Genomic DNA, 72089 nt, shown 5'->3' with positions numbered 1-72089 from the left:
AAGACTTCATTATAGGTCCTGAGAAATCTAAAGGATAAGACTTCTTTGTCACACACTAACATACGAGTATCTTTCTCCTGATACAAGGCATATTTCAGGGGCTTTGGGCGAAAGAGAAGCTTTCATCCTGAGGTTCATTTGCACGAGGCCTGCCTAGGTCTGAACCTGGACACCCTACCTTCCTTCACCAAGAGTCTGCACCAAGAGCACAGTGGTCATGTCCTTCCCTTCTCATCTGTTCTCATTCCTTCTCTTTGCTTCTTGTTTCTTGGTAAATTGCACAGTTATCTTCTTGGTCATGTTGTGTTGAAACGTCAGACATTTTGCTGGTTGATTGTGAAATCCACAGATGACTTCTTCCTGGCCAGTGGAGGCCTGGGAACCAGACTTATGACTACAAGGCTTGCATGTGATTTTTACTCACAGGATATACTGAGTCCTCTTGATGGCATTTTCAGCCTGACTGCAACTTGAAACCAGACAGGTGGTCTCTTGGAAAGAGAATTCCTTTGCCTTTGTTAAAGCAGAATGGAAGAATAGGGAAAGGCCTAAGTTTTTTATTGTCCTCCCTTATCTTCATATGACTTAACTGTATCCATTGTTCCAAAGGAAAGATATCACTGCTGGTTTGGGTTCTAGACCCCACACTTGAGACTTTGGGAGGAAAGTAGATTGAGTAGATGGGACCTGGAGACCAAGGAACTTGTGAGAAGCCAGAGTAGATACAGGGCTAGGGTGCAGGAGTGTATGGTTTTCTAACACTCATCCTACAGCAGTATGGTATCTAGTTGGGAATCCCATGGGTTCTGTCTCTGTACAGTGGTATCTGTATTGCTTCCTATTCTTCTGCCACAGGGTTTCAATTTATACATTTTTCTCTCATCACCTGCACAATGCGCTTCTCTTGCTGTACCTTTTCCACCAGCTCAGCCATACCAGATCATTTACTAACACTGATGCTGCTTGGCCATCTTTTTCTGCTACTTTTTCACCTCAGAACGCTCTGCCCTTCCATCTCCACCTTGACAGCAAGGAAGGTCTGATCATGCGTCCTCTCAAATGCACTGTTGACAGCAGTCATTTTTGATCCTAGCACTCAGCAGAATTGGAAGCTGTCCTCTCTGCTGCCCCACTACGTTTCCTGGCGCTCAGTTCTCCTGAGAAGCCACTCTCCGCCTCCCAGAGCTCATTCTTCCTGAGAGGAAATTACTCTTTTCTTTCAGTTTTCTTTTCTCTAAGGCCTCGCATTGTGGATTTCATAAAATATTAGCTCAATATTTTCTTGATACCAGTTCATCAGCAAAACTTCAAGTACAAATCTATCCCCCAACCCCCCAAAAAAGAAGGGATAATTTACTTCAAAGTGGAAAATAAACATGTGGCTTTGTGAAGTCGGTACAAAAATCAATATTAATAAATCAAATATACCAATTGAAGTTGTGTTCCCCAAGCAATTGAACGATAATTCTCCAACTCTATTTTTCCAAGCCAATCTCTACTACACAGAATTGGAGAGTCTATAAAATTTAGGTCAATTTACCTTCTGCTCAGCAGGAATACAATTGCAAAGTTCAGTAACTTGCAGAACAAAAACACTTTCACATTTTCTTTATGAGTCCTTAGATTATAAACTTTTATACTTTCCAATTTATGGTTGGAATCTCATTTTCTTTTGGTATGGTTTAAATATATCTTCTGCTTTACCATCTCTTTTCTAAAATGCTTTTTTTGGGCTAAGCGGAAGTTATATAGATTTTTATAAATAACATTGCTGGTTTAAAGGATGTTTAATCAAGTAGCAGCTACTTATAAAGGAATAAGAGAACACAGAGGTAAACTTGGAATACTAATATTTACAATTTCAATATTATTAAATCACTGTTAACCATTTAGATGTCTCCTTTTCACTCAGCTCCTTCCGCAAATGTCCTTTGTCATTCAAACCATAGAAAACCGAATCATTCCAGTTTATCACATTTTCACAAAAAAGGAACTATATTTCAAGATGTTCAAAGAAGTTATTTTTGTGTGTCCATTTATAAAATTAAAATGTTCTAAAAGTTAAAACTTTTATATGCTAAAATAGAACTTGCTTTATTTTTCCTGGTAATGGAATACAGATAGTAATTTTTAAAAAATCAACAATGTTATCTATTTTATGCTAACCAGATTTCCTTCTCTGAAAAATAAAAACTCAGATTAAAAAAATAACAAAACATTTAGGGATATACAGTGATTTCCTGGGCATTTTAACTGCATGGCTTGTTTTGAAAATGTCAATGGGGAAAAGGTACAACGTGTCAAAGATGTGGCTTTTAATTTTGAGCAAGGATGTGACAAATTACATGACCAGCTGTGCTTTAGGCTCTGAGAAGATCATCTGTTATATAACATCAATAATTTTGACACCATTGAGCATTTAGCTTTTCTCTTGAAACTGGAAGTATATTTAAAGCTTTCTAACCTATTAGTTAGTATTTGGCTAATTCATAAAGAAAAACTGATTAAAAGAATAATATATGGAATAAAGCCACCATTTCCTTTAAATTTTTTATAATTGTGCAAGTATGCATGTGCTCTAATTAGGATATTCTGTAAATCCTCATTTACTTAGAGGACATACAATCATAAAACTCAGAGATTAGTGAATTTCATCAAATAATAGTAATTTTGTTTTTGAACGGACACCCCTTTCTACCTAATGTATTATTTCATAAGTTGAACATCTCTGAGGTAAGTACTTAATTCAGTTTTAAGGAAGAATTTATACAATAACATGGGCTATTGAGTTCTACAAAGAATTTGGAAATTTATTACACATCTTACTATACAATTTTCTAGCCTGAACTGAGAGTCACAAACATACTTAATAAGTTCAGCTTCAAAAGAATTACTTGCTATAGAAGTCCATAACTTAGAAAAATTAATTTTTTAAAAGATTTTTATTTATTCATGGACAGAGAGAGATCACAAGTAGGCAGAGAAGCAGGGGTGGGGGTGAGGAGCAGGCTCCCTGCTGAGCAGAGAGCCCGATGTGGGGCCTGATCCCAGGACCCTGAGATCATGACCTGAGCCGAAGGCAGAGGCTTAACCCACTGAGCCACCCAGGTGTTCTTAGAAAAATTAATTTTTAACATTTAGTTATGTAAGAGATGTAATTCCCTATGTATAACTATTTGCCAGCAAACACACGAAGTTTAGTAATCTGTCCACAAACATTCATGGAGACCTTAGGTATAGTATTAAAATGGTTTCCAGTTCCAACAAAACTTTACCACAGCATATCTACACTCCTAAACATGTTAGTTTTCATATTGCTTCAAGCCACGCAAGATCTCTCTGTCTACATAATGGGTTACACCCAAAACACATCTCCCAAGTGTGCCTGAAGCCCTGCTGATCTGTGTCAAATGCTACGTGGACGTCCCCTAACCTGGAAATCTGAACCGCTGGTGGTAATGGCAGGGGGGAAGTCAGAAGAAGAGGGTGAGTAAATGCCATGTCACCGTGGATAAAAGACGGTTAGTGAACATGAGACACCTTTTCAAGAGTGTCAGTGGTGGCGGAGAAAGAGGGTAGTTTAAAGGTCAAGGACATTTTCTTTCCTTTTTTCTTCTTCTTCCTTCTTTCTTCCTTCCTTTCTTTTTTTTTTTTAAATTTATTTGACAGACAGAGATCACAAGTAGGCAGAGAGGGAGGCAGAGAGAAAGGAAGGAAAGCAGGCTCCCTGCCGAGCTGAGAGCCCAATGCGGGGCTCGATCCCAGAACCCTGGGATCATGACCTGAGCCAAAAGCCACTGAGCCACCCAGGCACCCCTCTTCTTCCTTCTTTCTATTCCTTCTTTCCTTCCTTCCTTCCTTCCTTCCTTCCTTCCTTCTTCTCCTTCTTTCCTTATTTTTTTTTAATGGTATATTTTCAAGTCTAGAATATGAGAATAAAGAATCTTTGAAATGATAAACACTATAGGACACAGAAGATATAATAAACTTTATTCATCCACTGTTGAAAAAAAATTTTTGTGATGAAGTATTGGATATTTTGGAGATGGCTACTTAGACTTCCCCTTCATGTCAAGGCTTTAGAAGCCAATGGCACTGATACTACTTGTTTAAAGGCCCTCACTGTATTTTACATGGTGAATGAGATTATTTTCTATCATTTAAAAGTACATATTTATTCTAAAGTCACTCTAAAGGCGTGATGCCAGATCTACAAAATGACACAAGAATTATAGAAAAAAATAACAGAAAATATATTTTCATTATTTGCAACAAACCAAGGTTTGTGCCATGTACCTTTTAATATTTAATCATGATTTTTCTCTCTGTATAATTTGTGAACAGTTTACACACCTGCAGCACTATCTCGTAAAGTGACCTTTCTGTATTTCAGAAAATCGAGTTTAATTTAGATGTTATAATAGTAACATTTATATTTGTAAAATAAAATGTACATTTAACAAGAAATCAAGAAATGTTAGCAGGTATTTAAGGTTCTTCCTCCAACACATTTGATGAACAGGACATTGAATTCAACAAGAGTTAACTAGCTTATTTGCTGCATATATCAGTTTTATGTTGCTGCTATAACAAATCACTGCAGAAGTGGTTTAAAACAATGCAAATTTGTTATCTCACTTTTCCGGAGGCTACAAGTCCAGAGTGGGTCTCACTGGCTAAAAATCAAGGCGTCAGCTGGGCTGTGTTCTTCCTGGAGGCCCCAGAGAGAATCCACTCTCTGCAATTTCAAGCCTTCAGAGGCCACCCACATGGCTCTTGGCAACTCCCTCCATCTTTGAAGACAGCAGAAGAGCAGACAATCTTGACTGACCTTGAGCTATTCTTCTGCCTTCCTCTTTGACTCTGAAGAACTCTGGTGATTACCTTGGATCCACCTGGATATTCCCTTTATGTGATGATCCGCTGATTAGCAACCTTAATCCCATCTGCAACTCCAATCCCCCTCCTGTCTAATAATAGCATATTCACAGAGTTCCAGGAATTAGTGTATGAAATTTTTTAAGGTGCTTTAGTGATGTTAATATCAATCCCTAGGTATTTAGTGGGAGCATGATAGAACATGTGAATAGGAAAGTTGTTTCTTTTTATCTTTTGTTCTTTTCTTCTTTTTAAAAAAATAGATGTTGCTTTTTGAGGCTTTTAGATAAGTTGAGTCAAACCAATATAAAAATATTTCATGTTCAAGACTTTATTTGGGTCCACAGGAGCCTCCAAATCTACTGCCTTCAGTAAGATTGACAGGTGGTCTCAACTGGGGACTGGCTCAATGCCTTGAACAATGCTTGGATTCTCCAAGGGGCTTCCCGTAGATGCCAATAGTGACCAGCCCATCCTTTCCTCTGGCAAGTGCTTCCACCCCCAGCTGAAGTGAGTGTTGGCTTCGAGCTGCTGTTTTCTGTGAGGCGTTCCCTCACTGTCACCTGAGGGGCTGCACACGTCCTGCCACATGTAGATCTTGGCCAGTGATCACCGACAGAGAGTATGAAAGTCTGTCCACCTTGCACCAACCAAAGTAGGATGATGAATACTTCAGTCAATTTTGCTTCAGAGATTCTCCTTGGGATTAAAGCCAGTCACCAGCTGAGACCACCTTTTTCCCTAGCTCTCCTGCTGAGGGGACTCCCTCAATAAACCACTCAAAGCAGAATTAGGATTTCAAACCCTGCTTCTAAGACTGCTGAACTAAAACAGTGTTCAGCGAATATCTTGTGAGTGAATGACTATGGACATATTGCCAAGCGAGTCATCTTAATGTGTCATTGCCCTCTTTTCTCCTATCTAGTGGAAAGACAATAAATAAATGTGAAAATAAATAATGTAATTTCAGGCAGTAATAATTGCCATAAGGAAAATGAAGAAGGGTAACAACACAAAAGTTGGAAGAGTATGTTTTTTCATAAGTTGGTTATGGACAACCTATCTGTATAGGGAACTTTTGAAAGCACTTGAAGGGTGAGAAAGATTCCACCTCTGGGAAGATGTGGGGTAAAGTGTATGTTACAGAATTTGCAGCAACTGTAAAGGCCTTCAAGTGGGGATGGGGAGGCCATGTTGATTTATCTTGAGGAAGGCCAAGGGGCATAGAAGATAGAGTTGAAGTAAGCAGGGAGAGATGTGGGACTTTGTTGGCCATGGGTATGTAGTTGGATATTATTTCCTAATGTTGCATGTAATGGAAAGCCTTTCAAGGGGAGTTAACAAACCAAGCTATTGAAAAAATTCTAACTAGTTCCATTTCACAAAATACTGAAGGCTGGGTGGAGCAGATTTGGTGAGCAGAGGTGGGAACATAGTATGTATCAAGGTATATATAAACTCACATATAAAATCTACATGTTTCATTGAATACCTTAGATTAACTATAAATATGTATGTATGTGTAATTGGGAATAAGCCACTGATAGCCTATTAAATTTCCTGGGAAATGAAAAATAAAAGCAGGTATCTTAAGAAAATAATTTATAATTTAGCCTTTGGGTTATTTAAGCCACTTTGGTATCATCACAATCTCAGTGTTAGCCCTTGACTCCAGGATACCGACTGCACCTGCGGGCCGTCAACCTAAGCCTCTAAAAAGCATCAGCTAAGTTAAAAAGTACAAGTACCAGCACTCCAAGATTTTACCCCTCCTTCATTCTCATACATGAAGTTAATTAAATGTGGCAGCACAGACACCTCAACAATGAATTAATTCCACATTAAGGATTAGCTGTCTGTGTTTCTAGAATTTATCAAACAAGAAGCAATCTGGTAAAGGAGAAAGAACACTTCAAGGGAAATTCAGATATTGAACTGCTTCTGGAATTTATAATCTTGGCAAGCAAGTGAGTCTCCATTTCTTCATCATTACATAAAGGGAAGAAGATCTGCGTTATTCTGCTCAATATAAAATATTTTACATTAGGAGATATGATAAAAATGATTCTTTTAGTATATATAAGTGTATGTAAGATATCTTACAACACATCCCCTTACTAATTAAACATAGGGGAGCCCAAGGGGACCTGGCCTAGTTGGACTTCTTGCTTTGCATGAGTTTTGCTTGACTTTCAAGGTTTCTCCGTGTTTCCAGTCAGACTCCAAGACTGATGGCTTCCTCACATGCAAGGTTCTTGGAGATGCATGTTCTTCCTTGAATTGTCTCTTTCACCTTCTTGACCACTTGGTAAAATAACGCTTTAAGATGTTTTCTCATTAACTATCCCCAATGTATCCTTAATGGGTGTGATCTGATATATATTTGCCTTGATCTCTAGCCCCAGAGGGTCAAATATCAAACAGCACTTCACAGACGGTTAAGTGAGTATATCTACCACAAAATTTACAGTGAGTTTTCCTTCATGGCATTGCATGGTATTTAAGAGGGGGGACTGTAGATTCAGACTGCCTGTTCCCAATCCTTGCCCCATTACTAATTGTCAATCTTGCTAGAACTTTCTGTAATTCATTGTGCTCCTCTGTAAAATGTAAAGATCAAACTTTAAGCAAAAAATAAGCTTGTTCTTAAAATAGGTAGCAGGAAAAAAAAACATACATTACCTGAAACATATATAAAAATTTTGCAAGGGATATAAATAGAGGTCAGATCATGGATAACCTATAGGAAATGTGTTTTAACACAAGTACTTTTCATGATGTGCCAAAGCATTTTATTTAAATCCAATACTCTTTAAGTTACTAAAAGATTGAGGAGTCATTCACTTCCTTAAATGGATCAGGGTAATAGCATTAGATTATGTTCATTTTGTTTTATTTTAAATTAGAGTCATGTCTTTTATTAGAGTTTCTATTACTTAGCCTAGTTCAGATGACTATAACTTGTTAGTGATTACTTTGGCTTAACCATCACTATTTTAAAAAGTTTATAAGAAAAAACATGTTGAAGATGAATATGTATCTCCATAGCCCTGTCTTATCTATCAGTAATCATCTACCCATCCATAGGCTTACATAAGATAATTCGTTCTTTCCACAGTTTGGCGACTGTGGCCATTGCTGCTATAAACATTGGGGTACAGATGCCCTTCAACGGATGAATGGATAAGGAAGATGTGGTCCATATACACTATGGAGTATTATGCCTCCATCAGAAAGGATGAATACCCAACTTTTGTAGCAACATGGACGGGACTGGAAGAGATTATGCTGAGTGAAATAAGTCAAGCAGAGAGAGTCAATTATCATATGGTTTCACTTATTGGTGGAGCATAACAAATAGCATGGAGGACAAGGGGTATTAGAGAGGAGCAGGGAATTTGGGTAAATTGGAAGGGGAGGTGAACCATGAGAGACTATGGACTCTGAAAAACAGTCTGAGGGGTTTGAAGTGGCGGGGGGGTGGGAGGTTGGGGTACCAGGTGGTGGGTATTATAGAGGGCACGGCTTGCATGGAGCACTGGGTATGGTGAAAAAATAATGAATACTGTTTTTCTGAAAATAAATAAATTGGAAAAAAAAAGATAATTCGTACTCACACATGATAATTTCGCTATATTTATTCAATTTTCTTAACATTTAAAATTTTGGGCATCTATTTGGAGAACACCCTTCAAAAAGACAAATAAAGTGTTCAGTTTTCAGTTTTATCTATGAATGACTATTGTTTGTCAGTCCTACCTTTTTTTAAATGAAGGTATTATACAACTGTATTACGCAATTTAGTAGAAGGTAGCCTTTTTGGTTTAATTTGTTTTTTTGTTTTGACAGAATTTTAACAGTCATGGAGCCACACCATAATCAGGATACAGAATATTCCCATTACATCAAATTTTTTTTTTTTAATATTCTTTTAAGACATTCTATTGATGTATTTTGGAATTGGATTTTCTTTTCTTTGTGGTTTTGCTTTGCATTTCCCTAGTAACTTTGAATATATTTTCATGTGCCTTCACCCATTTCTTATTGGATAGCTTATTTTTGATTATTAAATTTTGAGGATTCTCTATCTATTCTTAGTGCAAGTTCTTTTTGGTTTGCAAAATTTTCCTCCTGTTCCTTTTTATAGTGTCCCAGGTCCCTAGTAGAGTGATAACATTGTTGAGTAAATTAAAGTATTTTTGTTTTGAATTGAAAATTTATAGCCATCCAAAAAAACTAAACATAGTACTACATTGGAGCCATATTACCACCAAATTACCATGTTGTCTATCTCAGTGTCATCCTTCTCCCAAGAGCTGGATCCTGCTTTTCCTGAAAGCCACTCTTCCTTGATAACCTCTACTATAATTCTGAATATAAGCCAAACCAGCCTTCTTTGGTCCAGGTCTTGGTCAGAAGTGAGCCAGCACTCAGTGTAAGCCAGACAAATTCTTCATTGATGCTGTGATATAGATGTTTGTGTCCCTCCCAAATTCATATGTTAAAATTCGTATCCCCTAGGATGATGTTATTAGGAGGTGGGGCCTTTGGGACATGATTAGGTCATGAGGGTGGAGCTGCCTGTCATGAATGGGATTAACTGTCTCTACAGAAGAGACACCGGAGAGTCTCCAGCCACTTGCATCATGTGAGTATATAACGAGAGGTCTACAGTTTGCAGTCCGCAACCTAAAAGAGGGTCCTTCACCAGAATGTAACCATCTTCATCTTAGACTTCTATCCTCCAAACTCTAATAAATTTCTGTTGTTTATCAGCCACACAGCCTGCGATATTTTGTTATAGCAGCTCAAATGGACTAAGAGGCTCAAGGCTTTCAAATGGACACCTGACTGGAGACTTTCCTTTCTGGAGGCCACGCTGTGTGCAGGTGAGCCTGGAGCTGCTGATGGCCGTGGTTCCTGAGATAGAAAATGTTACCCACAAAACAAAACAAAACAAAACAAAACAAAACAAAACACCACAGATGAAATCAAACCCCAAGACTTTTAGAAGTATGAATTATATATGAAAATTAAATTTTAAATGACATTTTGTTATTCTATGTACTCTCATTTATATGAATTTCTAGAAAGACAGAACTAATTTATTTTGGTGGAAAGTGGATCTGTGGTTTCTTAAAGGACCAACTAGTAATGGACACACATAGCAGGCCTGAAACTCTGATCTTTTGCAAGGCCTGCCTGCAAGGTTAACCCTTGACCAGCATCTTGGAGTTTGCATTTTGGGATGATTCCCATCATTCTCTGTTAAGAATGGTTCACTAGCCTAAGCTATTTATGCAAACTATAATTGGTTTATGCTGAACACCTGCTTTCTTAGAGGCTAAAATTTTCATACATGCTAGGCAGATTGTGTCTACATGATCAACCCCAGGAAAAATTATGGGCCCTGAATCTCCACTAGGGTTCCTTGGGAGACAATATTCCACATACGTTGTCATAGCTCTCTGCTTGGGCAATGAAAGTTGTCCTGTGTAACTCCTCTGGTTGAGGATTCTTGAAAGTTTGTGCCTGGTTTCCCCTAGTCATCCCTGTTTGAGCCTTTTCTCTTTGCTGATTTTTGCTTTGTATCTTTTTGCTGTAACAAATTACTGCTATGAGTATGACATGCTGAGTCTTGGGATTCTTCTAGCAAAAATCTAAACCTGGGGGGTGGTCTTGTTGACAGCATAAAAGAATTCTTTATCTTAACAGGAGTATGATTTTTACAAGTTTATTAAGATGTCAAAATGGATTGAATGGTATACTGGACGTATTATACCCAGTACAACTATCATGTAGAGGAAGTGATCATTTAAAACTTTTTTAAAAAAATAAAATTATGTTAGTTGTTAATCTTTGGTTGCATGCTTCATCAAAGGGAGTGCTGCCATGGCATGGCACAAAGGATGGTGCAACTTTTAAGAGTAATAAAGACAGATTATTCTGTTATCTGTAGAATAAATTGCATAGTTCTGGAAGGACACCTCTTCAGTTTTACAACCCACCAAAACCAGGGAAATGATAACATTCTAGTAGTCCTGATAACTTTGTTCTCCTACCTGACTGTGTGGTTATGCATATTAAGGAAGGCACTTGTTGCGATGAGCAGTGGGTGTTGTACATAAGTGAGGAATCATTCAACTGTACACATGAAACTAATATTACACTGTATGTTAATTAACTGGAATTTAAATAAAAACTTGGAAGAAAAGGAAGGACGACATTTAGAATTACATTTGAAAAAAGGGCATTTACTTTTTTTTTTTTAAAGAAGGGTTAGGGGTTGAAAGGCATGGCTTGATTGGATTCATACGTGTCATACCAGTTGTCCAGTTGCCAGATGGTGTGCATTTCAGGAGTTCTCAGCATTTTGTGCTAAGCATGCCAATCCTTCAAATAGACAGGACCTTGGAATCATGAGGGGCTATTTATCGTTACTATCTGAGATTCTTCTTCTTCTCATCCTTCTTTTTTTCCCCTCCTTCTCCACCTCCTCCTTCTTCTCCTCTTCTTCTCCTTTTAAGACTTATTCATTTGATAGAGAGAATGCACATGAGTTGGGGGAGGGGTAGGAGAGGGGGAGAAAGAATCTCAAGTGGACTCCCCCCAAGCATGGAGCCTGATCCCATGCTAGATCTCAGGACCATGGGATCACAACCCAAGCAAACACCAAAACTTGGACACTTAATCTGCTGTGCCACCTAGTTGCCCCACCTGCTAATACAAAATGAAATTGAGACCAGTGAATATTCTAGGATATGTTGCACAAGAGTTTATTCTTCTCACAGGTATTTCAGTAGGAGAAAAGGGTCATCATCAAAGAAGACAAGAGTCTTTACTGCAGCAATTCTCAGGGAAACTAATGTGTTACTACATAACCATTCAAGTTAGATAAACCATTCAAGTTAGATAAAAGAATTAAATGTTTACTAAGTTTTATTTGTTGCTAAAACACCTTTTTTTCCACCAAGAAATATGTCTCAAGAATAAGAAATATGTGAGTCCCTTTTTGGGCTATTTTTCTTGGGAAATAAGAAACACAATGCTAAAGAGAAAAATAATTGACCTTATTTCTGACTTAATTAAAAATCAAAGTGAGTTGGGGGAAATTTGAGGGGGAGATGAACCATGAGAGACTGTGAACTCTGAGAAACAAACTGAGGGTTTTGGAGAGGAGGGTGGTGGGGGGTTGGGTGAGCCTGGTGGTGGGTATTAAGGAAGGCAGGTAAGGCATGGAGCACTGGGTTTGGTGCATAAACAATGAATGCTGGAACACTGAAAAGAAATAAAATAAAATAATTTGGAAAAAAATCAAAGCCTAAAATAGTGTACATTTGAATAAAAAGTTACATACAAAATTTAACAGTTACACCACAAAAGTAGTATGAAAACTCTGTGTGTGTGTGTGTGTTTGTACATTAAAATTTTAGAAAATAAAATTAGCACTAAGTTTCAAAAGTAGAACAAGTCAATCAAGAGTGTAGGTTTAAATACATATTAGATTTCTCATTTCACTGACTTTTGTTACTTTTAGCCACGAAGGGTAGAGGTAGACTTTGCTAATTCTAAAGACTTCTTCTCATTGGTATGTCTGGTTTAATGAGGAATTTGCAGGTGTCAGATGGATTAGCAGTAAGGAGATCTTTTCCTGCTGTGTTTGCTTAATTAGGGTTGGTACATCCAGATGTTATCGACTGCTATGTAAGAAGTTTCACACAACACGGAGGAAGAACATGAATTTTATGGCTTTCCTTAGCTGATGTATTTAATTTAAGCCACTTCCCATTACATTTCCCCTCCAATTGTCATACAGAACATTGTGTTTCAGTATTTTATGAAATGGAAATCTCTGGAACCCAATAATTTTGTATAAACTCACAGGAAAAATTTATTAGTCCAAAAATGAACTCACTGTACCAATGGATGTTTGGAAAAAGCCTCATAAAAATTCAGAGTTAGGGTTGTATATTCGACAGGCAGAATAAATCAAGGGGAAAAATAATTTTTTCTTCCTTTCAAGGCATCAAAAGTCAGTGAGAAATGACAGTCTTGATTAGAAATGTAAGAACCTAGAGGTGTCCTGCAAAGTAATGGCTATCAACTGTCATGTCTTAACATCGTATTTTTAAAGCCTTAGGAACTTCTGTGATCCCATGATAAAAGGAAATGGACCACATTACTTTTAAGTATGTCGCTTATTTTATGATGCAGTATTTATTTTGAGCTTAGCAATGTCACAAATCCCATTTTAATAATTATATTCATATATTTCCTAAAATTTCAAAGATGTGTTGGTTTCTTATTTTATTATTACCTTTTAACTTCTGAAAGAAAGTTTACATACATTTTCGTCCAGGCAAGAGCTGTGGATTCCCAGGGTTTTGCAGAATGATAAGTTCAGTGGGTTTTAACAGTCATGAAAGGAGGAAGTTTTGTGTAAAATAACTAAAATGTACCAATTTGGAGCTTACAGAAGACCATGCAACCTATGAAACATAGATATCATTCTTGCCATTCAATTTACTAGTTCTTTCTAGAAACATGCAGCTGCCTGTGTGACACAGCCATTGACTTCATCTTTTTAGACTTTGCAGTGCCTGGAACTGATGATCCAGACACTTTGCCTACACAATGCTTAACTCTATTTAATAATTATGCATTGAGAAGTGGTTATGCAATTTAGCGATTATGGAAATTAAGCTATCTTAATGATGTGACAGGTGATGGATGATTTTAGGTGACAGACTCATTATATTACTGCCTCATTTATAACTGCCTGTAGACAGGCACAAATTCTCAACATGATAATCATCAGCTTCTTTTTCCAGCAATGAAACTTTACTTTTGTAGTCGGTTAGACATAAATTTAAACCCACATGAAAAGGTAGATACCATCTCTCTTGGGTTCCTGATATGGAAATCAAGTTTATATTGTCTTTTATTGATGATGGGGGAAACTCTTTCATTTAATATTTCATTTACTTGATAAGTTACAGCGGTATCTATGAGCCCAGGGTAGATTTTCTGCTACTTGGTGAAAACATCTGTACCACCTTTGCAAGTGTGAGTCCTACAGGGGGCGCTGCGTTGGCAAACACGAATTACAACCTTACAACAACTCAATCAGAATTCTGTTCTGCAAGAGGAGTATCTAGGGTGGGTATCAATTTAGTTAGAAGGTCCTAATATAAAGGAGGGAAACTACATTTGCAATTACTTCATCTCTATTAATTAGTTACACTATGGTGGTTATAGGTGGATAAATTTTTTTTTTAAGAATGGTATAATCAGATAAATGTGTTTGTGTCCAAGATAAGAATTTAAGGCAATACATCAATCTTATTAATGTCAGCAAATTGGATTATCCTAGTAATAAAACATCTTTTGTCCACATTTATGTAACTACTCCCATCAGGCATAGTGACACAGTAAAATGTCCACAAAAGTGTTACTGTGCATAGACATACCATGATGAAACTAACAGATCATCCAAGGGCTAATTCTTCTGTAAAGCTGCATTTTTCTTTGTACTTTCATATTATATGATGTATAATTTAAAATATACCACTCTTTGCACCAAATTTTGATTGTTAGTTGGCTGTTTTCCTCCACAACTACAATGTGGAGTATTTGAGAGAAAGAATGACTTTTACTTTTTATTTTTATTTCAACATGTAGGGCCATTTAACCTAAACAAACAAAATGGAAAGATGGATGTATAGTGATAAAAGAACCAGTTGTCAATAGCAATCATGAATGTGTAATATAAGCAGCTAATAAAAGAGCTTGCAAAAAATGTGTGGTGAAATTGAAAGGATTAAAGGAGGAAATAGATGATCAATTAAAAATTACTTAGCATAACATTAGCAAATTAAATTCAGCAATATGTAAAAAAAGTTAAAACAGCATGACCAAGCAAGTATGGTTTATCACAGGAATGCAAGTTTAACTTACTATTTGAAATTCAATCGATGCAACTTACTTGGTAAGAGAACAAAAAAGAGAAGCCATAATATCATTTCCATAAATGTACAAAAGCATTTGGAAAAAAATGCATACTTATCCATGATAAAATGATCAAAATTCTGGGAATAGGAGAAAACTTCCTGAATCTAATAAAGAGCATCAACAGTAATTCCAACATCTAGTTTCACTAATATTTACCACATGCACTTAGGCTCAGGCACAGCAAACGCTCCTCCTTAGCACTTGTGTTCAACGCTGTACTGGGACCTGAGCCATCGTAACACGTCAAGCAAGAGACATAAAAGTTACAATGAAGGAAAAGAAGTAAAACTGTGTTCATCTGCATATGACACAATTGTTCGTATAAACATTTATATTTATGCTTAATATTTTATGTTTGTTTAATAATTGTTATGTAAACTATTATGTAAACATTTCTAAGAAATAAACAAAATAATCATTAGAACTAGTAAGTAAGTCTGCAGGATACAAGATGAGTATGTAAAAAACTTATAGTAACTAGCAGCAAAAAATTAGAGAATAAAATTAAATAAGAAATTTCAAATACAATAGTATCAAAACCATCAAATATTTAAGGAATAAATTTAACGGTGAAGTGCTAGACCTCTGGAATGAAAACAATATAACACTACCAATGACTTTAAGAAAAACAAAAAAATATATAAACTATGTTCAGAGATTGGAAGAATTAGTATTGTTAAGTTGCAAGTTGTCCACAATTGGGTGCATTCAGTGTGATCTGAATCATCATAATAACATCAGGCTGCTGCTGTCTTTTTTTTTTTAAGATATAGATAAGTTAATTCTTAAGTTAATATAAAAATATAAAGGACCTAAATATCCAGAACAATCTCTGGAGAAAAAAAAAGAATAGTTTTGAAAGGCTTTGACTATCTGACCTCATGCTTACTCTGAAGTTAAAATAATAAAGACTGTTTTGCTGGTATAACAACTGAGAAATAAGTGAATCAGAAAACAGAACTCAGAAATAACCCGAATTTTAAGGACCATTTTAAAATATAAAAATGTCAAAACAATTCAATGGGGGGGGGAATGAAAAAAATCTATTAATCAAAGTTTTCTGGATCTCTGATATACAGAGAAAATGAATATCAAACCCTGCCTTACATAATACACAAAAATACACAAATTTACAATATAAAAATAATAACCACACAGGATTGCTCATAAACCTAAACATAGAAATTAAAATCAAAAAGCTTTAAAATAATAAATTAGACTTCATAAAAATTATTTGCTTGGCAAAAGACACTGTTAGGGAAAAAAATAGACAAGCCACAGAGGACATTATTGATCATATTCATAACTGGTGACTGATCTCCAGATTTAGAAAAAACTCTATAACCCAGCAAAAATGAGTAAAAAAATCAGTAAAATAGGCAATGTATTTGCACAAATACGTTTTAAAAGACTATGAATGGTGAAAAAAACACATGAACACATGCTCAAAATCATTAGTCATCAAGGAACTGAAAATTAAAACTAAGATTTGATATCCAACAGAATTACTTAAATTCAAAAGACTGGCAAATGTGTCTAGATTGTGGTATAACTGGAAATCTCATACATTATTGGTTAGAATGAAAATGGCATAGTCACTTTGGAAAATATCTGGCAATTTCTTACAAATAAAAATAGCTGTACCCATCTTCTTTGATTTTTACAGAAGAGAAATTAAAACAAATTCCCCCAAAATTTTGTATAATAAAGTCTAGAGTAACATTAGTCATAACAAACTAAAACTAGAAGCATCTCAGTTATCCATCCATAGGAGAGTGGCTATACGAACTGGTATATTCATGGATGGAATGCTACTCAGTCATAAAAAGGAACGGATTTCTTTTTTTTTCTTTCTTTTTTTTTTTAAAGAATGGATTTCTAATACATGCTACAACCTGGATGGATCTATAAAATATTTTGGTGAGAATAGGAAACAAAAAGATATTATATCACACTGCATTCATGCTGCTATTCTAGAACAGGCAGAAACTAAGCTATGATGTAAAAAAGAAACCAGAGCAACGGCTGCCTCTGGACGTGGGCGAGGGCTGGGATGCATTTGGAAGGGGGATGGGATGCTAATATTTTATATCCTGATAAGTTTAGTTACACAGGTTTATCAAAATACAATCGAGATTTTTGCAGGTCGCTGAATGTAGGTTTTCTATCCATAGGAGGTCCAGGGGAGAAACAGCCTATAAACAAATCAGAAAACTGTGAAGTTTCAATTATCAGTTGCCTTACTGGTAGTAGGCCGAATCTCTGACCCTCACTCTTGCACACTAGGAAAAATGTGTAAGACTAGGGAGGGTAATACATTTTCCCTAGCCTGGAACCCGTGTTTGTAACTTTCTTAACCTCTAGTTGAGTTGGTCTTGCAAATTTATAGCAGGAATTGTGGATGAGACAGCAATGAGTAAGATATTGTCTTTGCTCTAATTCCCAGAGTATGGCTTAGAACCATTCACCTATTTTTCTTAGGCTAAACTTGATCCCTTACTGGCTTCCTTTTCTTGGACCCAGCACCCTGGATCCTCTCACTGAATGTTTTTCTGCCTGGCTTGCTGGTCTAATCCAGGCCACCCATTCTGGCTACGTGCCTCATGCTGGCACCCACTGCTGGAGGTGCACTCAACACCTGCATGTTCTGAGGGGTACCCCGCGTGCCGTGGGGAGCTCTTGCATTCTGACTTCCATTTGCCTACTTAGTTTGCTTCCCATCCCTCACCCCACATCATGTGCACCATAGGGTTGGTGGGAGAAGATATTGACACTACCCTTTGATTATAGAATAAAGGCAAATTGTGTAGAAGAAAAGTCTCCTGCCTGAATCTCTAATTGTTTTTCAACAAGTCAGGCCAATTTTGGGGATTGACCTACAGTTAATTTTTTCTAAATTTACATAGGGAAAAAACAACACCACTCAGAACAGGAAAAGCTGTTTGGTTTATTTGTTTGTTGATTGATTGGTTGATTGTTTCTTTTGAGAGGAAATAAGGCCAGAAACTTCAAATGGGCTTCCTTAATGTGGTTGAAACTACTGTAGATGACAATTCTCAGAGAGGAAGACACAGCTAAAGTTGTTTTGTTACATTTAATTAAGAGGTAGTTGCCCTGAGACTTATATCTCTGAGTGTGACAATTTCAGATTCTCTTACGAGGTTGGAAACAGATTTGTTGGGTATAAGCAATACCACCAGTTTTAAGAAGCATAATTCTTAAAAATTTGGTTTGATTCTGAATTTTTATCCATTTTTTTCACATTTAACAATTTCTGTTACTTTTCTTAGTGCCTCTAGCTCTTATGAATATTTTCATTATTATGTACATAATGAACAAAGAACTAAAAAATCTTTTAGTTTTATAAAGCATTGTAGTAGAACACAAAGTATTGATTCTATGTGTAAGGAAAATAATTCCTCTCTTGTCTAAAACAATGAACAAATATTTATTTATTTATTTATTTGAGGGAGGGGGCGTAGGGGGAGAGTGAGTCTTTTAAGCAGACTCCCTGCTGAGTGTGGAGCCCTATGTGGGCTCCATCTCAGGACCCTGAGATCAAGACCAGAGCTGAAACCAAGAGTCGGCCACTCTGACACCCAGATGCCCCTAAAACAATCCTTCAAAGAGCTTTTAGCAGTTATTTCATCGTTATTCATGATTAATTCCATGTTAAGAAATTGAAACATAGTAGGTCACACAAAAGGGTGGTTCTCTTGATTCTCAAAGTCGTTGCCGATCAGTATTAATTTCAGTTAATAGAAAATATAATTAAGATGATTAGACTAAAATAGATCTAGTACTCCAGATGATTTAATACATAATCCCAAATCAACTGCACTAAGAAAGAGAATTACAACAAGTTCTTACTGAATGCCTTCTGTTCCACAAAAAGAAACACAAACACACACACAAATACAGGAACAAACACATACATACCTACCCATGCAAGGACACCCAAAATTGTTCTGCCTGATTTATGGTTGAATGTAAGACCATGAGTTTATGCTAAACTTTAATTCACTTTATCATTAACCCTAATTTGGAGATAATTTTAAGGACAGTCCTTGTTAATTGAACCAGTTTTTTGTTTGTTGCTGTTATTTCTCAGAAGGCATGGTTTTAGGCGTGTGGTATTTATCAATGATGAAGATGAAGTCCCATTGCCCATGAGGTTCATGTTCTTTACTAATCCATGCCTCTGGACAAAGACCTCTAATTATGGAAAACTTATTGTGTAATGTCCAGATTGGTCACAGTTTTGAGAGTGAAATAAGTACTATTAATATTGTTGGGGTGGCTGATATTTACTGGGATAAGAAATCACATTACCTCTAGGCAATATTTTATGAGGGGTAAGTGGGTCTTGGGTCAGACTGCTGGGACTAATATCTCTGTTCCACTACTTAATAGCTGTTTTCCCATGAGCAAGTTACAAATCCTAATTAATCCTCAGTTTTATCATCTCAAATGTAGATACAATAATGACCCAAATTTAAGATTTGAGAAGGTTGATGAGATGGTACAGGTAACATGCCTATTACCTAAGACATATCAAGCACTGCGGTGAGCTGTGATTCTCTGACTAGAAATCGTAGTTCACTTACAAGCAATAGTCATTTATCTTGGGTTTTATTCTAACAGGCATCATGACCATGCTCTACATACAGATTTGATAGGATCATTTGTCCTTTTAAGTCTTTACGTTTTCCTCATCTTCCCCGTGGAAAGGGAATATAACCTCTGTAATTTGACCACTTCTTCATTTTACCCCCAATCAGTACCTTACAAAAGAAAATATCTCATAAATAGGTATGTTTTGTCTTTGCATATTTTTATATAGCTATAAGAAATATTTCATTGTGTAAAGAGCTCATTTTGTACAATGTATTTTATTAAATATTTGGTTATTTACCACCACCACACATTCTCTTAATATTTATTAATATTTTAGGATTCTCTAATCTTTTAAAACTATTTAAATTGTGGTCATGATAGAGATAACATTAGCTTGGTCTTTTTCCTCATCTCACTTGGAATTTCTGCTCTTTATTCAAATGCCACCTTCTGGGAAAGGACTCACTATAGATACACACACTATATATAGTCTATATATCGTCTCCATCAGAACGCCAACTCTATGAAGAGACTCTGTCTTTTGTTGATGGCTGTATCCTTTCTTAGAAGAGTACTTGGCATCTAGGAGGACGTAAGCAGAATTTGTTTAACGGATGTTGAATAAATGTAGTTTGCTTTTCTGTATCTTTCATTTCAGTGAACTAGTTGTTATTCCCAACTCTTCATTTTTTTAGGAAATAATATTTTAATACAGAGAGTTAAACACTATTGGTATATTTAAAAATATACATAAAGGCAAACATAATGTTTCTGGAAATTGACAAATGTAGTATTATGTACTAACTTTCATAGTTTGTTAGTATCTATCTCCTGTTTTGTTGTACGTTTACCAACAACACAGTTAAAAATCTCTCCTCGATCACAAAAACAGAGCTAACTCTAATTATCCAAGATAATGAGATATGAGAGTAGAATGAATTGAAATTCACACGTTATTCCCTAGCCACATTTTGGTCAGTATATTAAATGTCTCTACCGCCTAACCTTTAACTAGAGCCGCTGGCAGGAAGAAAACTGTCCCCACCTCACCAAGTGCCTCTGTCCTAGGGGCACGAGAAAGTATGAAATGTTTAAGTTGCAAACAGGAGGAAGATGTGGTGCGAGGGCATGGCGAGCCACAGAAAATCCCTAAATAATTAAATATGCAATTTTAAGACTGTATTTTCGAGCCTTGTTTTGAACTCTGTTTACAGAGGTCATTTTTATTACATTTTTTTGACTCCATGAGGCGTTGATTAATCACTTTTTGGCCCCATGACAAAAGTGTGTGTTTTTCCCCTAAAATGTGTCTTGGTTTTGTTTTCCTGTTTGTAATCATTTTTTTTCTTTACAGCATATTTACAGCACTCCTCTTCTATTTCTTGTTTCCTTATTTGTATTCGAATGAGAGCAGTTCTTATCGGAACAGATTTTAAGGACCAGTCGTGTATAGAAATATTTGTAGGAACATTCCATACCTTTCCTTAAAACCCAGTAAAATACGAGTGTGTGTGTGTGTGTGTGTGTGTGTGTGTAGGAAGAGAGATCAGAGAGACACATATTTGTCTGTTGTGTGTTCATTCATGTCCCCCAGAAGGCTAAAGCTTGTCTTCCGACACACATCCAAGTCAGTTACGTACTGAGTGGACAAATGCGGGGTGTCTTTGATAAATCTCGCCAATCAAGATTAGAAACGCAGTGCTGTGCACCACCACTTGGGGGCCTCCTTGCCCTGTGTCTTCCAGAGCTGTCTTGCCCGGAGATTTATGTGCTCTTACCCACATCCCTAAAGGTGACAGGCTATTCAAGTGGGCAGCAACTATAGCAGTCTCTGTATCCACATCCTGTTTCAAACAAAAGATCTTTGATTTTGTCCTTCAGATTGGCCAGCTACTGGAGAGCCTTTTTCTCTGTGATTCTGCTGGATTCTCTAGACCAGGGACCCTTCCTTTGTCCTCCAGGTCTTGCTCATATTTTCAAGGGCCTTGGCAGAGCTTCTACATGGATATTGTAGTTTTGGTTATAAGTTCCTCTCTTTTTCATTCCCTTATAGTTTTCACTGCAGATGGGAGAAAGGTAAATAAGTATGTTTTCGTTGTTATTTTAGGATTATAATATCTCTTCTCTCTCTTCTACATACTTTTTGGCATGTAACTTTATCATTTGAAAATCTCTTGAGTCATGTGGTTGTACATCCCAGTTTACCAGGGAGCAGAAAGATAAATGCTGTTGTATGTGCTGATAAAGAGGAAAGACCTCAATAAATATGGCTTTATCTAAATATTTTCAGCAAAAATGAAATGAAATCAACTAACCCCACACTAATGCAACCGTAAAAGTTGCCCGTATTTCTTAGTTTATACCTGGCCTAAGCACTTTTGTATAGTTGTCCAGCAAATCACACTGATGACTTAAGTTTTGGAAGTACAGGGAACAAAATCAGAACTTAAATGAAATCATTAGTGAGATTTTTCCTAGTATCAGGTCTCCTGACAGGTCATACTGGCTTGAAAGTTTTCCAGGCCCAAGTGCTCTCAGTGATGATGTTGGGTGTGGAACTGTAAAAACTTTAGTCATTTTTTTCCAGTTTGTATGGACCCAGAAAGGTCATCCTTCTGTCTCTCCACTTGAAGAAGTAGGGGATCATCTACTTATCTGCAAGTCATGATTACAGTTGTTAATTATTGGTGAAATAATTCCAACCTTATTAACTAGACTCCTTTGTGACATAAAATATATGAGGAATTGTCCTTAATTAGAAACACTGGTGATCTTTATTCCATACTCTGCAAAGAGAACATGCCTTTTTACTTAAACTCTAAATTCTACTGAAGCATATTTTTAAAAAGTGTTGAGAAAATTACTGTTTACATGTGAGTGTGTTTGAGAAAGTACTTAGCAAAACCAACAAGTCAGCTTACAAAGAGATATTTATAATAGAGGTTAAGCATTTTCTGAGGTCAGTAGAGAGATAATAGGTCCTTTGAAGCATCTCTCAAGTGACAGGTTGACATCTTAGAAATGGATTGAAGTGAAAGCAGTTTGCAGGATGGACTGGAGTGGAGGGAAGTGGAGATGTAAATGCAGGGAAGACGCTCCCATGGTCATCTGATTTATTTATTGGGGGGGGGGAAGAAAGAGAAAGAGAAAGGATATGCAGGGGAGAGAGAGAGAAAAAGTCTTAAACGCACTCTGGGTTGAGCCTGGAGCCTGACCCAGGGCTCAGTCTCAGCACACCGAGATCACAACCTGAGCCGAAACCAAAAATCAGAGGCTCAACCAACTCCTCCTACGGCCACCTAAAAACCACACTGTGGTCCTGAGCTCAGCAGAGGCAGTAGTGATGAAGAAAGACTATACATATAGAGATATGACATAATTAGACAAGAAAGCAAGTCCAGAGGTTTTGTTGGATAAGCACATAAAAATATTAGGAAGGTGAAGACTTCAGAATGACTTCAAGTTTTTGGCTTCCGTTACTGAAAACCGTGGTACCATGGACAGTGGTAATTTTATGGGAGAAGGGTGGTAAACTCAGAATTAGGGTTGTTACAATTATGTTGCCCTGGGGAATGTTAGAGGAGAACTCTGCAACAACCAGGCAAATATATGGATCTGCGGTCCCCCAGGAATTGCCAGGGAGGGTAAGGAGCTGGACGGCCTCCAGAGAGTCCTTGAGAATCTTGGGAGGTGGCATGGTGGGTTCTAGTGATGGGAGAGAAAGGAACATGAATGTCTTGGGGTTGGGGAATAGCTCTCAAGTGACATTACTATTTTCCCGAAAACTGAAAAATGTATCTGCTGTTTATTCAATCTGACCTCAAGTAGTTAACAAAGAAGTAACTCTGATAAAAGCGGTTTGTAAGTATTCACAAATGCAAGAGATTTCCAGATGTCACAGGGCTTTTGGGTAAAGCCTTTCTGACAAATATTGGGAAGGAGAAAAGTATTTCGTAGAGGGAAGACTGAGTAAATAAGCACAAATGGGAAGTTCTAGGGAATTGTCTCGGAATGATTCATATTATAATTGATTGTGGGTTTGCTAAATATATAAAAGGGAAAAGCAAATAAAGATGGAAAAACAGATTTTTTTTATTATTTAGAAACTACCTTTATTATTTAGACACTACCTAAATAATACAGATTTTTGTTTAAAATTTTTTTTAAAATTTTTTATAAACATATAATGTATTTTTAGCCCCAGGGGTACAGGTCTGTGAATCTCCAGGTTTACACACTTCACAGCACTCACCATAGCACATACCCTCCCCAATGTCCATAACCCCACCACCTTGCCCTGTCCCCCACTCCACACAGCAACCCTCAGTTTGTTTTGTGACATTAAGAGTCTCTTATGGTTAATACAGATTTTTTTGGTTACGTATTATAAATTCAGATAACTGCATAACTTATCTTGACCACTAATTTAACCGTTGCTTTACTTGGAAGAACAGAAAACCCTTTTTAGCAGGGGCACCTGGGTGGCTCAGTGGGTTAAGCCTCTGCCTTTGCCTCAGGTCATGGTTGTGGGTCCTGGGATCGAGCCCCACATCAGGCTCTCTGCTCAGCGGGGAGCCTGCTTCCTCCTCTCTCTCTGCCTGCCTCTCTGCCTACCTATGTTCTCTCTCTGTCAAATAAATAAAAACAAAAATAAAAAAATTTTAATAAAAAAGAGAAAACCCTTTTTAGCATAGTATTCATTTCCATTTTAACGTCATTATTTAAACATCTTGGAAGTGAATTACAGTCTAAATTTACTTATATAGAAATCTTATTTTGGTCAATATCATCATGTTTATATTCAAAGGAAAATTATGAACAGAATTTATTCCCTAGAGATCTATTGGTTTAGAATGGTAGACCAGTGAAGCATCTCAAAAGCAATTTAAATATTTAAGACACCGATGTTTTATAATGCCAAATAAAATACATCTTGGCTAGTTATTCATTGTTCAACATTGAAATGTGTGTCACTTTTATGAACTCCTTACACATTGTGTTTTAAAAATGCAATTCCATGTGAATATATTTTAATAAATTGCTTACGTATTTATGGAAAGAATCATCAGAATTCAAAAAGTGTCATATTTCCATTCTTGAAGCATTGAATTGAGAGGCTTGATAGCCTAAGTTTTTAAGATTTAAAAAACTCTTTTTATCTGTTTGTTATCACTGTAGTTCTATAACTAGGTCATCTAAAAAACATCTGATTTTAGCACAGAATATTAGACAGGCAGGATATTTGTTTGCTCATTAAGTCTCACACAATTTGGAAAAAAGTCTAAAGCACAACACTTCTGGGAAAAGGTACAACTGAACTAAATAAATGAAATGTATTAAGGGATATTGACATGCATTTTGAGTAGGATTAACACTTAATTTTAGATAATATCTATAAAATGGAGGCAAAAATGTAATGTACTTTGAGTTTTGAATTAGCAGCTTATTACCTAAGATGTATAATATAAACCACTAACTCAGGCATATGTATATATAAAATAAACAGAAAAATAAAAGTAAATAATTCTAATAATTTTCAAAAAAATATTGGTGTAGTAATCTGAAGTTGGTAGTGTCCTATAAGATAAGACTCTGTGTGCATAAATTAATTCATTTTCATAAAAGTTGTTGATAATTATAAAAAAAATCACAAACATTTCCATTAAGGTCAGGAATAGGAAATATTGACTCATGAATATTGTTATTATTTAATAATAATAGATATATTTTTAAAGATTTTTTATTTATTAATCTGACAGATAGAGGCCACAAGCAGGCAGAGAGGCAGGCAGAGACAGAGAGAGAGGGAAGCAGGCTCCCCGCTGAGCAGAGAGCCTGAACATGGGGCTCGATCCCAGGACCCTGGGATTATGACCCGAACTGAAGGCAGAGGCTTTAACCCACTGAGCCACCCAGGCACCCCTAATAATAATATTTTAATGTGACATTATTATACTTTGAGCTATTATGTAACTTTATTATTGGAGATATTAGGCAATAAAGTCAGACAAAGATATAAGATATTAGAGAATATATAAAGTCATTAAAAGATTAAAATAGAATTATAAGTGATATAAAAATCAAGAAAATCAGAAAAATTAAAAAAAATTAAAATACTAACAAGAAGAAACTTCAGTAAGTATATTGAAATAACAATAGGACAGCAAACAAAAATTATTAATGTTTTATCCCAGAAGTAACCAGTTAGAAAATGCAACAGTGTTTTTCTTTTTAAGCCTATTCTCAGAGGCAACAAAAACTACACAAACTCCCGAAATATGTGTGTGTACATTATGCTGAAAATACATCATTATCCAAGATTTTTAAAGCAGGTGGAAAGAGGCACCATCTTAAGTGGTAAATTTTTTAAGGACAAGTCTATAAATAGATGCAGTTTTTAGGCAAATCACAATGGAACATTCTGTGGGACTTCAAAAATTAATTCTAAGATTTGTTGGAAATCTTCAGGAATATAGGCATGTGAGGGGCGTGGAGCTTGTCCGTTCAGATTTCAAGGCATATTGAGAAGCCGGAAAGGCTGCAGTGAGTAGAGTCAGGAAAGATACAGAATCAACAAGGCAGAAGTTCTTTCTCTCTCTGTCCCCTGGTCCTGTCCCCGTGCTTTAATAAAACCACCTTTTTGCACCAAAAGAAAAAAAGAAGGAAAAGACAAGAAATGAATCAACAAAAATAAACCATAAAAGAAGATCCATATTTGTGTGTGAACTTCACCTATGACACAAGTAGTTCTACTAATCGGTGGGAAAGTGCTCCTTGTCCAACAGCAGGTACTGGAAAGATTTGCTGTGTCCATAAAAAAAGTAAGCAAAATTTCTACTTTATCCATTTATACACAAAAAAGTCCCAGCTGAAGAGATCTAACATTTTAAATATCTCAAAGAAAATATAGAAGGATATTTTTTTAAATCTTAGGCTTGAAAAAGATTTCCTAAACACAGCATCTAAAACACAAACTTTAAGGGGAAAGTTTGACATGTTTGAATTAAACCAAGTAGCACTTCTGTGTTGGTATTAATTATAAAATTGTTTGTAATAACAGCAAATAATGAGAATAGGCTAAATTGTTGTTGGGGCACCTGGGTGGCTCAGTTTGTTGGGTGTCTGCCTTTGGCTCAGGTCATGATCCTGGAGTCCCAGGATCGAGTCCCACGTCCAGCTCCCTGCTCAGTGGGGAGTCTTCTCCCACTGACCCTCCCCCCTCTTGTGCTCTCTTATTCGCTCAAATAAATCAACAAAATCTTTAAAAATAAAAAATAAAATCTTTAAATGGTTGTTAACATGGAAAAAGATACAGATATGTAAACTGTGCTATATTAATATGAGGAAAGATTGCACAGTTGTTGACATGAACGAACCTATATATAATACAGGGCATATCTTTCATAAAAACAAGTTGCAGGCAAATAGCAGGACAGCGCTTATATAATGTAAAAAAATAATAAGTATATATTTTTTATTTTTATAATTCTCTATGTGTAAGCGTATAAATTTGGATTTGGGAAGTTTGCATCTTGCAAAGTGGGAAGCAAAATCAAATGGGCAATTGGGGAAAAAGTGATTTCAAATTTACTGTAATGTTTTCTATAAAAAAATTTAAAGAGTTTTTTTTTTTTTTTAATTAGATAAGATGACAGGGGTGCCTGGGTGGTTTAGCCTGTTCACTGTTTGCCTTCAGCTCCAGTAATGATCTGAGTGTCCGGGAATGGAGCCCCACACTGGGATCTCTGCTCTGCTCGCTGGGAGGGCTCCCTGTTCACAGGGCGCTCCCTGCTTCTCCCTCTCCTTCTGCTGCTCCCCCAGATTGTGCTTTCTCTGTCTCTCTCTCTCAAATAAACAAATAAAATATTAAAAAAGAAAAAATGGTATAATAAACTTTGAACATACAAATTTGGGATTGTTGGTATTTAGGATTTTTTGTTGTTTTTGCGCTGTTTCTTAACGTTTCTTTACTCTCTCAGAACAGCAATCTCATGTAATTGTTAGAAACAATAGATGGATAAAAGACGCGCTGCTGATTCCTAGAGTGGGGAAGCTCTGTGTCCTGTTGCCAAGAATAGGAAGCACGCAGTGGCCACAAGCATGCTCAAAGAAGACCCCAGAGGGCGCCTGGGTGGCTCAGTGGGTAAAGCCACTGCCTTCTGCTCAGGTCATGATCTCAGGATCCTGGGATCGAGCCCCGCATTGGACTCTCTGCTCAGCGGGGAGCCTGCTTCCTCCTCTCTCTCTCTGCCTGCCTCTCTGCCTACTTGTGATCTCTGTCAAATAAATAAATAAAATCTTAAAAAAAAAAAGAAGACCCCAGAGATCAAATGATAACAAACTGTCAATGGAGGTGGGTCAGAAATGGGAAAATGTAGCCCCCCCCCCCACAGCATGTTGCCTCACCACTGTTAGCTTCCAGAACTTTGACTGGACGCGAAGAATATAAATTGACTAAAATCAGGTCTCCTCCACCTAATCAGAAAGGATCCAATAGAATTTGAGGCCCATTATAGAAGACTATGAAAAAATATCTTTGCAGAGATCATTCGTGAATGGATGTTTATATTTGAAGCAAATTGTGTCTTTTTTCCCTGTTGTTATTACAAGCTGGTTAGGTATAGCTCTGTCTTTCAATCATCAGGAGAATATTAATTATCATGGCTGAAATTATGTATACACATGTGTGAGATATGTGTATCTTACATATAGGATAGTCTGCTTTTTCTCAAGCTAAAGATGGAATGTACTTAGATGATGTATTTTGTCTTTGTTCAATCTAAAATCTGATTCCTTACTGAGATGTATTTATAGCAGCTAAGTATAGCTAATATTTAATTGTGTGAACTACAATTTTCTTCTTTCAAGGTCATACCTATAATAGAAATACTAATTAATAGTTAGCACTTATGGGCTTTTTATCTTCTAAGTACTTTACCAACAATTAATTTAATGCTCTCAAGAACCATGGGAACCCTAATTTCTGTAGGATAAAAGAAAGGTTATACTAGGCTCTTTGGGACAGAAACTAGATCAGGATAGGTCTTGACATACATTTGCAATGCTCATCAACATTAGTAGGGGAAATAAAAGCTTTAATCCGGCTTTATTTTGAAGTTGTTTATTTTGAGGGAAAAATGCCCTAATTTCCTTTTCCTAAAATAAGGTGCAACAAATCAAACTTTAGCAAAGTGTGGAATTTAATTGTTCTTTGTGGCGATTCACCGAGGGAAAGCCGTTAAGTATGGATAAACCCACTTACAACACTGTAATAGTTTATAATTACTTCGGATGTGTACATTTTATTTCAAGATCATTCAACATTTCATTTGTTAAGCTGTGACAATGGGATCTCTTGAAGCACAGCCTGTCATATTGCTGTCTTTTTTAGTAATGGTTGTTTTGAACACTGAGACCATAGCAGTACCTTTGCTATGATATGAATGTTTATTCTGTTGTAATTTGGAACATTCTGGTTGTTTGCAATTAATTCATACTAAAATGTTTACTAATGCACGTGTGGACAAGAAAATGACTTACCAGAGTTTGTCTCCCAAATTAATGTCTCACCTTCAAGAGTTGACAAAGCGGTGTGCTGGCAGAGCAGTTTCATTGCAAAAACTGTGTTTATAATCCTTAATTTTTTTTTTACTATTAAGTGATCTGAGAGTTTATCTTTGATTATATAATTGAAGGATATTTTTGTCTTATTAGTGATGGTAGAGGCACATGTTTCAGCCAGTAAAGGCACAGAAATGATTGACTTGAACACTTCGGAGGGACTCCCCTCCAGAATTGCAGGGCATAAGGATTATTAGGAGACAGGCCTCCCTGCTTTATTGGTAAAGAGTTGTCTGTCATCCTGATGGTAAAAGCCATTCTCCTCTGGGGTTTTGGCTGCTGGAGTCATCAAAGATGAGTGCTCAGCTCAAAACACAGCTGTTTTGCAGGTGTGTGATGGGACCCTGCACAGATAGCTTTGAAAATTACTTTCGCAGGGTCTGCATCCATATAGGAATGAAACTCTTATCTAACCTGGGGAAAAGCCCAGTGTGTCTCCCTGAATCTGTGCTTATGTGAGAAAGAGGTGTAGCAAATTTAGGCGACATAATCACTACTGAAATGAAAGTCGTTCTCTTGGAATGATTGTTTACAGTTATCAAAATCTTAATTTGCTACATGATTTACTAACTATTCACATACTTCACTTTAAAGTATATAAACCTATGACATAAACATCTTTATCTTTCACCTATCCATACAATCAAGTATTATAATTAATCAGTTGATGCTTTAATTAAAAAAAAAACTTGAGTAATCAGGCTTCTGCCATTGATCTATTTATCCAGAAGCTCAGTCAATCTCTCAGTTCTTGCTATCATATGGTTACTTTTGCCCAGCATTTAGGGCTTATTGTTTCAATAAGGGGATGGTTATATGCCAATAATGAACTCACTAATGAATAGATTCAAAGATCAATGTTAGCATCCTCTTAATGTAGTTTAAAAGTCCCTCCCAGGGGCTTGTCTAGGAAAAGATTCACAAATAAAAAAAATCTACTATTTTCTAGACTAAAGTTGTTTCTAGTGATGATACAGGTTCAGTATATTATTGACTTAAATCTGAAGAAACATTTTCCAACATTACCAATGCTATTGAGGACTGCTGGAGACAGAAAGGCTTCAACTCCCTTTGGAGATTTTAGGGAATTCTAACTGCATTTTCTGAACTGTTCAGCAGGAATAACCCCAGCATTTCCATGGTAGACTAAATAATATCCCCAAAGATATCTACATCCTAATCCTTGAAACCTATAAGTGTTACTTTATATGGCAAAAGGGATTTTGTAGATGAGATGATGTGTCCTGAGATGGGATGGTTATCCTGGCTGATCTGAGCAGACCCTAAATGAAACCCTAAGTGTTCTTTTTTTAATTAATTAATTTATTTTCAGCATAATAGTATCATTATTTTTTCACCACACCCAGTGCTCCATGCAATCCGTGCCCTCTATAATACCCACCACCTGGTACCCTGACCTCCCACCCCCCGCCACTTCAAACCCCTCAGATTGATTTTCAGAGTCCATAGTCTCTCAGGGGAGAGAGACTATGGAGACTAGGGAGAGGTTCACCTCCCCTTCCAATTTCCCCCAACTCCCTTCTCCTCTCTAACACCCCTTGTCCTCCATGCTATTTGTTATGCTCCACAAATAAGTGAAACCATATGATAATTGACTCTCTCTGCTTGACTTCTTTCACTCAGCATAAACCCTAAGTGTTCTTAAAAGAGACAGCCAGACAACTGTGGAGGAGAAGGAGTGGGACTATGACAGTAGAGATTGTCATCATGGATGCAGGAGCCAAGGAACATGGACAACCTCTGGAAACTGAAAAGGCAAGGAACAGATTCACCTCTAGAACTTCTAGATAAAACCAGCCTTGTTGAGACCCTGAATTTACTCCAGTGAAATGGATTTCAGACTTCTGGCCTTGAGAATTGTAAGACAATAAATCTGTTGTGTTTTAAGCCACCAAGTTTGTGGTAATCTCTTACAAAATCTGTAGGAAACAAGCACAATATCTTTTTTTTTTTTCTTAACATATAATGTATTATCAGCCCCAGGGACACAGGTCTGTGAATCACCAGGTTTACACACTTCACAGCACTCACCATAGCACATACACTTCCCAACGCCCATAACCCAACCACCCTCTCCCAACCCGCCACCCCCAACCCCCGCAACCCTTGGTTTGAGGTTTGTCTCCCTCCCCATCCCATCTTGTCTTTTTAAAAACCCTTCCCCATCAGAAGTTTACAGCTCTCTCTAAGCCAGTTCGTAACCGATCAAACATCCTTGGAGCACTTGTCTCTACCCATACATCTACACTTTCTTTATATTGATTTATTTTTGGTTCAGTGGTGCTTTTTAGGGAGCTTATTTTTTTTAACTTGCATTCATTTCCTTTGTAATTATCACAAAGCAACAACGAATATTTTTCTATCTACCTCCAATGCAAACAATTCACCTGGCTTTTAAACAATTTATTTTCTAAGTGACTCTCTACAGATAAAATTATTTTAGTAACGTATTTACATAATTAAGACATTTGGCATTATAACAATGAAACCTCTTCTGCTTTGAAGATAGAACATTTAAAAATTCAGAGAAAAGATGTCTCCTTTTTAAAAGTCTGCTTGACATTTCACTCTCCATATTCAATTGGGTAAATTTCAGTATGTTGAAAAGAAGATACAATCCTTGTAAAAACCAAGCTACCATAGCAGATCGCACAGGAAATCTCTGATCTCACCTGTAGAAAACAATTGTTTCAACACTTTAGTTCCCGGATTCACTGGCTCAAAGGGCGTAGATACATCAAAAACATCTTTGTAAAATGATTTAACAATTATGCAGCACATAGCGATGGGTATAAATCAGTCTCAATGTATACCTGATCTTGTTTTATGAACATTGTTAACTAGTTTCAGAAAAGAGGGTCAGATATTCTAGACTGAATTCCATTTGAACGGATAACTAAAGGCTCTGAATGTCAGTGTTTGCCCTGAAAGTGGAAAGATTGGGCTGTATTAAGCTTCTCAGTTGTAAAGATTCAGTGGATTTTATGGTCAAATTATTTTAAGAAGCTGTTATCCCCAATCCCTGGTGCTGGATATGTAAGGGTGATTTGAATTGACAAGAAACTGCTCATTTGGTTCTCAAATCAAGAAAAAAAATTCAGTTGGTTTGTTATTCTCAGAAGCATAGTTAATAATGTCTTTCTTTTTAATTATTCATCCAGGTCATTAACATTTTTAAAAAAATTACATAGGAAATAAAAGCAAATTTTTAAAAATGGGTTTATCTATATAAATTTAAAAAATGTATGTAACTTCTGAATGGCCCATGAGTGTCCCCCATGGGATTATGGAGAGTCTTGTGATTTACCCAGGCACAATCCAGAAATGGAAGATCCTTAGTAAGTTACCTGGTATATGTTGTGTAATCCTTAGTGCTTTTAGTCCCTAAGTAAAATCAAGCAGATTTTATATGAACATGTGTGTACATTTGTGCATGTGTGTGTGTATGTGCTTGTGTGTGCTTGAGGGGGTGGGAGATGGAGGTGGGGATCATCATCTATAAAAGGATATATGAGAAACTTGGCATCCTATCTACAAAAACATGCCAGAAACTCTGACATAAATTTCCTCTTAGAATTATATATTGGATTTTATTTCTGATTACATGAGCATTTCAAGTCAAGCATAATTTTTTTCTTGGGATTTTATACACATGATGCAAATCCACATTCACAGAATTTTAAGAGGCAGGTTGGGCAGAGGGCCAGAGAGTCTGAAAGGAAGGAGAGATGAGCCTTTACAGGGAATGGCATTTCAATGATTAAGGAGACCCAAAAAGATAAGCGCTGGTCACTTTTCCACACGGTGTCACATGGAAACCTGAGCAAGGGGGCAGTTCAAGGTGGGTCCTTCACCGAGCCTGTTAGCAGTGCTGGCCCTGCGTCTTCCTTGTCCCTGATGAGTCAGGTCCCCTGAAAATTTAAACAGGTCTCCTGTTTCCTTCCTCTATTTTCTTTCTCTCTAAACTGAACGTTTCTTCCCTCAGGTCACAGAGCTCTGAGTCTGGTGTCATTTAACTGGACTCTTACACTGTACCTTTAGATTGGGACCCCTTTTTTTTTTCCCTTTTGAGTTGTTCCAGAATAAAATGTTTACACTGAGAGAGCAGAGAGGGAAGTAATATGTAGCATCACTTCAAAACCCTTGGATTTTGCCTTCAGCCTTTGGGGGTAGATAAGAGAGACAAAGCTGCAGTCTAGCTCATAGGGTTCACCTCCTCTGGTGCCTATTATCTGAGTGTGTGGCTGGTTATGTGGGACAGTTGGGCGTGGCCTGACAGGAGGCGACTGAACCATGGGGCTGGTAGGCCCACGGAGACCCAGGAGATGAATGTTACGTAGCACATTGAACGATCATGATAAGTGAGGCAATCAAAGTGAACATTTATTAATTTTTTTTTTATTTAGGAGTGAAATCTTCTCCCTCCAAAGAAAAAACTCATGTAGGCACCCTCTTTTGTTGATCTTTCTTTGGTAATTAAAAGTCCGGTGGTCACTTCAATTGCAAATAGAGTCGCATGTCATAATTAGAATGTTCATTCCAAGATGTTCACCGTCATACAGTTGGTTCTACATTTTGGTGCATTTTGGGCAGCCCTAGCCACTAGTCTGCCCTAGCCACTAGTCCGCCCCGCCCCAGCACTGGAAAGGGGCCTGGTTCATCTCCTTTCTACCATTCTGCCTCCACCCCATAACCCTGCAAAAATTATAACAAAAATTTGTGATTAACGAAAATTGTAATATTGAGGTTGCACAGTATGTTTTGATATACATATATGTTGTGAAATGATCACTACAATCAAACTAATTAACATGCCTGTCACCTCGCATAGTTATCTTTTGTGGGCGTGTGAGGAGAACACTTGAGACCTATTCTCTTAGCAAATTTCAAGGATACCATACAGTATTATTAGCTGTAGTCACCATGCTCGACATTAGGTTTCCAGAACTTACTCATCTTAGAACTGAAAGTTTGTACCCTTTGAGCAACATCTCCAAAATTCCACCACCTCCAACTCCTGGTAACTACCATTCCATCTACTTTCTGTTACAATGAGCTCAACTTTTTATTTCATTTTACTTTATTTTATTTTATTTTTATTTTAAAAATTCTACTTATAAGTGAGATCATGCAAATTTCTTTTAAGTTTCTGGCTTATTTTACTTAGCACAATATCCTTCAGTTTCATCCATTTTGTTGTAAATTGCAGAATCTCCTTTTTTGGGGGCAGAATAGTATCATATACATATTTCTGTGTACGTTGTAATGGTATATTATATTGTATATATCACATGTTCTTTATCCATTCATCCTTTGATGGACACTTAGGTCGTTCTACTGTGGATAACGCTGCAGTGGCCATGGGAGTACAGCTCTCCCTTGAGATAATGATTTCATTTCCTTTGAACATATACACCCAGAAGTGGGATTGCTGGATCACATGGCAGTTCCATTTTTAAATTTTTTGAGAAAACGCCACACTGTTTTTGATGGTAACCGTGCCAGTTTACATTCCCACCAACAGTATATACGAGTTCCCTTATTTCCATATCCTTTCAACACTAGTTATCGTTTGAGTTTTTGATAATAGTCATTTCATCAGGTCAGACTATCCCTCATTTTAATTTTGATTTGAATTTCATTGATGCTGAGTGATGTAGGGCACACTTTCATATACCTGTTGACAATTTTATGGCTTCTGTACAACTATCTATTCATATCTTTTGTTCATTAAAAATATTTTAAAATTTATTTTAGGGAGGGGAGCCGCAGAGGGCGAGGGAGAGAGAGAATTGCAGGTAGACTCCCTGCTGAGGGCTGACCACATCATGGGTTCGATTCCAGGACCCTGACACCGACTCGAGTTGAAATCAAGAGTCGACCACTTAACAGACTGAGCCAACCAGGTGCCCCTCTTCTGCTCATTTTTTGATCAGTTTTTGCATGTATATGTCTGTTGAGTTGTATGAGTTCCTTATATATTTTGGACATGAACTCCTAATCAGATGTATGGTTTGTGAATATTTTTTCTAATTCCATACTTTGGTTTTCACTCAGTTGTTTACTCTCTTTACTATGCAGATAGTTTTTCAGCTTGATGTAGTCTTCCTTGTCAGTTTTTACTTTTTCGTCTGCTTTTGACGTCAAGTCCAAAAAGTAATTGCCAAGTCTGGTATCGAGGAGTTTTTCCTCTCATGTTTCTTCTAGGAGTTTTAAGCTTTAAGGTTCCACATTTAAGTCTTTCATATGTTTTGTGTTGGTTCTTGTGTATGGCATCAGATGGGGTGCAGTTTCATTCTCTTACATAATGGCTGTCCAGTTTTCCCAACACGGTTGGAGATATTACCCTTTCCCCCTTGTGTATTCTTGGCATTGTTGTCAAGGATTAACTGATGACTTACATGTGAGCTAGCATTTTAAGTAGGGAGATATAATAATCAAATCTAGGGGGGCACTTGGGTGGCTCAGTGGGTTGAGCCTCTGCCTTTGGCTCAGGTCATGATCCCAGGGTGCTGGGTTGGAGCCCCACATCGGGCTTTCTACTCAGTGGGGAGCCTGTTTCTCCCTCTCTGTCTGCCTACCTCTCTGCCAACTTGTGATCTCTTTCTCACCCTCTCTCTCTCTGTGTCAAGTAAATAAATAAAATCTTAAAAAAAAAAGAAAGAAAGAATGATCAAATCTAGGTTTCAGGAATAGGAATGTCGTTCCTGTGAGAAGGATTGAAAGTGAGCACACGTATACACCAAACAAGACTGTCACACTTTGTAAAGGAAAGGAACAATGTATTATATGAGTTCGTCTTACCAGAATTTTGTTTGGCAGTAAGCATGGAGCTGGTGTTGGCAATCTTTGTTAAAATATTAAGTGATCAGTTAGGGATAGGAGGTCTTCAAATAACTTCGTTAAAACCATTATAGTAATATAGTAGAGACACAGTAAAGTCTGGAAATAGGTTAGAGATAGATTTTAAATGCATACTTTGTGAAGTAGCAATTAAATATACATCAAAATAAAGGAACAATGCCTCAAAGTGGCTCAGAATTCTTTGACTTTGGATGTTTATGACATCATTATGAGAAATGAGAAAGTCAGAGGAGGGCCTATTTGGGCTAGAAGGGTATAAGTTTTATGATTGTTTATACATTCATGAGATAGGTTTCTTGGATTAGCTTGAGAGCATATTCAAAAGTGAGTGGTCCAGAAGGGTCAGACAACAGCTGAGTAAGTTGGGATGGTGAGAAAAAAAAAAAAAAAAAGGCCACAGTCAGATGATTGCATTTTCAGAGGAGCAGGGTTTGGGTCAGGGAGAAGTGTTCTCACAGAAAAGCCTTTTTCATACACTTTATTGTCTTCACCAGGATCAGCACTAAGAATAGTAACAGAAGGTGAGGCTAGATGTGTTACAGGCTTTTGTCAAAAAAATCAATCATTTTTCTGAAGCGAGAAGGAGCCAAGCACTGGTATTTAAAACTGTCTTTAAACAAGAGTGAGGCATGATAGATGCAGGAAGACTTGACTAGCAGAGAAATAAAATGAATAGAACTCATACAGCATAGCAGGAATAGATGCAAAGTGAGTCATTCTGAACACCTTGTAGAGAGACAGGCGTCATTATTTCCCATGCTCTGATCGCCAAGAAAGATAGGAGGAAGGCAGAGAGTGTTATTATCCCAGAAAGACAGGGAGGCAGAGGACCATATTCTTAATAAAGAAGAAGTCCTTTTCATAAATGAGATGAAATTAAGTAAAATTTAAAATTTGTAAAACATAGAGGCTACTTTAATTTTTAGGTCATTCCAGTAATTCCAATATGGTAGACAATGCCGTGCACCAAAGGCTCAAGGCAGATCCTGCCTCTCTTTCAGCAACACAAACAGCATGGGCATGAGTTCCGAGGGTCAACTGCTTGGACTTCATTCTAACTTGCCATATAATCTGGGGGGGGGGGTGACTACACATCTCTCTGCTCCTCATGTTTTTGGTGTCTGCCTCATCAAAGTGATAACCAAATTTGTTTTTCCATGTAAAGCGCTGAGAACAGGGCTTGTCTAGTCTCTGTAAAATAACTAAATAACATGCATTGTGGGGGAAAAGTGTGGCTCCAAATTCAAAGGATTTATTTCAATATAAAGGATTTTATTTCAATATAAAGAGGACTCAACAAGGACGTTCTTTCTTATTTAGAAATAATTTTAGTCCCAAGAACTCCCCAAATGTATCCACTTTTCTTAGGTCTTCCATACTCTCTGGAGAGTTACTGAAGCTTAGAGAAATCAGGATTGAAACTCAGGGACAGAATGGGTTTCCCTGGGTTAGTTTGAATTCTTCCAAAATCCTTAAAATGGCATCTGGGCTCAGTTCCTGCCCAAAACAAAACAAAGAATAGATAAGAGAATTAAGAAAGAATGACAAATGAAAATGAAATGATATTTGGGTATGTGCTACCATGATTCCTTTACTCCAAAATTCTTTCCTTATTCCTGTTGGAAGCAAAGAAGATTTCATTTTAAATTGGATCCTGAGGGTTAAGTAAAATCAATAAAGAACTTCAGAGTGCAGAGAACTTAAATTACTAATATTCTCTGGGACAATGAAATTTATCACTATGTCTACCCTAGAGCAGAATTTATTTGCTTAGAAATTATCAAAAAAACATAAATTATGAAGATTTATTTCACAGGCACTTTTATTGATCTTATTTTCAAAAATGCACAGATTTTTGGAGGCAAAACAGGAAGTAAAAAAGTTTCTCAAAATACGCATGTGACATGAGCTATGGCGATTTTGGAAGGTCTATAATTTCACAAGTGTTATAGGCATATATTTCTACAAGGAAAAACCTTAAGACAGCATTCAGTCATTTAAAAATATTTCTGACTTAGTCATTTGGGCTTTCCTGTAGTATTTGCTATTCAGCATAGCTGCAGGTCAAGTGTCCTGATCTACCCTTAACACTCACACCTCAGTACCTATGCATAGATATACTTTGATATTCTTATTTGCAAGTGTGACCAAGAGAAATTTTAGTTGTACAGGTTTCTAGGGCAAAACAATTTGTAGTTAATAAAAGCCTTCTTTCCTAAGTGTATTTCTTCCACCAGCCACATCTTCAAAACAATATTTATGGGGGGGAGGGGTGGAAAACCTAAATGGGGAAGAAATGATGAAAAAGTGCGTTAGAGATTGCATGGTACTATATTGCACAAAACCACTATTTTTATCTGAAGAACTCCTTGGAGGGTAAGTGAAGACTCCAGTCCAACTGCAGACCATTGGCTTTGCCTACAATTTGGCTGATTTTCTCCAGCTCTCAGGTTATGTTTGAGTAATAATCTTGTGTTTATTGATAAGCTAATAATTACTTGCCCCTGCATATAATGGTACCAAAGTACATAGGCATATTGAAACAATATATGTTGCATTTTTTAAAAGACCATATTCAATGATTTGAGTATAAAGGATGGCGATACTTATGGTCTAATAAAAATAGTTTTAATTAGATTTTAGTGAATACTTTTTAATAATTGAAATTATCATTAAAATACAAAAAATACAGAAAACGGGTGATGAAGGAAATAAAAGACACTCATAATTCCATCCACCAGAAGTTACTATTTTGAATTCCTTTGGTATGTTTTGTACTGCATGTGTAAAATATTGCATGTGTAAAATATCGCATGTGTAAAGCTCCTCATACCTGTCTTCCCTAGTGGTAATTACTACCATCAAATGGTGCTAATGACTCTTAGATATCCTTTTGTAATTTGTACTACTATGAAAGCAATATATACTATTGTTTGGCGCTTTTGAAACTTAGAGAAGCAATTTTATAATATACATATCCTTTTGCAACTTTTAAACCAAGCCCACATTTTAGCTATTTATCTATGTTAATGTCTCTTGGTCCATTTTTTTTTCTGCTATAGAAATATTCTGTTGTTTGAAAAAAATTATAGTGATTGCAATTCCTGAGAAGGAATGTTGCAGTTTCTCTGTATTGCCGTAAAAAATGGTACCACAGTGATGATGCTTGGAGGTGTCTCCTCGGCAAACCTGAGTGTTTCTCTAGGACACACTGCTGGGTTGCTTAGTTCTAAGGGTGTGGTATCTTCAGCTTTACTAAGTGTTGTCAAGTTGCACTGTGAGAAGGTTTTATCAACTAATATTTTCACCATGTGATCATCTATATACCAGTATCCCCTTCCCCTCACCACCACCAGTAAGTGGTTTGATGTTGCATGTTGGTAGTGATGGGTAATTCATTTTCCTGTTAATTTGCATTTTTCTTATTATAAGGGAATGTCAAGAACTATACATGTAGTAATTCATGATTCAAGTTTTCAGTGTTCTTCACTTCAGTGAATGACATCACTGCCCATCTGGTTGCACCAGCCAGAGATGAGAAGTCATTCTTGATCCTTTTATCTCCTCCATTGATCACCACTGTCTTTTGATTCTTCCTCCCAATGTGTTTCACTCTCTCTCACTTATCAACATCTCCACCAGCATCCTGGTCCAAGCCACCACCTTTGGTCTGTGTGGAGCTCTATTGAACTCCCAGAACACAGTATTGTCTTTGTACACTGCATTATCCATCCACACATCAACTCGGATAATCCCTTTTCAAGAAAATTATAAACCTACATTAAATTTTTAGTTGAGTAGTTAAAATGAGCAGGCAATATATAATTCTCTCTGTCTCTGTCTGTTCTGTCTCTCCTTCTCACACCCAGGTATCTGCTAACAAAACGAAAAAAATAGTTCTGTCTTCTAAGCCTCAGTTTAATTAATCCTCTTGTTCAAAATCTAGCAATATTTCAACACATCGATAAATTATTAACATACGGCTTGGTACTTTTAATACAATATTTTTAAACCTAAAGTGAGATTCTTTTCTACAAAATTAAGCACAGCCACTTAAAATCTGAAGATATTACTTCTAGTCCTTACTTATTATCCACCAACCATTTGACTTTGAAGAAATTGAAGTTTAAGAATATCTAACTAGGAATCTAAACACCAAACACTTCCCTACAGTTGAATGTTATAAAGTGATATTACAATGATCATCCATTTAAAAAATTCCATTCGTCTAGGTATTTTTTCCTCAAACCATCATTATCTAAAATTACAATTTACTATTCATCTTTTCACATGACTGTATTGAGTAAAATTTCCGTCAGATAGTATTTTCCTAATTGTAAATCCCCGATTGTGAGCCCATTAGATGCATTCTCATGGAAATGCAAAGCTAGATAGTACATTTCAGTTAATTTTGGTCAGTTTCTTTTACAAAGTTTATATTTTTAGACTATTTATTCCTTTTTGTGTATATTTAAGGTATTTTTTAACCCTTTAAAAAAGGCTAGAATGCCGTTTGTATATCCAAGTTAATAAATTGCAAATCAATAATACTTTTGTTCAGACAATAAGTTAATGATATACAACTTTGTAATATAGCATGGATAACAACTTTTGGAGCTATTTAAAGATAGTGACCAAGCTGTTGAAAAGTTTTATATCAGTCTATTATTTGGGAGATGCTATGGATTGGGAATGCCAAAACCAATAGCTTGAAATCTAAGTGAAATATTTGGTTTAGCCTTAGGAATGATCTCTCTATATAGGAATTTTGAATTGGTTTGAATTTTTTATGTGATAATGCCCTTAGGAAAACTTGTTACTCTCTCTACTATGTATTTCCCAAGGAGAAGATATTGAAGTCTCTGATGTTTTTAAGTGCATTAACTGAACAAAAAAATGATTTTTCTGGTAAATATCACCATTGCAGCAGCCCAAATATACAACGTTTTTCTATGTTCTTTAATACTTCAAAGTATATAGAATTAGTTCTAATATGAAGCAGAGGTGAGGAGCTACTGGTTTTCTGCTATCCGTTTTCAATCACTTATGTCCTTACAGGTTCACAGGAAGCCTGGAAAATGCCCTTAATCCCTGATTTCCCTGGGGGGGAGGTGGGGAAATGCCCTGCGTACCATACCATCTTTGACCACTTAATGCGGACTTTTTGGACTGACTTGCAAGTGGTCATACATCAGACTATAAATTGCCTGACATAATTTCTCTAATTAAGAGCTAAAGGTTGTGTTGTGTTGATTCTAGAATACAAAGAAATTCTTTAACAAGTTAGAATTTGTTGATTCAGTCAAGAAATTACATTTTCCAATATTATTCTGAAATCTGATTTTTAAAGAATGAATATTCTATGAGGTCAGTAATGAATTATTTGGAGTAGTATATTAAGTTCCTGGGGCTTTCATAAAATATGACTCACTGAGTGGCTTAAAATAAAAAATTTATTCTTTCACAGCTCTGGAAGCTGAAAGTCCAAACTCAAGGTGGATGGGCCACCCTCCCTCCATAGTCACTAGGAAAGGATCTTTCCTTGAATTTTCCAGCTTCTGTAGTCTAGGTGTTCCTTGGTTTGTGGCAGTATGACTTCAATCTTGCTTCTGTCTTCACATGATCTTTCCTGTGTGTGTCTTCACATGGTGTTCTCTATCTCTCTTTTCTCTCTCTGTCCTTCTGTGTGTATGTGTTCAACTTTTCCTCTTATAAGAACACCAGTCACATTGAATTAGGGTCCACTCTACTCCAGTGTTAACTCCTCTTAATTAATTATATCCACAAGGATGCTTTTCCCAAGTAAGGTCCCAAACTGGGGTACTACGGGATAGAATTTCAACCTGTCTTTTTAAGGGGCTCCAATCAACCATAAAAGGTAACTAAAGATATTAAAATATTGATTATTAATTGCTGGGTATAGGCATATGGAAGGTCTATCAAAATGCAAGTTTCATGAAGAGTAGAAATAAATTGTTTATTTTTGAAAAGTAGAAATACATAATGCATGAAAATATTTGCTCAATTTAGCTGAAAAATTATGTGTTATGCACAGTGTGCAAGTGAAATTTCTCCATCATAATCATCAACTCAGGAAAATGTGCCTATGAAATTACTCTCACCCTGTGGTCAGCTAATCATTATTCCTTAATAATTTGTTGCTATTATGTTCCTTAATCTGTTAAGATGAGCTAAACTTGATTGTTACCCATATCACAGCATTATTTTAATGTGCTGCATGGTAGACTCTTGAGAGTAAGAGTGGAATTCTGGAGACAGGTTGACTCATCTGGAGTCCAGGCTCTGTCACTGACCAGCAACAGGACCCTGAGAAATTTATTATCTCTCTCCATCTTTTTCTTTAACTGTACAGTAAGGACACTCAAAGGAGCTACTCAGTAAGGTTGTTCTGAAGTAAGTGAATCATCTAAATATGTAGAAAGAGTTTGCCAAATAGCAATTTCTTAATAAAAATATTCTATTTTGCTTACTATTAAAATATCCAATCCCCATTCTATATATGAAGCAATTATTACCTTTTAGACACATAACTAACTGTATTTAAAAAGGAACTTAGAAACAACAGGTGTTGATGAGAATGCAGAGAAAGGGAAACCCTCTTACACTTGTTGGTAGGAATGTAAACTGGTGCAGGCACTCTGGAAACAGTATGAAGTTTCCTCAAAAAGTTAAAAATAGAGCTACCCTATGATTCAGCAATTGTATTACTAGACATTTACCCAATGAATACAAAAATACTAATTCAAGGGGATACATGCACCCTGATATTTATAACAGCATTATCTACAATAGCCAAATTATGGAAGCAAACCAATTATTCATTTACTGATGAATGGATAAAGAAGATGTGGTACATATGGTCAGATAAAAACAAATACTGTATGATTTCAATCATATGTAGAATTTGAGACAGAAAGCAAGTAAACAAAGGTGGAAAAAAAGAGAGAAAAGTAAAAAAGAGAAAAAAGGTGGAAAAAAAGAGAGAAAGTTTGTTCTAGAGAGTTAAGAGTCAAGAAATGGACTCTTAACTCTCTAGAACAAACTGATGGTTACCAGGGGGAGGTGGGCAGGGAACAGGTTAAACAGGTGATGGGGAATAAGAAGGGCACTTATGGTAAGTACCAGGTGTTGTATGGAAGTATTGAATCACTAAAGTGCACACCAGAAAGTAATATTATGCTGTATGTTAACTAACTGGAATTTAACTAAAAACTTAACAAGAAATAAAAAGAAACTCAGGACAATTTAGTTCCATCTTATGTACCCCTTAACCAATGTCATGTATGCCTGCCCAGTTGGGGATTGCTGTTGGCTTGGAGACCTTCCAGATGCTCTCATTCTACTATCTATTCCACATCTTTTGACCATACAGATTGTGGCTGAATGAAAATAGTAATTCTTTTATTACTGAAATGAGACCATACTCTTTGCAATTTGTATTTGCCAACCTCTTCCCACTCCTAGGACACCAGGTGTTAAAAAATTTCATGATTGTATGCTCTTTTGAAAACCTGTCAAAATAATCCACAATATGGAATTAACAGTGTATTTAGAATTTTTATTCATAGTTATATGAAATCTGTTGTAAGAATCTGAGTATGTGTCTTATCATGTATGTGTACACATCTTTACTGGAGTAAGTACCTGGAAATCAATTTTGCCAGGTTACGAATCTTGTGATTTTTAATTTTGCACTGTTAAATTGGCTTCAAAAGTAGTTATTTTTCTTTATGTATTGATGCTTTTGCAATGTCTAAAAATATTTCCAAATATCCTTACAGATACTTGATATTCTTAAAATTTTAATATTTGATAATACTCAGACATGCTACCTTATTACTTATATTTATATTAATATATAATAATTACATAATATATAATCATGTGATCATTCAAATCTGATGTATAAATTTTTGTGGCATTTTTTTTTCTGTAGCATACATTTATTGTTTTAGTCTATCTTCTAATTTTTTTGGATATTTTATAGACAGTTTTAATTCAAATATAAATGTTGTTGATGTTTTTAGAAATCTCCTACAACAAATAATCACAAACTTATTATTCTCTAATTTCATCTAATATTTTTTTAACACTCATTTATACACAGAACTCTTTAATCCACCAGGAAATAATTTTGGGGAGTTTTGAGGTATTACTTTATAATAGATTTTTCAAGACAGAAGTCTTGTTGTTTAAATACTATTTAGTAAATAATCCATCTATTATTTATTACATATGAATACACAACATATTAAGACATGAAGGCACATCACATTTTTAAATTGTGTCTTGGATTTACTCAAAATAGCTACTCATTGAATGAGATTAGAAACTTAATACAACTTATATTCATACAGTCTCTATACCCTCTCTCCTCTTTCTTTTGTTTTGAAGTTATTTGCATGAAATAGAATTCTAGATAGATTGTTATTTTCACAAATAACTTCAATGTAATGTAACAAAGTTATATAATTAATTAAAACTTTGCTTGTTGAATCCAAATTCATCAGCTGCCATCATTTCCTTCTTACTGGAGTTACAACCTATAGATACTTTTTAGAGATAATCTTATAGCAGTACTTTAGTACTTGCATTCATAAAAATGTGTACATTTTATTCTCATACTTTATTTTTATTATCAGTTTATGTAATTATATGTTCTAATTTATTTTCTTCCAGTATACATGAATTTGATATATAAATTAAGTTTCTCCAATATATGTAATAGCCTGTGTGTTATATATTCCAATATATACAAATTTAATATATGTCCTGCAAGTTGCTTCAGTTTGGTGGGATGAAGATCTTTTATTTGATAAATATTACTAAATTAAAAGACTCACCATTCAGGGAAGATAAAATTGTATTTCTATTTTATACCATAACAAAGATTTAAATGTTGCATGTAAGGTGGTAGAAGTCTTAATTGAAAAATTGAAAGATGTATTTTAATCTATGGCTAACTGAAACATCTTAGCCACAAAAAACACCATAATCTATAAAACATGAAATTGATTTGTTAATTTAAAAATTAAAATTAGGGTGCCTGGGTGGCTCAGTCAGTTAAGTGGCTGCCTCCAGCTCTGGTCATGATCCCAGGGTCCTGGGATTGAGTCCTGCATTGGGCTCTCTGCTCAGTAGAGAGCCTGCTTCTCCCTCTCCCTCTGCCTGCTGCTCTGCCTACTTGTGCTTTCTATTTCTCTGTAAAATAAATAAATAAAATCTAAAAAAAATGCATTTAAAATTAAAATAAAAAAAATCATGGAATAAAATATTTTATAAACAAAACCAACGAATAAAAGATAGATTGAGAATGATATTTGAAGGACTTGTTAATAATGGTTTAAGGACTAGAATATGCAATTTGAGTAACAAAAACAATGGACAAAGGAAGGACAAAAGATAAGAATAGATCAGAGGAAAGCAAATATAAGTGGATGATAAATATTTCAAAAGATACTCTGGTATTAATGAGAATACAAATTGAATTAATAAAAACATACAACTTTATTACCATTTGATTAATAATTAAAAAATAAACACAACTGATTGGTGGAAAAGGAATAATGTACTTTCATGCATTGCAGATGAAAACGCAATGACTTAGTGAAAATACTTGGGAATTTTTAACCCATAATTCAAAAGATAATGTTATGTTGGCATTGGCTTTTGTCTACAGAATTTGTAGTTGCAAAAGCACACAACCAGATATGAAGCAATGGATCTCCATAGTGAAAAAAGAACAATTTGGGATATAGCTACAGCACACATATGACAAAGATCATAAAAATAATACATTAATAGTTCTATATCTGAAAGTGACAGACTAAACTGTTTCTTAACAAAACTCCCAATATCAATAATTAAAACAGATCCAGATGAAAAAAAAAAACATAGTTAAAGGCAAATGTGAGCTGTAAAGACAACTAAGAGAATATGTACTTGGGACTGAAGGCTTAAAGAGGTGAGTATGGAGCATGGGTACTGCTTTTCCTTTTGAGGCATTTGTAGATTCAAACTCTTGAAACTAGGATAGACAAGAATTAGAGTTCATATTCAGCAAAACAGAGGAGGCTTGATATACCTCATAAGCTTTCAAGTAGGATGCTGAAGGATGACACTCTAGGAATAAGTGTGAACTAATGATAAATGCTCACTAGTCTTGATGCCCAAGACCAAATTAATTCAATCCCAGATTGGATTTAAATAGCAAATTTTCTACAGGGAAGTCATAAAAGACCTGTATATTTCCTCTACAATATTTAGTATTTGATATTTACTGAGTTAAAAAAAAAACAACAACATTTGATTCTTTAAGATGACAAGACTTGACCAAAAATCAGGAGTAAATAACATAAAATAGATATAAATCCAAAGAAGTTTTAGAAATGGAATTGTCAGGCATAAATTTTTTTAATTAAGACTTTGTCAGAGTATTTTTAAGTCTATAGCAAAATTGTGAGGAGGGTACAGAGACCCCATGAACTCCCTACTTGCGCCTCCCCTGACATAATCTCCTCATTATCAACATCCCACACTAGAGTAGTACATTTGTTACAACTGATGAACTTACAATAACACATCATAATCATCCAAAATTCATAGTTTATGTAAGAATTTGGCCTTGGTGTTTTACATTCCATTAGTTTGGACAAATGTATAATAACATGTATCTGGCACTATAGTGTCATAGAAATTATTTTCCCTGCCCTAAAAATCCCCTTTGGTCTGCCTATTCATCCCTCTCTCCCCAAGACATAGACTTTTAAATAATATAGTTAAGTTATTCAGGAATTTTATTTGAGAGAGAGAGAGAGAGAGAGAGAGAGAAGGAGACCATGTGAGTAGAGGATGGGGAGGGGCAGAGAGAGAGAGAGGGAAAAAGAGAATCTTCAAGCAGACTCCCCACCAAGTGAAGTGCCTGACCCAGGGCTCAATCCTAGAGCCTGAGACTATGACCTAACCCCAAATCAAGAGTCAGTCCCTCAACCAATTGAGCCATCCAGGTGTCCCAAAATGTTCAAGAAATTTTTAAAAATCAGGAAAGAATTAGAAAGTATAAAAAACATCAAATTTAAATTATGGAATTAAAACCTATAATTTCTGAAAATTAGGAATTTACTGGGTGAGTTTCTCATCAAGTTAGACCTATTAAAAACAAGTTAGTGTCCTGAAAGTGAGGTACAAAGAAAATATTTTAGGCTGAATCCCTGAGAAGTAAAATAAGTGCAAAACTCATTAATAGAGCATGAGAGACACACGGAATACAGAAAAGGTTCTAACATGGATTGAACAACAACAACAAAAAAAATAGAAGAGAGAGGGAATCTGACCGAAGAAATATTTGGTGACAAAATCATTAAAATTTTTTGATAACAGGAGACAAAATTCACAAAATCAAGATGGCATCTAAATTTCAAATATAAATGATGCTATAAAACCACTCTGGGTACACCACAGTGTAACTGCCAGAAACTAATATGAGAAATGTAAACTTGAAGCAGTCATAAAATGAAGAGAGGGGAAAAAGGTGCATTATCCTCAAAGAAGCAATAAGAGGATGAAATTGCTAAAACCTCAATTAAGCAAAGAAATTCAGAGATAATGGAATATCTTGAAAACACTGAAGAAATAGACATGCCAACCTTTTATACCCAGCAAAAATATATTTTAAATATGAAGGTATAGAGAAGATTCTTCAATATAGCAAACCATGATAAAATTGATCACTAGCAAACCATAATACAGGAAATCAAAGGTTGCTTTTAAGACAAAAGAGAAATGGAGTGCCTGGGTGGCTTAGTCAGTTAAGCATCCAACTTTTAATTTTAGTTCAGGTCATGAACTCAGGGTTGTGAGATTGAGCCCCTCATCAGACTCTGCACTGGGCACAGGTTCTAGTTAAGATCCTCTCTCCTTTCCTCTGTCCCTGCCCACCCCCCAGCATCTCTTAAAAAAAAAAAAAAAGACAAAATATAAGTAATCACAGAGGGCCATGTAGAAAATAAGAAAACATGAAGAACAGTGAAAGGTAAGTATGTGGGATTCTAGCTTATTTATTTATTTTTTTTAGGTTTATTTATTTATTTATTTATTTGACAGACAGAGATCACAAGTAGGCAGAGAGGCAGGCAGAGAGAGAGGAAAGCAGGTTGCCTGCTGAGCAGAGAGCCCGATATGGGGCTCGATCCCAGGACCCTGGGATCATGACCCGAGCCGAAGGCAGAAGCTTTAACCCACTGAGCCACCTAGGCGCCTCTGTGGGATTCTAATTGAATATGGTTGCATAGAGTAATAACCAGAATATCTTGCTTTGTTAAGATATAAATGGAATTAAATACCATTTATTATACTTCAATATTGCTAATATAATATGTAATATACTGATTTATCAAATCTCAATAATGTGATGTGAGATGGTAATGCATGAGTTAAATTCTGTCTGTGGTCAGTAAGTTGTAAAAAAGGGAATATAAGTTTTAGGCTGTGAAATGTCAAGGGTTCAGTATATAATCTCTAGAGTTGGACTGTCCAATATGATAGCCATTTAGCTATATGTGTCTATTTAATTTTAAACTTAAATTAAAAATTATGTTCAGTCTAGCCACATCTTGTGTATAAGAACTATCTATAGCTAGTGGTTATTGTTTTGAACAACACAGTCATAGAATATTTCCATCATTGTAGAAATATCTACTAGACAGCATTGCTGTAGAAAAACCACTATAAGAATAGCAAAATTGTCATTAATAAACACATAAAAGTGTTATTGAATCATAAGAGGTCAACAAATTATCTTAAAGAAGAGAAGAAGAAAGAACAAGTTTATAAAAACAGTTGTGGGTCAAATAAAATATAAAGATTATATTTGTAAATTTAAAACAAAATGAATAATTCTAATAAGTGCAAATAACCAAGTAATGTAAATTAAAAGAAAACAATGATCAGAATGGATTAAAGCATGCATATTTCAGTGATATGTACCTTTAAAATAAACACAGAACAAGATTAAATAGAAAAGAATGGAAAAAAGATAATACCTGCAAAATAAAAAAAGTATAGGGATAGTGATATAATACAAAGTAGACATTAATAAGAAGCACAGGGAAGGACATTTCATAGTGTTAAACTATTGTACCAGAAAGGAAGATATTGCAATTCCAAATTCCAAATTTATATGAACCTAAAAAACATAGCTTCAAATTCATAAATAAAAATGGACAGATGAAAGAGAAACTGACAAATCTAAAAATAACATTAACATATTTCTCTCAGTAACTTATGAAACAAACAGAAAAATCAGCAAGTGTGTTGAAGATTGATAACAATATTTGCAAATGATAAAATTGGCATATATAGAAGTCTTCTTTCAACAATTGTAGAATGCAACACTTTTCAACTGTTCATGGAACATTTATCAAGATTAACCACAAACTGGGACGTAAAGTATTGCTCAAAAGTTTAAAGACCTTTGTCTTTAAAGACATTCTGACTGCAGTGGAATTAAGCTAAAAATCAGTAGTAAACAGATAATTTGAAAATTGCCTTATGTGGGAAAATACTTCTAAAATCTGTAGGGCCAAAGTAGAACAGAAATAGTAATCCAAAATATGTTGGACTAAATTTTAATGACAATATCATCTATAAAGTTCACGATGGACTTCTTGCAGTAGTATGCAGTAGGGCACAGTTGGCTATATTTCCTGTTGCAACAATCAGAGAAAAATAAAAGGATGAATTGTAAAACTTATATTCTTAAAGACATGAAGAACTTTAGAAACAATGAGCAATAGATGAATTAATAAAGTACCCCCAAAGAAAAAGCCATTTTTAGTGGTAGGCACTGACCATTTTGGTTCTTCGTACCATTTGGCAATTTTATTTTATTATTTTATTTTTAAAAAGATTTATTTATTTATTTCACACACACACACACACACACACACACACACAGGGTGAATGCACAAGTCGGGGGAGCTGCAGGCAGAGAGAGAGGGAGAAAGAGGCTCCCTGCTGAATGGGGAGGCTGATGTGAAGTTCATCCCAGGACGCTGAGGTCATGACCTGAGCTGAAGGCAGACTCTTAAATGACTGAGCCACCCAGGAACCCCTACACTTGGCAATTTAAAATGAAAGCTGAAGATTAGGCTTGCCTCAAGCAGAGCCCTTGTTGAAGGAAGAGAATCCAGAGGACTTTTGGAAGTTGTATGGAGCTGGACTGAAGTCAAAATGAACTTCAAAAAGAAGATTATTTTTCCACATGGAACATTTCTGAGGATCTGGAATGGGCAAGGAGGCTAGGCCTGAGCCAAAAGCAGAGGGAAATCTTTCATAGTCTTGCATTGGAGGGCACATATTGCATGGAGCATTGGGTGTGGCACATAAACAATGAATTTTGGAACACTGAAATAAAATAAAATAAAATAAAATAATCAAAGACATATACTTGGCTAACTGACACATGAAAAAATGTGGAACATCATTAGCCATCAGGGAAATTCAAATAAAAACCACAATGACACCACCTTATACCAGTTAGAGTGGCAAAAATTGATAAGGCAAGAAACAACAAATGTTGGAGAGGCTGTGGAGAAAGAGGAACCCTCTTACACTGTTGTTTGGAATGCAAGTTGGTACAGCTACTTTGGAGAACAGTTCCCAAAGGTTCCCAAAAAAGTTAAAAACAGAGCTACCGTATGACCCAGCAATTGCCCTACTGCGTAGTTACCCAAAGATACAGATGTAGTGAAAAGAAGGGTCACTTGCAACTCAATGGCCATAGCAGCAATGTCCATGATAGCCAAACTGTGGAAGGAGATAAGATGCCCTTCAACAGACAAATGAATAAAGAAGATATGGTCCAAATATACAGTGGAGTATTACTCAGCTATCTGAAAGGATGAATACCCAACATCTGCATCAACATAGATGGGACTGGAGGAGATTATACTGAGTGAAATAAGTCAAGCAGAAAAGGCAATTATCATATGGTTTCACTTATTCGTGGAGCATAAGGAATAGCATGGAGGACATTAGAAGAAGGAAAGGAAAACTGAAGTGGGGAAAAATTAGAGGGGAAGATGAACCATGAGAGAATATGGACTCCGGGAAACAAACTGAGGGTTCTAGAGGGGAAGGATGTGGGGGGAATGGGTGAGCCTGAGAATGGGTATTAAGGAGGGCACATATTGCATGGAGCATTGGGTGTTATACACAAACAATGAATCATGGAACACGACATCAAAAACTAATGATGTACTGTATGGTGACTAATAACATAATAAAAAAATTTTAAAAAAGATTTACTAAATAAAATGTATATGTGTCACATAAACATTATAACAAACAAACAAACAAACAAAGACTTGCTATGGGAAGAGCCTGTCATAATTCCACAGAGCATCACTCCTTAAGACACTTACCAATGTTTGAACATTCCACAGGCAGGAAGCTTAAGACTGAAGATCAAGACTTTGAAAAGTCAGAACTTAAGGAACAGAGTCTCATACAGTCAATCAAAAGCCTGATAGGCCATATCTGAAGAATAAGGGTGATAGAGTTATGACTGAATCTTAAGAAAAGTTCAATGCTTGCCATCAAAAGAAATGAGATCTTGCCATTTGCGATGACGTGGATGGAACTAGAGGGTATCATGCTTAGCGAAATAAGTCAGTCAGAGAACGACAACTATCATATGATCATATCATATCATATGATATGACGTTGAGATGCAGCTTGGAGGGTTTGGGGGGGTCGGAAAAGAATAAATGAAACAGCATGGGATCAGGAGGGAGACAAACCATAAGTGACTCTTAATCTCACAAAACAAACTGAGGGTTGCTGGGTGGAGGAGTGTAGGGAGAGGGAAGTGGGGTTATGGGCATTGGGGAAGGTTGTGCTATGGTGAGTGCTGTGAAGTGTATAAACCTGGTGATTCACAGACCTGTACCCCTGGGGCTAATAATACATTATATGTTAATAAAAAAAAAAAGAAAAGAGAAGTTTGATGCTTACTTTTTGGATACAGATTAACACTTGATCAGCTAGAGGTGATGGTCTCTTTACCTTATATACCTAAGAGAAGAAGGATACACCCTTTGGGAGAAAAATATCATCTCAAGCTTTAGGATTATTTATATACAATGTTGAGCATACAATAAACATTTACTAGACATGTGAAGAGACAAAAAAATGTTCCTAATAATCAAGAGAATATAGCAGAGTACCAAAGACATGGAAGGAGGAAATATTCAAAGATGTAATATCCATATACCTGGAATCTGAGAAGAAGAGAGAGAGAGTGGGGTGAGGAGGGAAGAATTATTTGGTGAGATAAAGGCTGAGAACTTAACTGTATTGATGAGATACATTAACCGACTAATATGATGAATAGACATATTGTTTTACATTCATGCAATGGGAAACTGTATAAACCATCACTGCATGCAGCAAGGTGAATGAATCTCACAGATATTTGAATTAAAGAAGTCAGATACAAAATAAAAAAATAATATGATTCCATTATAAAATTTTCAAGATCACAGAATATTAATTTATATTGTTACAAGGGAGGATAATTGTCACCTTTGGAAGGAAGGATTGGATATTTACTAGAAAGGCACATGTTGGGGTTTTCTGCAATATTTTTTTTTTGAAGATTTTATTTATTTATTTAATAGACAGAGATCACACGTAGGCAGAGAGAGAGGAAGGGAAGCAGAATCCTTGCTGAGCTGAGAGCCCGATGCGGGGCTTGATCCCAAGACCCTGGGATCAGGACCTGAGCCAAAGGCAGGGGCTTTAACTTACTGAGCCACCCAGGTGCCCTGAGAATATGATTTGTAATTAGACAATGTTTTGCTCTCTAAAATATGAGGATCAGGTTAGTACAAAAAAGAAAATGAAAGAATGATTTTCACATAGCTAATTCTTGCCACAAGTCCCCAAATCTTGACTTTGGCTTGGCTATTCCAGTGTACCAAGGCAAAACCCTGGTGCTACAGACCAAGATACAAAAGATATAAATATGAATTATCTATTTTTTTCAGCAGATCATTGCCCAGAAAGATATGAAACCAATTTAAATAAGAAAAAGAATCACATTTTATTTCAGGAAGTTCTTGCAATCTGACTTAATTGGGCAAAGAGTCAGCTCATCTGGGCCAACAGCTTTCACAATGAAATTCATGGATAGTTCACCTGGGAAACTGTTCAGTTATCAGACAAAAATCAGAGCTTCCTGCAAGAATCTAGCTTTAGCAAGCCTATGTTACTCAGTCACAAATATAGAAAATCCTGCCTTAAACCAAATAGGGCCAGACCCCTAAAATGTAAAAATAACTCTTCACTGACAGTATCCCACTCAGACAGTACTCATGTATATCGATAAAGTCTTCTCCCTTACTGTGATAAGCCTAATGAACTTAAATTTAGATACATACTACACACACACACACACACACACACACACACACTCATATTTACATAGAGATCTCAAGATATAGATACAGTGTGTGTGTGAGTGTGTGTGTGTGTCTGTGTGTGTGTGTATTCTTTTGGTGGTCTTTTTGGTGAGCCACATGTCAAAAATCCTATATTCTTCGCCCAAGGCTCATATTAATAGTCTATTAATAAACATATATATGCAAAGTATACACGCATTTTTAGCTAGTCCTTTTCTTTCGCATACCCACGAAATTTAAGGACATAGTGCTATACCCCCATTCACATTATCCTGAAAAATAAAAAATGTTGATAAAGTTCTTGGACAAAATAAACTTTGTAAGAATCTAAAGGGGTTATTGTAGTAGAAGGTAGATCTTTTTTTTTTTGAGAGGAGTGTGGGGTTTATATAAACCCAAAGGGAGTAGGGTATTGATGTCCTATCCTGACTCTCTTTATTGTTGTTGCTTGTCTTCCCTTGGTAGTAGGGAGAAATAGGACCTGGTAGAGATTTCCCATTATTAGGAATAGGAAACCACATACAGGCACGTGGTGGGAGCAGTCCTCCAAAAAAGGAGGCACAGCCAGACGGCCTGGCCGACTCAGCTATTAAATTACAAAGGTGAGAAGTCATGTGGTGTTCCTACATGACCCAGGTTTGCTGATTCAAAAAGGCAACTCAGTTGCCTGCTAATGAAATTCTCTCTTCCCGGTCGCGTTTCCCATTATACTTCAGGACCCAGGAGCGTCAACGAGAATTCCTGATCATAGCTGGTGACTCAGAAGTGGCACTGAGCCTTTAGCTCATTTCATTCAGAGTGCCAGTTATTTGACAAGTTATGGTAATTAGGAGTGAACTTTCAAATTATTAAATTATTTAAATGTAGGAAATTATAAGTTCTCAAATTACCAACTGATCCAAATATTTTTTCTACGAAGAGGAACATTTCTGCTAAGAGGAACATTAAAGGGCCATTACTCACAGCACTCGCGCAGTTTGGCTTCTGCGGATACTTGTCAAGACTTGCAATATGTTCAGAAGAGCCATCTGAAAGTACCAGATTTCACCGACTATTTCACAGTCAAAATAAATACAAATCCACATGTAAAGGGAATAGAGAGTCACCATGGATGTTCCTTTAGAGCTTTGCTTTTCACAACTGAAATGCTGATTATTATCAGAGCTGACACTTTGGATTATCCAAGTAGATCAAAACAGAAACACCTTTAACACCCGTAAGATTGTTGTGTGCTGAGTATTATAAAATTCAGCTACAGTCAATTAAATGACTAACTGGAACTTTTTTTTTTTAAGGTTTTATTTATTTATTTGACAGACAGAGATCACAAGTAGGCAGAGAGGCAGGCAGAGAGAGAGGAGGAAGCAGGCTCCCCACTGAGCAGGGAGCCCGATGCGGGACTCGATCCCGTGATCCTGGAATCATGACCTGAGCTGCAAGCAGAGGTTTTAACCCACTGAGCCATGCAGTTGCCCCACTAACTGAAATATTTAAAAACAGAAAGTGATTTCATATTTAAAAAAACTGATGTCATTTTGATTTTCAAATATGTTTTAAAACCCAGATTTTAAGACTTCATGGGTATTTATGCAGTATGTATATTATGCATTTTATCTTTTCTAATCTCATGGAATTTCAGAAGATTATGACATATTTTGGCTTATGCCAAAACAAGTAAGCAAAGGTAAAAAATGAGTTTGATTTTTTTTTTAAAGATTTTTTATTTATTTGACAGAGAGAGAGAGGGAGAGAGCACAAGTTGGGGGAGCAGCAGGCAAAGGGAGAGGAAGAAGCAGGCTCCCCGCTATGCAGGGAGCTCAAAGTGGGGCTCCATCCCAGGATCTTGGGATCCTTAATCCTTCATCGACTGACTCACCCAGATGCCCTGAGTTTGATATTGTTTTGAGTCATTTTGCAGATCAGATCTTGAGCAAACATGGTTTTGTAACCTAACTAGAAAGTGAGTTTTGATATTTTATTTAATAAATAATGTAAAATTAAAATCTCTTTTAAGTTGTTATGACTATGTCATGCTTCTAAGTGGGTCTCTTTCCCACCAAAGTGGAATATTTAGAAGAGTGTGAATGGTATATAGTTTCAATCGAGTGGCACAGTTTGTACCCTTTACGAATGCGCCTGGCAAGACCATGTGACTGGTGGGACCTGAACTCCTGCGGACCAAGCCTGGGAGAAGGGACACCCTGGGGAAATTGCAGGCGTGGCCTTGAGCGGGATTTAAACCTACTCAATGCCGGGGATTGGTCTGAAATTAGAACAGGAGGTAAGCTTAGGACTGTAATGTATGGAGTAATGGGAAGGCATGAAGTCATCAGAGAGTTTTATTACGCTCTGTGAAATGCTCCTCTTTAATTTGTTTATTAGAGAAACAATTTCCTAACAGATGTGATATGCACTGAAAGACACATTACTGAATGCCCAATGGTCACTACCTTCAAGTAAATTACAGTCCAGCTAAGATGATAACACATTTGTTCACGGTTTCGGTGAATCTTGCCGTACAGGTATAAACTCGGGGATAAGGGAGAAAACACTGAGTATGGCAGAAATACCTGAAGGCAGCCTATGCAATGAGAAAAGTTCAGGGAGAGGAATGAGCTTTAAGTGGGTTGTCTTTTCAAACGTGCAGAATAAGTAACACCTGGATGTGTTGTGGAGCTCAGGGCGGATGACCAGAGAAAGACCGACTAGTGCTCTTGGCAGGTAATAACTGTTGGAAGAGGAACTGGTCCAGGCAGGAGGGACACTCATTGTAGTCAAGTCCCCCTTTCTTTAAAATGCAGACATAAGTGCTAGCTAACCCTGCACTAGATCAAATATCTTCATATTAGATACTCAATCACAGGCTAGGAATTTAGGAAACTTTTCTTGACTTTGATCTAAAAGCAATGCTTCTCAGTCCCCGATGGTGCTGCCCTCCAGAAGGCATTTGCGAATGTCTGGAGACATTTTGTTTGTCACAGCTTGGGGAAGAGGCACTACTGGCATCTCGTGGGGAGAGGTGGAGGATGATGCTGTTTCCTTAATTTAGCAAAATTCCACTTAAATGTATCCGTGGATTCTGGGAAGTCTTAATTTCTTTTATGGAACTGTTCTTTAGATCCTACAGTTCACCAGGAACATTTCTAAATTTGCAATCATTATACAAAAAAAAAAAAGCCCTTAACATTTAGATAAGATACTCAGTAACTGCTTAATGGCGACTGCACACATACTTATGTTTTTGACTCCAATTCATCATTTCTTGGTCAATGATTTTTTTTTTAACATAATTGAAGTACCAGAATTTTTCTGAGTTAAGTGTTAGCAAACAATAAGGCTCTAGTTTTTGAGGAATGTGCATGTCAATGATTTCTTTTGCCTTCCTATAATATTGCTGGAAATTCTTACCAGCTAAACTCAGGAACACCGGATAGTTCATGCTTCTCAACTGATGCCCAAACCCAAAAATGTTACTGAGAATAATATAATTTAATTATTTAATTAAGCCAGGCACACCATTCCAAAAACTGAGCAAGGATAGGCGAAAAAATTAGGTTATTTAAAAAATTATGAATAATCTGTACTCTAAAAGTTCACAGTTACTATTTTGGATGAAGAATTCCCCTTGTTAGGGAAACAATTTTGGAAATTTTTATGCTTATCTAAAGCAAATATTTAAGGCATAAGGTACATGGTCTCTAGATCTGGAAAGAGTCCTCCCATTCTCTGAGCTCTAAATACCTATTCTGTCAAGCATTATGCACCTGTACTGGTAGAACTTTGTTTTAACCCAAATGAAAAGTTGATAATCTACAAGAAAGCTACAGTATATGCAGCTAACGAGGAAGAATAGATTGGAAGAACTATTTAAGTTCCATCAGTTGAGAATACGGCTCGCCAGTAGGAGAGCTGGCAAGAGAGACAGCTATTTAGAGAAGGAAAACTACAAGAAAAGACAGTATGGATGATTCTCAGCTGGGGATTGGTGATAATTTTAGTTACTGCAGTGAAATCAGTGGTTAGAAAATAGTCACTCTTAGGAAAATTCTGGAAGATATCATAAAACTGGCAGTAAGAACACCAAGAGTCAGAGACTTCCAAACAGTAGGAGCTAAGAACTTAGCAGAAACAATTTTTTGATGCAGGTATTAAGTATGTGATGACATTGTTATTGTTACACATCAGTTTAATACTTGCTTGTTGAACCATAGTCATTATAGAGGAAGGTCAAACATTGCATATAGATGTAGCAAAAGGCAGGTCTTTATAATTTACAGTTGAGTCAATTCTGCAGGCCTGTGCTTCTATACATTGGATTATTTTCTTTATATTTGACCAACATATCTACATTATATACATGTATTTGTAATTTATCTTTAAAATACAACTTCTCTTTATGTTTAAGTCAAACACGTGTCAAAGGGACTACACAATATACTGACAGTTTTACCTGGCTCCTACATGTCCTTTATATTAGGAAAGCTAAAGTCCATGTCTGAATTCTCTTCTGAACTGAATAAATAATTCTAAATAATTGAATAAAGAATTCTCTGAAAACCTTTTAAATATTTATGAGAAACTAGTAAACACCACATACAGGAAAGTGCTCACCTACATAACAAAGCACACAGAAGATACAGAAAAAAAGCCAGATCATTTACACACTCAAAATCCTGTTCCTTTCTTCTCAAATAGTTAGTAATAAGCACCCTTCAGCTAGTTGGAGATTTCATATGTGAATTGTTTTATAATCAGAGAGTTCAGTTATAATTACCCAGAAGGCATATGCGGATGGTTCCTATTTAATTAAAAATAATTTCATTATAAAAAGTGAGCAGAATTTGTAATAAACACAATGAAAAAAGCATACATTTTGATTTATTTGACTGATATTATTTGAGAAAATGTTCAGTACATTTCATTTGTGAGAAGCCTTGAATAGTTATAATAATTGTTGATATAAATAATGATATAATGAATCAATGTGGTTATGAAGAGTGACACAACAGTTCTGGGTGAACTCCTTTCAATAAGAAGATAAAAAAAGAATAGAAAATACATATGGTCTGGCAGCCAGGGAAAACAGTGAACAGTGCTGTTAGAAACCAGCCTGGTATGTCAAGGGTGTATCAGGACTTCAAGTTGATTTCTCTCACTTACTGAAAACAGGAAAGATTATTGTGAAGAATCAACTAAAAAGCTTTGTTTTACTCTCCCAATTAATTATTAACCAGAAAGCATGTACTCAAGATTTGTTAAATATGTCTGCTTTAGGAACACTTAAAAGAAGCCAGAGAAAAAAGGCACCATAATTCAAAGGCACAACAGGAAGACGACACGGACTTCCTTCCAGAAACAGGGGAAGCTAGACAACGACAGAATGACATCTTCAAAAGTAGGAAGCAGTATCTGCCAGCTGAGAATTCCAAACCCATCAAAATATCATTTGAAAAGTGAAAATTTAAAAAGGGACTTTTTCAGGAAGATAAAATTGAATAGGATTTGTCATTAAGCAGAACTGTATTAAAGAATTACATTTTTTTAAGAGGGAAGAACAATAATAACCAACAAAAGGTTGAAGATGCAAGTTTGAAAGAAAAGCATTGGAAATGGCAAATACAGCCATAAATATGAATGAATATTGTCTGTTAAAAATAAGTTGACAATGACCTGTGGGGATTAAAATAAAGAGGACTTAACCACACAACAAAGGTAGAATAGAAGTCAGGAGAAGGACAAAAGGAATTAAAGAGGCTAAAAATCACAGGAGCTCCTGGATGGCTCAGTCGGTTAGGCTTTGGACTGTTGGGTTCAGCTCAGGTCATGGTCTTCGGGGTCATGATACTGATCCTCACCTCGGGTTCCACGCTTAGGGAAGAGTCTGCTTCAGATTCTCTCTCTCTCTCTCCTTCCTCACATACCCCTCCTTGCTCATGTGCTCTCCCTCTATCTAAAATAAATAAATAAATCCTAAAAGAGAAGTATTTAAAGATCACTGCCTGCTCTGCAAGTCATAAATTAAACTTTGAAAAGTTAAGGATGTATGTTATAATTTCTGGGTAATCATTAAAAAGTATTATAAAGGAATCTTGTAATCTTTAAAGTTTGTAAATCTACCAGGCTAACAGGAGAGTAAAAGAGAGTAATAAAAAAAGATCAAACCAAAGGAAGTCAAAGAAAGAACAGAGAACAGGAGAGAAAGGCAAGATTAGGAGGAAGAAAGGTGAATTCATGGCCAAATAACAATTTAGTTAAATGCAAATGGAGCAGATTCTCCAACTGAAGGACAGCCTTACCAGATTGGAAGCAGACTTCTAAATGTAAAGAATAAGAAATTTCAAAATACTGGATAGGACAGATCTAGACCTTAAACCATGATTTTATTAATAAAAATATAATCATAAGGGTGTCTGGCTGGCTCAGTTGATAGAGCATGTGACTCTTTGATTTTGGGGGTGTGAATTTGAGACCCACATTGGACATTGAGCCTACTTAAAAAAATTAAAAAAAATAAGCGAAATAGATAATCATAGTCAGGGCACCTTGGTGGTTCAGTTCAGGTCATGATCTCAGGGTGGTCGATCAAGCTTCGCGTGGGGCTCTGTGCTCAGCGGCGAGTCTGCTTGAGAGTCTCTCCCTCTGCCCTCCCCCCAGTCATCCTCACCCTCTCTCAAATAAATCTTTAAAAAATGTAATGATAGTGTGTAACTAAAGGATGTGTGCATATATCTAAAATTTATGCTAAAAGAACTTGTGAACTCTTAACTGCACGCTTCTCCAAAAGGACAGAGGATCAACAATTCTGTTGCTTCCTAGATCTAACTCCAAGCAGGTTACCATAAATACTGACTTTGCTCTTTCATTTCAATTTGAAATTTTCAGGTTGAATTCCCCTCCATTCTGAGTTTCTATTTGGCTCCTCTGTCTTCCTCTATATCATTTCATGGCATCATTCACCCAGTAGTATAAAACGTTTCCTTAGTCCTCCAGCCTTCTCACTCTCTCAGAACCACTTGTAAATGAATTCCCAGCCTTTTGACCTTGCTTGGAACTATTTCACTTAGGGACGTGTCACAATAGCTTTGAGCCTCTAAAAAAGAGAAAGAGAGAGAGGTGACATCTCTTCCAGTGATTCAGTCTGTTTCTCACCGAGGCAACATTTCTACCTTTCGCTTGCAACTTTTGAATTCTACATGCCATAAAGTATGGACAGTGGGAAGTTCTTTGTCAACTAAAAAAAATCTTCAAATATTTAGTTTAGGGAGCTCATTTTTTTAAAATGGAGACTTAAAGCCGCTTCAACCTGAAATATAAAAGATATGACTATATTTCATTGATTTTCCTGTGATATGGAAAAGAATATGTACTCTCTGTGTGTATATGTATATATATACATACATACATATATATTTAAAATATATGTATGTGCTTTTGTATATGTACAAATCTTACAATTTCAAAGATGTCAAGATAAAAAAGGTAAGTCTTAGAATCAGAGAAATGTGTTGATGTACTAAGATGAATTACTAGCTTCAACACTAGATCCACAGAAAGCAATACCTCTATTAACTTATGCACTTTTATTACTTCTAAGACCATGAATAGGTGGATTCCCAGCAGAAGCTTTCATCTGATTCCCATTTCCACGCATGTACTGGTTTTGTCTGGTATTCCTGCTGGTGGTTTAGCAAAATGCAAATAAATCGGACAAGGCCAACATCAAATTAATATTCTCGAAGCCAAATCAGCATTGCGACAGTCCCCTCACTCGCGTTGCAGGAATTACATCAGCTTCCCTGCTCATGGTCAATCTTTAATTGTTCTTGGGAACACGATTATTTTGTGTATTTACCACTCTCACCAAATTATGTTTTTGAGAGTCTGACAGGATCTGTACCAATGCATCTGATGTACATTTTAGGTCACTGAAGTAGGTTGAATAACATTATCAAATAGAATAAGAAATTTTCACATAATAAACAAAAATGGTTATTTTTGTGTATCATAAAAGTTCCTGGCACTCCTGTCACTTTCAATTCTGCTCTCGAATCAGGAGCCATGGGAGGATTCCCTCCTGCTGGCCCCGTTCTTTGAGACTGAGCATTCCATAACTAGGTCAGATCTCTCTCGACTCTCTTGTCTCCTCAACACTCCCCACAAGAGCATACATAGAAGAGACTGAGAGAAAATCACAAAAAACTTTAATGAAGCAAATCTAATATGGTAAACACCTTAAAAAAAGGAAATAATACAAAACAATAAGGGAATGATGGGTAAGAAAAGGAAGGAAGCCATAGAGGTAGGTAAAATACCACCATTTCTTTATTTCCTCTACTCTCTTTCTTTGTCCTCTTTATTATAATTATATGTGGAAATATTCATTATACTGACTCATTAGATTTAATGAGTTAGATAACTTTTTAATTTTAGAGTTACAATTATGCCATCAATACACCTTCTGAATAGTCATATTTCATGGTCATGAACACAAAATTAATTTCTTTCATCAATATTCACACTGAAAACTGTGTACAAATTGGAATTCCATTTAAAAAAATATCGTCATGGTAGTTATTAGACTAATATATTCCTCCTATAACCTGTAATTCTGGAGTCACTGAAAGTTGTGTTATACGGGTGTCTGGTGGCTCAGTAAGTTAAGCCTCTGCCTTTGGCTCAGGTCATGATCTCAGGGTTTTGGGATGGAGCCCTGCATCAGGATCCCGGCACAGCAGGGAGTCTGCTTGTCTCTATCCCACTGTCTTTCTCTCAAATAAACAAATAAATAAAAAAATTCTTTAAAAAGTTGTGTTTTAAAAAAGATACACAACAAATCTCTGGAGCAAGTTAAACCTTCCTTACTTCCTTCCTCTCCACTCCCTTCCTTTCTTTCTCTTTCTTTCTGTCTTTTTTTTTTTTTTTAAGATTTCATTTATTTTTTTGACAGAGAGAGAGAGAGAGATATCACAAGCAGGCAGAGAGAGAGGGGGAAGTAGACTCCCCATGGAGCAGAGAGCCTAATGCGGGGCTCAATCCCAGGACCCTAAGATCATGCATGACCTGAGCTGAAGGCAGAGGCTTAACCCACTGAGCCACCCAGGCACCACACTCTTTCCTTCCTTCCTTCCTTCCTTCCTCTTTACATTTTGTTGATTCCTGACCTAGACTGTCAAGGTGTCAGAGTCTTGATGAAATGTTTGTTTTGAATATGGTTGCCACTTAAGTAGGAAGGAACAGGAAATCTCTTGGGAAACGAAATGTTTTCTTGGAATACAAAGTCATTGGAATACAAAGCCATGCTATTAGCCATGTTACAAAAAGGACCAAGAAAGGGAAGATGAAATTTTTGACATCAATAATTATTACTTGAACAACCAATCATAGGGGAAACTGCTAAAAAATGAATATATGTGATAAACAGTCCTCCAGATCATATGTGTAGTCAACCAAAGACCACTAAAACAGTTCACAGGTTGAAATATAGCCACTTTGTCAGAGGATTTGATGTTAGTATTTCAAGTAAGTCTTGCAAGATGAAGGGTGAGACTCTTTAGCTTCAGAAATTACTGTAGCAGTTTAGTTGCTCTAAAGTTACTACTGCAGTGAGCACTGGGATATGGATCTCATACTCCCAGTACATACTTCATTTGGGGAAAAAAAATGATAAATCCCTTTAAAATTGGTTCACTTAACTTCCCAGTCAATTCCTCCTATAAAATTTGAATGCAACAATATACCAAGGAGTGCTTTGCAAATACCAGTGTACATGGCTAATGTTTCATTTCAGTTATTGTAATTATTTCTCAAACTCTGGAAGGCGAGAGGTTTCTATTGCCAGTGAAAATTATTGTCACTGTATGCAAATACAAGAATGTTAAATAGTTACATTATTATTCATGACCTTACTGTATGTATGTATGTATTTACTTTTATTTTTTTAAATTTTTTATTATCATGTTCAGTTGGCCAGCATATAGTACATCATTAACTTTTGATGTACTGTTCAAAACTCATTAGTTGCATATAACACCCAGTACTCATCATCACACAAGCCCTCCTTAATACCCATCACCAGTTTATTTATTTATTTATTTACTTATATTTATCCATGTACTTACAATTTTAAGCGCTCTCCAGGTTTACATTTATATTATATATACAAGGTTACATTTTACAATTTCAGGGGCTCCTTAAATTATCTTTGTCACTCTGCCTAGAGAAATTCCCCTAACATTTCTTTTAGTGTAGTCAGCAGACAACAGAATCTTGAAGCTTTTGTATGGAAAAAATCTTATTTTTTTGGTGCCAAATAAACATTACTTTGCTTTTTCAGAATAAGTGTGCATGGATAACTGATACAGTTTTGGAAGCCTTATGTGGAAAATTGCTCACCTATAGAAAGAACAGACAGAACAATATACTGAAATTTCTACAGAGATTCACAGGGCAAATATTTCATCTGAGATTTGTTGGGCCTTTTTCTTTTAAGAAACTCAAAGTATGCAGGTTACCTAGTTTTCTGCCGTTAAGGTGACTATTTCAGCACATTACCTTGAAATATTAATCAAAGTTTCTCCTTCAGCATTGTTTCCTCCCAGGCCCTTGGTCTCACTCGGGTAATTGGGTTTTTCTACCTTTGTCATCTCGGGGAAGGGATGACATAGTAGAATATAGAGCCAGTTTTTATTGACCTTTGCTTTAAAATCTAATGGCCGTGGAGGAGGGGATTAGGAATAAGTTTCTGGGCTTGCATAACATATTTTAGAGACTCTTTTGATGAAAGCTTCCTGTGCATGAGTCAGGGTATGATCCCCTGGGTTGACAGCACTGAGGAAGACAATTGTGAATATCGAGAGGATGCTGGGTTTCCTGGAAAGACACTGAACTTAGCACCCCCTACCACCTCGTAAAAGAGTCAAGCCCGGATTATGCAGGGGTTGGGGGAAGGGCGGGTAGTCAAATGCCTTTACATGTTTGGAGAGTGCAACAGCAGAAGGAAAATGTACCATCTCTCCAAGGTCGAGGTTCAACATTGTAGAACGACTTTAATGACAAAATGGCTTACGGTGAATCTAAGAAACATGGTCTTGGACACCCAAGGCTTGAGAAATGAGGAGAATTTTGAGGTAGCTGAGGGAAGTGAAGAGATCTTGGGATTCAAGAGGATATCATTTAGTGGATCCAGGATCCAAGGCTTCCTCTCTATACATGCTACATACACATCAATGTAGTCTGGGAAGAGGGGCTCCCACTTTCCCTCCACTGTGATCATTCATGCACCCACACAGAATGCTGCCAGAATCTCTGCTTCACATAAACCTCCTGGACTTTGACACAACCCTAGAGAAAGAGTGTGGGTGAGGATTTGGAATTGACCTAGTTTAAATTTCCAACATCAAACTAAATGGGGTTAGAAATAGAAATTACCCCAGTTATTTTAAACAATAAAGAAGAATGGTACTTGAGTTTGTGTTCTAAGCTGCATACTTGTTAGTAAGAACAAAGATACCGGAGCCAGGAATGGATCTCAGCAGCCTCACAGAGAGCCTTACAAACACAGCCCCATCATCTGGGACTGAGTAGCTAATGAAAACCTGACAGATACTCTGGTTGTACAATCACAGCTCTGGAAGGTATTCTTTCAGTGGTAAGGCTCTCCTAACCCATGCTCTAGTTTTTCAACTTCGTGGTAACTCAACACTCCAATTTCTGCTTTGGTAGCTTTTGCCAATCATTGTGACTTCGGTCTGCTTCACAATCCTACTAACTATTTTGTCTATGGGTGTCCTTTTGCTGTTTCTCTCCTTTATTTTCTGAATCTTTACTTCTTGACTTGTTTGATATTCATCTTTTCTTAGAAACTGGGTTGGCCAGGCAACATTCAGTATAGATTTCCTCTACTGAGAGAACATTTCTCTCAGGCCATCCATGAGGTGAATTCCCCTTTCTGATGAATCCTGCAGTGACCAAAGCCATGAGCTCATTGCTACCAAAGCAAGTATATTCTGCAAAGGTGGGCCTCAGACTGTGTTGCTAGAGGGGCAGAGGCTTTGCAGACATAGAGAGTGAACTCTCAAACAGTTGTCATGGTCTGTATCTGCATTCTGACTCTTGTTTGCCAGGCAACAAGATTAAACAGCTTCAGAGAAGGCTTTCCGGAATAATCCAGTAACAGGAACACATCCTTCCCTCTTACTTACCCTCAATCAAAATGGCTAACAATCCCAAGTGACTTTTAGGTGTTGTACCCAGGGGTGAAACAGAACAGTCACTCTACGGCCTATACTGTATAGGTCTTTGGTTATGTCAGTGATCCTGGATAGACATCTTGACCCACTGCATTATCTTCTAGCATGAGAAGATGGAAAATACACAATAAGTACAGTAAAGGAAAAAAATACATAATGAGATGGAAGGCAATATGTGCTAAGGGAAACAGAAAAAGTAAAACAAGGCAAGGGACACAGGAGTTAAAATTTAGAAATAGGATTATTGCAAGAAGCCTTATTGAGGAGATGGCATTTGAGCTCCCCTCTGGTTCTGTTTCGACCCTGTCTCGTGACCTCTGCAATGATTACCCTATTTAGGAGAGGAGGAGGGGAGATAATCAAGAACCTCTATCCTTGACTTTTGAGAAATCTGCTTCGCTTATATATCATAAACTATAAAAAGAGAAACAAAATACTCTGGCTGGAAATGTAGGCTAACCTACAATTTTCCAACCTTGGAAGATTAAGGGTCAGACCAACCTGGCATTGGCTGTTTCCTGGGGGCATAAAAGCATAACTGGGTTTGAAAATATCACTGGAAATGTTGCGAGAAATAGAAAATGTGTTTGAAATCACGTTTTTCTCATGAGAAATCTGTACATGTAGTGGTGTCAACCTTGATAATGTGGAGAGGTCAGCGGTCTCACCAGATCTCACCTGGTGAGGCCAGAGCGCTCAGGTGAAATGCAGGTTCCACACCCTCTTTTCAAGAGCTGGTAACTGCAGATACTTAGTTTTGCTGAGTGAGGTTTTCAAATTTGGGGCCAGTCTTTGACTTCAAATAACACGGATTCAATACCTTTTTTTTTTCCTTTCAGATTTAATTAATTTGTTAGAGGGAAAGAGAGAGGGAGAGAGCGAGAGGCAGGCAGAGGAAGAGGCAGGCTCCCTGCTGAGCAGGGAGCCTGATTTGGGACTGGATCCCAGGATTCTGGGATCATGACCTGAGTTAAAGGGAGATGCTCAAACAACTGAGCCACCCAGGTGTCCCACAGATTTGGTATCTTATTGTTCTGGACATCAGACATTTAAAATTCATTGGCAGTGCTGTGTTATGTCTAGAGAACAGTCTCTCTCCTTGCCTTTTCCAGTTTCCAGAGGCCAACCATGGCCTCATTCCAACCTTTGCTCTGTTACCACAGCTTCTCTGCCATGGTTTTATCATGTTCTCTGCCTGACACTCCTGCTTCCCTCTTAGGATCTGATTCTGCTGTGATTACACTGAGCCTGTCTGAATAATTCAGGATAATCTTAAAATCTTTAACTTAGAGAGAGGTCTGCTGAGTGCCTCTGGCCGTGTAAAAGAACACATTCACGGTTGTGGGTTTAGGACGTTTGGAGGCTGGTTACTCAGTCTACCACAGCAAGTCAGGCAGAGGACAAGAGGTTCCTCTTCCTTTGCCCTTCTTCAATTATTCATTCAGTTTTCATTCTAAACAACTGTTGAATATGTTTTTGACACAGTCCATAAATGAGGTATCTAAAGGAACAGAAAATAAAATGAAACAAGATAAAAACAGTCGTTGTTGGGGTCCGTGAGGAGGAATAATGGGGAGGTGCTATTCAATGGGAATGGAGTTTTGGTCATGAAAGATAAGAAAGTTCTAGAGATGTGATATATAACATTGTGCTTATAGTTAACAGTACTGTACTGGACACAAAATTTTGTTAAGAGAGTAAATCTCATGTTATGTATTTTTGTTTTGTTTTGTTTCCCCCCACAGTATTAATAATAAAAGAGCACCAAATTAATGGTCTGTTCAGGAAAATCACGTATCTTAGCCTGGAGCAGGAGTGAGTTCCTTGAGCAATGCCCTAGTTCGGTGCCCTAGTTATTTGACCCTGAACCGTGAATTCTTTGGTCTCTCAACCCTTCTGCTGATCAGAGCGATCCCGTGTCAGGAAGCATAATGCTATAGCTTTTCATTTCTGCAGGAATCCCAAGGTCTCTCAATTCCTTTGACTCACTGGCTCTTAGGTCCTCGCTTTGTCTGAGTACTTGACACTCAGGCTACTTTGGTTTGAATCAGAGAAGATTCCAGTGAGTCAATCTTGCAGTCTCTTCGGAGTCCCTGAAACTTGTGAGTATTCAATATTACCCAGGTAAATAGTATCATTTCACTTTTATTTTTAATTTTCTGTTACCAGCATCTCTGATCTCAACATCTAACTCAGCATCTCCTAGTCTGAACCATCAAAACCATTGTTAATAATGGTCATTATTATGATTATTATTTCTCTTAGGGCTTAGGAAAGGCAAACAAGAGAGTTGCTTTTGATGATTCTCCCAGAGCCTTTGTAAATTGGAGGGACACACATTTAATGTATCCAAAATAGCCCCAGTTAACAGTGGTTTACTTAGAAAACCTGGATATGGTTCTCTTTGTACCTTCTAAAGAATCCAGGGTGAAGAGAGAAGTTACATGGTCACCTCCTTATCAGTCTACTCACACTATTTGGAAATAAGGAAGAACTTACGATCAGAGCATGAAAATAATACAAAGAAACTTCAGTCTGGTAGCATTTTCACTCTGAAGGCTTTGAAATTATATTATACCCAAAAATAGTCTGATAATTCATCTGACTTCAAGGGCCAGAACGAACTGAATATATCGAGCCAAACCCTCAGTTACCTTTATTTGACCTTAGCAAGAACAACCCCTCCACACCCCAACCACCGCCAAAGTAATTAATTCAGCATGATTTTAGCTTACACTGTGGGATATTTGTCCTATGGGGCCTTACAATTCATGACCCACCAACCAGCCACTTGATAATCGTAAATGTGATTTAATTTAGTTTAATAATAATTGTATATTTAGGGTCTCATTATAGTTGTTTGTTAGGCAAAAACATAAAGCCAAATAATTTAAATTATTCAGTAACAGAGGAGACTAATAATTGAGTTTGACTTCGACAAGACTTTGAAATCCATTCTATCTTCTTTGTCCTCCATTAAAAATCTATTGGTCTTTTTAAAAGCATTTTACAAACTACTGATCAAAACAGAGTTTCATGCTTATTCACCTCTAATCATTTCATTTTGATGCCTTTCCAGAAAGGAGAATCTGTGTTATGTCTAGAGAACAGTCTATCTCCTTGCCTTTTCCGATTTCCAGAGGCCAACCATGGACTCATTCCAACCTTTGCTCTGTTACCACAGCTTTGAAGGAGAAAGTCCATTCAAACAATTCCTTAAGGACAGATTAAAGGAATTTGTCAGAGCCTTCCCAAGGTCCTTTGTGGTAATAGACGTTTGATGAGGCACCTTATCTGGGAGGAGTTTTCTTATAATTAAGCAGTGGTTATCTTGTTTCATCCAGACACTCAGGGTGTCAGACACTTCTTGTGTGTTCCCCATTTCTGCTCGGTCTACCATACACTGCATCCTCCACTGTATCCACCAGCTTCACAAAGGTAAACTCCGCTGCCTCTTTATCAGCTGTACCATGTGCCAGTAGTGGTCTGTCCTGGACCTTCTGAAAGGCTATGGCATGGGCTCTCCATGGGTTCTATAGGATCTAGCTTGGCTCTGACCTTGTGAGTGTCTCCAAGCATGAAGGAGGTAATGTCCCATGAACCAGGCTTTGGCCATGGGAAGGCTCACCTTTCTGTTCCACTGTTAGTGAATTCTAGGGTGCATTCTACGTCATTCCTCAATGTGTCCCAGCAGGATCAAACTCTATCAGACTCAGTGGTGATCAGCTCCAAAGAGAGACAGCTAAATAAACTTTTCCGCCTTCTATGTCTTAGTCTTCCCAATATCTTAGTTTGATTTCTTGGTATCAGTTCCCCAACGAATGCCTTATATATGAGTTTTTGTTCCAGGCTCTGCTCTCTGGGAGAAAACCAGGCCAAGGCATTCATTATTTGTGTTTCTTTCCTGTTATCTTCTTTTTGTGTCTTACTAATCCCATTCATATTTTCTTATCTTTTTCAATTTCCTTCAAGTCTTTTTCTTTCATTTTCATTTTGACTCCTGTCATGTGGGGGTGAAACACGATTTGCAGTTATAAAAGAGCAACACGAGGGGTCTTTATGATGATGGGAACTGTTCTGTATCTTGACTATAGTGGTAGATACACAAACCTACATGTGTGATAAAACTGAACGGGACTAAATACACACATACACAAATATAAGGAAAATTTGAGCAAGATCTTGGCTTGATGTCAATGTAATGGCTGTGATATTATATTTTACTTTTGCCAGATATTACTGTTGGAAGAAGCTGGTAAAGGGTACATGAGATGTCTCTGTATTGGTATTTACCATTGCATGTGCATCTACAATTATCTCAAAATAAAGAAAATATTAATTAAAGAAAACTTTGCTTTTCTTCAACAGTAGTGCCTTGCTTTACACACACATATGAACTACATTCTTTTAGTAGGTTAATGACCAGGTTAAATACTTATAGATACATTTGTAAGAGCATCTCATTTAAATTCTGAACTCACATTCCAAAGTTTATTTAGTTATTACCTTAAAGCTATTTATTAGACTTCTTGTTTTGACTAACTGGGAACCTAATAGAAATAGTTACATGTTCTAGATAGGGTTATATTAAAAGGGTATTCTAATTTAGTGCTTTTAATATTATTAAGAAGGAAAACCTTCCTAAACTATTTATTCTGTGATAACAGCATCTATCATCTACCTACCTGCTTCCTAAAAATCCAGAGACTGAATTTGTATTATATAAAAATTATAGGTTTTTTCATTTTAAAAACTGGTTAAGTATATGACTAATACAAAAATTTCATAGGCAATGCTTTCTCATTTTAAAGACTTTCATTTGTCAGAATTATTTATTGCAACCCAGGACAATTTGGGGAGTGGAGGAAATGAAACAAATGAGCTCAATGCTTTCCTTTGTTCTATCTGCTTAAAATCAGGCCTGCTGTATTTTTCTGCAAATGCTTACCACTCTCCAGCCGACACATGCCTAATCTACGAAGTTTGCATCTGTCTACATCATTCTCAAATGTTCTCTTTCCCTGTTTTAGTTACCCTTGGCCTATACCTTGACCTTCTGCTGCCTGTCTCAATAAATTCACAACACAACCATTTACCTGCAGCAAATGGGAATGGCTCCTCCAGAAATATAGCATCCAATAAAAGCCAAAGCCAAAGGAAATAGAAAGGTGAGGTCAAGCAGAATTTTCTCATCACAGTCTCCCTGCTTTTTCCTTTTGACCTTAGATACCGTGTTGACCTCTGTCTACTTTTATGGCTAGATTAATTCTGCTATTTCAATGAGTCTGACTTTTCAGAATCATATGGTGGAGATGACCTTAAGAAGTGCTAACCTCTAAGGAGATTATGTGAGAAAATGATAAAAAGATGAGCAAATTGAGAATTGCCCACCAAGAAAATACCATAGAGAGGTTCTTACTCAACCTTCTAGTCTTACCTAGAGGAAGGTAGGGAAAGAACAGTTCAGCGATGTTATGCTAAGCTCGCACCCTCCAACACAGGCTGTTGAATGCTGTACGCCTCACACCGGTGGTACTGCTGACCCAAGGCCACCTATACCCCCAGCCTGCAAAAGTACAGGGAATCCTAGAATAAGAGCTAAATAATTCAGGTTGAAACCGGAAGTTCTAATGCTGAAGTTCTGAATATCCACTGGCAGCTGATTTCACCTTGTTGCTGGACTGCCCTGTCTTGTTCATCGCAATTGTCAGTGACTGGGTGACATTTGTCTATTATACCCACCATATCCGTGTTTTCCTGCGTGATGTCCTTCAGGATATGGGTCCTGACGTTCTCCCTCTGGTCCTCTCTTCTCACAAACTTCACATAACCCAGAGAAGAAAGAACTCATGACCCCCATTTGTCATGGCTAAACCATACTACTGGTCTTCAGACTCTTCCATGTCGACAACCCACCCAACTGCTCTGAGAGCTTGCTCTTTGAAGGCCTTCCTGCCTCTGTGGAGCTGTATGGGGCCAGGACTGGCCCTCCTAGATGAGAACATTGATCACTGCTGTTAGCTAAGGGATATTTACTTTTGAGGAATTTATCTCTGGGTGCGTTCTATGGGTTTTTAACTTAGTAGGTCCTCTTCTACCCACAAATGTTTAAATTCAACCTCAAAGCCCTATTGTAGGGATGGTGAGGGAGGAGAGGGGATAAGAAAAGCTGCTAGGTGAAAATGACACTTTCAAATGGAGAAAGAGAATTAAATATATTCTGGAAGCAGAAGTGTTGCTTTCTCCCGATATGAGTACTTTCTTCTCTTACCCTGCACTTCTAGGTGCCTTGGACATTTTCAGCTCCTAAACTATTTTCCTGAAGCATGATAACCATGATAATAAT

The sequence above is a fragment of the Neovison vison genome, chromosome 1 (genome assembly GCF_020171115.1).
Source record: "Neovison vison isolate M4711 chromosome 1, ASM_NN_V1, whole genome shotgun sequence".
NCBI classification, from domain to species: Eukaryota; Metazoa; Chordata; class Mammalia; order Carnivora; family Mustelidae; genus Neogale; species Neogale vison.
Note: the sequence above shows the minus strand (reverse complement) of the source record.